The sequence below is a fragment of the Populus trichocarpa genome, chromosome 19 (assembly GCF_000002775.5).
Source record: "Populus trichocarpa isolate Nisqually-1 chromosome 19, P.trichocarpa_v4.1, whole genome shotgun sequence".
Classification (NCBI taxonomy): Eukaryota; Viridiplantae; Streptophyta; class Magnoliopsida; order Malpighiales; family Salicaceae; genus Populus; species Populus trichocarpa.
The window spans coordinates 6,099,251-6,171,339 of record NC_037303.2 but is presented as its reverse complement, the minus strand read 5'-3'; the positions used below and the strand labels follow the sequence as shown (position 1 = coordinate 6,171,339).

At 31.4% G+C, this 72,089-nt stretch overlaps 4 protein-coding genes across 4 annotated transcripts; 3 read left to right on the top strand and 1 right to left on the bottom strand.

Annotated features, from left to right (window-relative positions):
- Window positions 1-26,156: 26,156 nt before the first annotated feature.
- Window positions 26,157-32,218, bottom strand: LOC7491092 (RNA polymerase sigma factor sigB). The gene is made up of 7 exons (XM_002325419.4): window positions 31,825-32,218; window positions 29,370-29,551; window positions 28,396-29,001; window positions 27,559-27,789; window positions 27,116-27,256; window positions 26,730-26,930; window positions 26,157-26,606 (listed from the first exon to the last, which is right to left on the bottom strand). Exons 1-7 carry the CDS (start codon window positions 31,919-31,921, stop codon window positions 26,325-26,327), a joined length of 1,740 nt encoding a protein of 579 aa, XP_002325455.4. The 5' UTR covers window positions 31,922-32,218; the 3' UTR covers window positions 26,157-26,324.
- Window positions 32,219-38,436: 6,218 nt separating this feature from the next.
- LOC7491091 (AUGMIN subunit 7) lies at window positions 38,437-43,986 on the top strand. The gene is made up of 9 exons (XM_002325854.4): window positions 38,437-38,655; window positions 39,027-39,112; window positions 40,233-40,294; window positions 40,717-40,808; window positions 40,939-41,064; window positions 41,448-41,538; window positions 41,994-42,101; window positions 42,566-42,664; window positions 43,681-43,986. The coding sequence occupies exons 1-9, from the start codon at window positions 38,522-38,524 to the stop codon at window positions 43,867-43,869; spliced, it is 987 nt and encodes a 328-aa protein (XP_002325890.3). The 5' UTR covers window positions 38,437-38,521; the 3' UTR covers window positions 43,870-43,986.
- A 9,620-nt stretch (window positions 43,987-53,606) lies between these two features.
- Window positions 53,607-55,124, top strand: LOC7491090 (F-box/kelch-repeat protein SKIP25). Its single transcript, XM_002325853.4, has one exon. It carries the CDS (start codon window positions 53,710-53,712, stop codon window positions 54,847-54,849), a length of 1,140 nt encoding a protein of 379 aa, XP_002325889.2. The 5' UTR covers window positions 53,607-53,709; the 3' UTR covers window positions 54,850-55,124.
- Window positions 55,125-69,569: 14,445 nt separating this feature from the next.
- Window positions 69,570-70,776, top strand: LOC7491089 (RING-H2 finger protein ATL52). Its single transcript, XM_024590831.2, is given in 2 exon segments — window positions 69,570-70,429; window positions 70,432-70,776. Coding segments are annotated over 2 exon segments (984 nt in total). The 5' UTR covers window positions 69,570-69,709; the 3' UTR covers window positions 70,696-70,776.
- The last annotated feature ends 1,313 nt before the right edge of the window (window positions 70,777-72,089 follow it).

The following is a 72,089-nucleotide window of genomic DNA, read 5'->3' as shown; positions in this document are numbered from 1 at the left end:
CTACCCTGGTTAATTTACAAAACCTATGACCCAAGTCATGAGACTAAGATAACCACATAGAAAGTAAATCAAAACAAATTAGAAAACCTAATTCCCAATCAACCAAATATTGAAGGATGAAATTAAAAAAATATTAATTAAAAAAACTTGAGTTAACTGGGTTAACTTGTCAAACCCGCGACATGGATAATGAGACTAGAATAATCACATGAAAAGCAAACCACAATAAATCATAAAACCCAATCTTCATTAAACAAAATGTAAATGGTGAAATTAGAGGAAAAACATAGATGTAAAAAAAAACTATTATAATGAATACAAGTAACACCTCTTTTAGTTTTTGTTGATAATTAATAATTAATTATTTTCTCTAATAAAAATATGATTCTTAATTAAAAACTGAAATATTTCATGGAAACAAATAAAAAAACTATTTTTATAAACTTTATTATATCTATACGAAGAAATACCTAGAAAAAACCTTCTTATACATTAATCTTGGCTGACCAGCCAAGAAAAAAAAATTGATGGTGCCTCTTTGAATTATTATTATTAATTAACATATACCACCTTGACATTTCAAAGTAACTGTTAAAAGTGAAATGCATTTTTCAATTTGATCTTTAATTTTTTTAATATTCTCAAAAAATTTTAATATATATTTTTTTATTTTATCATTTAACATTGAGTTTATTAGATATTATATTTTATAATTTGTTTAAATTATTTTTTTTAAAGTTATCCTAGTCTCATGACCTAGGTCGCCAATTTTGTGAGTTAGATGTGTTGACTCGGGTTATTTTCTTGTTATTTTTCTTAATTATATTTTTTTTACTTCATTCTTCAATATTGGATTGATTGAGAATTGAACTTCATAATTATTTATTTGATTTGCTTTCTATAAGGTTATCACAGTCTAATGACCCGGGTCGCGAGTTTTGCATGTTAGCCAGATTGACTTGTTTTTTTTTCTCAACTGATTTTTTTTTTAATTTTATTCTTCAACATTAGATTGATTGAGAATTAAAATTTATAATTTTTTTATTTGCTTTCTATCTATCTTGGTTTCCTAACTCAGGTTTTAAAGGTTAACCTGAGTTGATTCGAGTTAGTTTTTTGGTTTTTTTTATTTGATTTTTTTAATTTAATCATTTAACATTAGATTGATTGAGAATCGAGTTTCATGATTTTCTTTTAATTGTCTTTTTTATAGGGATATCACTATCTTATGACCCAAGTTGCGGGTTAGGTTGGTTGAATAAGGATTTATATCCTTTTTTAGTTGAATTTTGTTTTCAATTTTATCCTTCAATATTGGATTGATTGATAATTGAATTTATTTATTTTTTATTTGCTTTCTATAGGGATGTTATGATCTCATGATCTGGACAGTAGATTTGACAAGTTAACCTTGGTTTATCTAAGTTGATCTAATTTATTAGTGTTTCAATATATTTTTTAAAATATTATCTTCATTTTTTTAGTCAAATTATACTTTTATTGGTCATCCGAGTTGTCTTTAAATTTTTCAAGCTGACTAGGTCACATCTGATTAATCATCTTATAGTTTTTCTTCTTGTTAAACAACACATTAAACAAAATCATTCAACACAACGAAGTCAAAAGCCTGTATTGTTATGTAAAATATCTTGATCTTTATATGCCTATTAATTTTTTTTTTATTTTCATCTTCATTTATTGTTAATGATCTTTTTTTTTCATTTTTTAACACACACATTTCCGGATTTACTTGATTATATTTATGCATAAAGTTTTTGATTTGCGCTTATAAATTTTTTTATAAACAAATATGTGTTGAAAAAACATGCACATACAATTTTCTTTATTGGAAAAAAATAGCTAATTCATGGTGTAGCGTGAGTCAAATAGCTAGTAGAAAAATCTAAATCGTGTAAGTAATTCATTGTGCAAAATGTATTGTGAATCCCCTCATAAAACACCATTGACTCACTATTCACAATGTTTTTTTTTCGTCCATTTTCATTTGATTTAAGACCAAATTGTACGTCAATTTAGGCTAATTTGCTAGGAGAGGGTGAGATTGAAAGATTGAAGATTAAAGTAAAAAACACTGAGGAAATTAATGGTTTTTTTTAACTTTGGGCAAAATGTACGTTGCAGCCCTCATACTTTTCAAATAATAGATATTGTATCCCTCCAAATTTTAGAATGCAAAAAAAATAAAATCAATTTTAGTCCAAAACATTATTTTTTTTATTTTTAAGTTCCTGGTTTTAGAGAGGAGAGAGAGTTGCTAGATTCCAATGATAGAGAGAGAAAATCAGTGTTGACACCGATTCTGACTATTAAAATGATCGATTTTGGTGTCAATAGATTTCATTTCATGATAGAAGTTCCTTTTAGGTGTTTTTACACATTCAAGCTACCTAAAAAACCAAATCTAAGTTCGGGAAGAGTTTTGGTTTTGAGTTGGTTTTAGTTTTTAATACGGGTTTTTAGGTTTTTTTAAGGTCATTCATGGGTTTATTAAGGTGTCTAGAGTGTATTTTTAGGTGTTTTGAGTAAAAAATAATGGATTGAAAATTGGGTTTCAAGACAAAATAAGCCAACCCTATTTTTTCCGCTACAATGGTGGCCAAATATGGAAAAAATAGATAATGCATTGTCTACTCAACTACCGAAGTGTCATATGAGTTTATTTTTTTTAAAACAAATTGGGACAAATGACATGTCATCTACACTATCAATATTTTTTTAAATATAAGGTCCCATGCATGGGGGGCCATATATGGGCCTAACATGCTAACATAACTTGCAAACTTAGCAACACCTGATCTCTTTATTTTTTTTAAAAAACAAATTGATACTTTTTTTAACATGATTTTTTTAATTTATATTCAAATTAATAGCCCTTTCTTCTGATTTTTTTATTTTTTTATTTATCCATTTTAAAATAGTGGTTATTTTTAATTATTTTGCATATATTTAATTTTTAAAGAGATTGTTGTAATTTATCTATAATTTTTTATGTTTGAAATTTATTTTTAAAAATAAAAAATATTTATTTTTGGTTAATATTTATAATATGTGCAACCTTGCATGATATTTGTTTCTTTTTGATTTTATTCAATCAATTTCATGTACGTGTTTATTAATATAATTATTTGATTAAACAAAAGAAAATTAATTTTAATAAACAAAGTCATTGAATATAATCGGGTAAATGACCCTGTGTTGTGAGATCAAATATCTTGATCTATATTTATCTGTTAATATTTTTGATTTTATCTATAGTTATTATTAATGATTTATTTATTTATTGACATAGATCATTCTTAATTTATTTAGTTAAATGCATGTATACAAACCTTTTTGATTTACACTTATGATTTTTATACAAGAAGTAGGCTGGAGAAGCTTATATATTTAATTTTTTTATTAAAAAAAATTATAATTCATGATGAAGCACAAGTCAAATAACTAATAATAAAAAAGCCATGTTTCCTTTACTTCTATTCCTTTTCTTCCGAGAAAATTTCCTTTATTTATAACAATCAAAGTAATCTACGACTTTTTTATTTTTTTCCTTGCCGATCATCTTTATTTCCTAATAATTTGATTTCTTGAAATTTGATTAACCTAATAATTTGTATTCATGTCAGCCTATGAAGGACGTTCAATTTTCGATTTGCCTTCTATTTTTAGTTACTATTTGATTTCGAGTTCTTTAAAAAGAAAAAAAAAAAAAAAACTATTCCAAAGCTTTAATGATTTGATTGTTAATGGGTTTTGCTTCATGGGATCTCTGGTCTTTTGTTCAAGCGTGCTTTGCTTCATATTTCTCCCATTCTCAAGGAAGTAGCTAGCTAGTGCCTTTATTTATGCGAGTTCTATTGGAATTCTTTTTTATTATTTTAGAGAAAATACGTGAAGCAAACTGTTTTTTAAATGGAAAGAAAAAAAAGGTTTTATGTCATTTCTAGATAAAAAGCTTATTTATGTTTGAAAGAAGAACAACATCATCTTTATTATTTCTTTCAAATTAAAGGTTATCTTTGCTTTTTATCTTCTTGTACGTTTTCTTTTAATTGTCAATAAATGTTTATTTACAATTGATATTTTAATTCAATACCAGTCTTGAAAAATGAGAGATTTATTGATTTATATTTAAAGATCAAGTACAATGTCTAACAACCTGTCATATTCTCTCATGTATTAAAAAAGTCATAAGTAGTTTGACTTGAACTTTCAGTGTTCAATTTCTTAGTATAATTATTATCCCTTCATCAATAATATTCTGATTTAAATGTTATAATATGAAATGTGTCTACTATGTCAAATCATGTTTGTTCTCAACACCATAGTCAATAATTCTTTGAATAAGATTTGATTTGTTTTTTCAAATCTCATTCCACCTTACGCAAGATTTACAATCACTATTATTTGAGAACATATATAATATTTTTTTCTAATTCATTTAGGGAGATGAATCCTCTATTGATCACTCAAATACCTTCATACAATTTTTGTTATACTTAATATTTGTTCATTTATTACCCTTGATTAGGACAACATGTGGCAAGATCAAAACATAACACTCCCTATATAAGATAATTTAGTGATTTCAAGTCTAAATATTACTTACACAACAGTCATGTAAGTCTTTCCATATACACAAATAATGAAATTCTCATGCAGGTCAATTCAATGTACATGCCATCAGACAAACACCTACACATTAGTTATAAGTATCCCTCATACCTCAGCTTATAAGAACAACCGTTTCCTTTCATAAAAGGAAAAAAAGAACATGATATGTATCAGTCTCAACAGCTCTAAATAATATTCAGTCTTAATAGAGTCAATATGAGGAAAATTTTAAGAACAATGGTTTGATGTAATATAAATCTTGTAATTATAACAACTTTATAATTTTCTTTGCAAGACATTTTTATCTCAAAAATTTTATCTTTACTTTAGATTCATTAATCAAATATTAGATGAATATTAAAGATAAATAAGCTTTTATTAATAAATTAAATATATTTACTTGAACAAAGTTAATGCCACGTATAACCAATCGATTAGATACATAGTGTGTGTATATATATATACTAACACCTCCTCCCTTGGGCTGATTTTCTATTTTTTTTTATATATATAGGGAGTAGGGGATTGGAAATTAGGGATTTGAATGGCCAGAAACCGGGGGTTTTGCAATGATATGGGTACTAATCGGAGAATAAAGAATGAGGCTCCCAATCAAACATATATGTTTTTGTTTTGCAAGTGGCTCAATCATTGGTGGAAATAAATTTTGATTTGGGGAAGACGATGAACCAAGGTTGTCAATTCCGTTCCGTTTCGTCCGGAATGGCCGAAACGTTCCATACCAATTCAAAAAACGGAACAAAACGGAACAAATTTCATCTCATTTTAAATCTCGGTCCGTTCCGGATTTTTCGGCTAAATTCCACCCGGAACGTTCCTGTTTCATTTCACATGTTCCGTTCCGCTCTTGAAAAGTCATTGAATCAAATTGAACCTTGTTCAATTTAATTAATTAAACCACCCAATTATAAAAAGTTTTTTTTCATTACAATTTTCAATAACAATGATATTAATAATAATATTGAAAATTATTATTACTATTTTCATTAACAATTATATTAATTTTTTAAAATTAGATTTATCACTAATATATATGGTTTATATTCATGTTGTTTTTTTCATGTTTATACTTTGTAGGAATTTGAGCAAAACAAATGATGCTTTAGATTCCATTAGCCTTGATTACATTAACCTAACTTTATATTTAAAATATTTGTGTTAAAACATTTTACTTTCATAATATTTTGATATTTTGTTTAAGTTGAATTACTTTAAGTTAAAGATCTATTTAATCTTGACTATTTAGAAATATTTTAAATTTTAAAATTATATTTGTTTGACATTGTGTTTGTATTGCATAATTTATAATTAATTTATCTTGAATTTGAATTATGTTTGTTGAATATATATATATATATATATATATATATATATATATGAACAGTACAACCCCGAAACGGCATGCCAAAACACTCCGAAACTGAAACATTCTATTCCAATTGAAAAAACGAAACACCTACCGAAACGGAATTGACAACCTTGCGATGAACAATGTCATTTGGAACGACGCATTATTTTATTCATTTTCGATGTCGTTCGAGTAAGACTTTGAATGATATGTCATTTCACATATTTTGAGTTTACGACGTTGTTTAGCTGGAGTCGGTTTTTTTTTTTATTTGAGTCAAAACAACGTCGTTTGGAATGGTAAAAAATAAACTCAGCCTCCGCATTTTCATTGTAGTCACTGTCCATTTGATTCTCAATTTGTATCTTCAATTAGACTTTAATCCTTGTATTTCTTTCGATTTCATATCTGCTGCAACATGATTTAGAACCTGTTTATTTTTGTGTTTTAAAAATATTTAATTTTTTTTTATTTTTTTCTTTACTTCAAATTAATATATTTTTAATATTTTTAAATCATTTTGATGCATTAATATCAAAAATGATTTTTAAAAAAATAAAAAAATATTATTTTGATACATTTCTAAGTGAAAAACATTTTGAAAAGCAACTACAACCACACTTCGAAACAACCTTTTAACCCTAAAATGTTATCATATTACTCTTCTCGATCCTTGATTTCCAACATTGCACATATTTTTTTATTTATTAATTTCAACCTAAATCTTATTTTTCTTCTACAACTGAGCTCCTGATCAAGCTAATTGGACCCTTATACTTGGCTGCGGTTTAATCCTTGATTATCCAATTTATACATTTTTAGTCAAATTGACCTTTAATTTTATTTTTTTTTATTCAATTGAACCCATGATTGAATTAAGTGGACCTTTTAATCTTTGTCATTTTTTTTTGTCTTTGGTCCTTTAATACTTTCAATTAAATTCAAATTCAAAATTTTTCTTTATTTTTCTCATCAATTAAACCCCCTAATTAAATTCATTGAACCCTTTAATTTGTTATTCTTCTCTAGTTTAGCCTGTGGTCCTTCAACTCTTTTAATTAAAGCCAAGTTAAAACCTTTTCCTTGATTACTTTTCAATTGAGACCCCAATTTGCAATCCAAATCATTCATGGATATTTTTAAACTTCTCCAACTCAATCATTAACTTGTTAAACGCAATTATTTGTCTAATTTTATTTCCTTCCTCTCTCTCTTTTTAGTATTTTGTTATTTATATATTTTTTATTTAAATATTTTTTTATTTTTTATTTTTCTGATTATTTCTTGTTTAACTTGACACATAAAAATAAAAAAAAATGATGAAAAATAATGAAATAATTAAAATTGATTAGATTTACTGAAAAAACACATTTGTTTTTTGAGATTCTTCTATTTTCTAATATATATATATATATATATATATATATATATAGAGAGAGAGAGAGAGAGAGAGAGAGAGAGAGAGAGAGTTAAAATTGGGTTATAACACTTGAGCTAAATTCAAATTTAAGAATGAACAAATCAAGACTCATTTACTTTATAAGAAATTATTTTTTTAATGAAAATAGGAGAACTTGAGATTAGTGAGATGTTTGAGAGTGTGGTAGTGATTAATTGTTTTTCAAAGTGTTTTTCGCTCGAAAATGCATCAAAATAATTTTTTTAAATTTTTAAAAAATTATTTTTGACATCAGCACATCAAAATAATTTGAAAACATAAAAAAATATTAATTTAAAGTAAAAAAAATAAAAAAATTAATTATTTTAAAAACATTTTTAAAATACAAAAAACAAATACACCCTTAAACTCATTATAACAGATTTCACACTTCTGAAGTTCGATGGCAGCATGTTCAAGATCATAGGTTGACATCTAATATGACACCATTGTGAATAGGTGAAACAGAGGCTGGTAAGAAATTATAGTCAATTTTAGCGCGCGCGCGCACACAACTTGATAGTGTTATAATTGTGAATCATCGCTAGATAAGTAATAGAAACTAAAGGTATGATGGAGCCAATATTTCATGACGGAAAAAAAAGTTGTGTTGGTGATAAAAAACTTAGAGACTGAACAAAATGATTTGTAGCAATCCATAGTGTATTGTGAGGAAAGATATAGTGCTTTTACCATATGATTTAACTTTTCTGTTAATAAAAAGCAAAAACAATTACAAAGCTAAATTCTCTACCAACTTAATATTAAAAAAAATCGATAAAGATAATTTTAAAAGGAAAAAAACCCATGAGAAAAAATATTGTAGCAATTGACAATTTTTTGTGAGAAAAACTACAGTGTTTTCCTCAATACAATCGACAAAGATAATTTTAGAAAGAATCATAAAAAAAACCATTTAGAGAAATACTATAGCAATCTACAATGTTTTGTGAGGAAAACAACAACGCTTTCCCCATATGATTTAGTATTATTGTAATTATAATTTTTAATCAACTCAATATTAAAAAAAAATCGACAAAGATAATTTTGGAAAAAATCATAAACAAATCGTGGGAAAATAACAATGTTTTTCCCATATGATTTAGTTTTATTGTAATTATAATTTTTAACCAACTCAATATTAAAAAAAAAATCGACAAAGATAATTTTGGAAAAAATCATAAAAAAAATCATGTCGGAAAACACTACAACAATTCACAGTGTTTTAAAGAAACAAAATTACAAAACTAAATTCTCAATCAGCTCAATATTAAAAAAATAAAATTAACAGAGATAATTTTTGAAAAAATATAATAAAAAAAACAAAAAAAAAACAGGGACAAAAAAACCATTATGGAAACATTGTAGCAATTCACAATGTTTTGTGATGAAAGCTACAATGCTGCCCCACATGATTTACCCTTATTTTTAATGGTTTATAATTGTAATTCTCAACCAGCTCAATATTAAAAAAATAAAATTAACAAAGAAAATTTTGAAAAAATCATAAGAAAAAAAAGCTATGTAGAGAGACATTGTAGCAATCCACAGTGTTTTGTGAGGAAAGCTACAGTGCTTTCCCCACATGATTAAGTATTATTACAAAGTTAAATTATAACCAGCTCAATATTAAAAAAATAACATTGACAAAGATAATTTTAAGAAACAATATTACAAAAAAAGAAAACACAAAAGAAACTGGAAAAAAACCATATGAGGAAAATCTGTATCAATCCATAGTATTTTGCGAGGAAAGTTACAATGTTTTCCCCACATGATTTAGCATTACTTGTATTTACTTGTAATTGTAATTCTTAACCAGCTTAATATTAAAAAAATAAATTGACAAAGATAATTTTAGAAAAAAACATAAAAAAACTATGTGGGAAAAAACACTAGCAATCCATGGTAATTTGCGAGGAAAGCTACAGTGCTTCCCTCACATATTGTAACTGTAATTTTTAACTATCTCAATATTAAAAAATAAAATAAAAAAAGATAATTTTGGAGAAAATCATAAAAAACAAAAACAAAAAAAAAACCATGTTGAGAAATACTGTAGCAATCAACAATGTTTTAAAGAAAAAAATTAAAAAACTAAATTCTCAATCAACTCAATATTAAAAAAATAAAATAAAAAATATAATTTTGGAAAATAAAATAGAAAAATCATATGGGAAAATACCTTAGCAATCCACAGTATTTTAAAGGAAAAAAAAATTACAAAGGAAATTTTTTAACCAGCTCAATATTAAAAAAGTAAAATTGACAAAAATAATTTTGAAAAAAAAAACGAGCAAAAAAACAAAAAAGTGCAAAAAAAACAAAAAAGTGACAAAAAAAAGAAAAAAGAGGAAAAAAAAAGAAAAAGTACAAAAAAAAGGGAATGCACTGTGGATTACTATTGTAATCCACAGTGCATTGGGTGTGGGTGAACAATGAATTCCCCACACCCTTTAGCTTATACGAGATGCATGTCTGCGCGCTGCCGCGGGCTTATAAAATAAATATATTTGATAGTGTTATAATTGTGAACCAACGCTAGATAAGTAATAGAAACTAAATGTATGATGGAGCCAATATTTCATGACGGAAAAAAAAGTTGTGTTAGTGATAAAAAAACTTAGAGACTGAACAAAATGATTTTTTGGAATTCATAGTGTTTTGGGAGGAAAGATACAGTGCTTTTACCACATGATTTAGCTTTTCTGTTAATAAAAAGCAAAAAAAATTACAAAACTAAATTCTCTACCAACTTAATATTAAAAAAAAACCAACAAAGATAATTTTGGAAGGAAAAAAACCTATGAGGAAAAACATTGTAGCAATTGACAATGTTTTGTGAGAAAAACTACAACACTTTCCCCGTATGATTTAGCTTTATTGTAATTATAATTCTTAACAAACTCAATATTAAAAAAAAATTGACAAAGATAATTTTGGAAAAAATCATATGGGAAAACACTGCAACAATTCACAGTGTTTTAAAGAAAATAAAATTACAAAACTAAATTCTTAATCAGCTCAATATTAAAAAAATCAAATCGACAGAGACAATTTAAAAAAAAACACCAAAAAAAGGGAAAAGAAATCATGTTGGAAACACTGTAGCAATTCACAGTGTTTTGTGATAAAAGCTACAGTGCTTTCCCCACATGATTAAGCTTTATTACAAAGTTAAATTCTCACCAACTCAATATTAAAAAAAATAAAATCGACGAAGATAATTATAGAAAAAATATTACAAAAAAAGAAAACACAAAAGAAACTAGAAAAAAAAACCTTGTGAGGAAAAATTGTATCAATCCATAGTGTTTTGTGAGGAAAAACTTGTATTTACTTGTAATTGCAATTCTTAACCAGCTTAATATTTAAAAAATAAAATTAACAAAGACAATTTTACGGAAAAACATAACAAAACAGAAAAAAACCGTGTGGGAAAAAACATTGTAGCAATACATAGTAATTTGCAAGGAAAGTTACTGTGCTTTTCTCACATATTGTAACTGTAATTTTTAACCAGTTCAATATTAAAAAATAAAATAAAAAAAGATAATTTCAAAGAAAATTATAAAAAAACAAAAACAAAAAAAACCATGCCGAGAAACATTGTAGCAATCAATAATGTTTTGAAGAAAAAAAATTACAAAACTAAATCTCAATCAGCTCAATATAAAAAAAATAAAATCGACAAATATAATTTTGAAAAATAAAAAATTAAAATAGAAAAACTATGGGGGAAAACACCGTAGCAATCCACAATATTTTAAAGGAAAACATTACAAAGCAAAATTTTTAACCAGCTCAATATTTAAAAAGTAAAATCAACAAAGATAATTTTGAAAAAACAAATAAATGAAAAAAAAAAGGAAAGAGAGGAAAGTTGAAAAAAAAGGAAAGTAATTTTGGAAAAAAAAACAAAAAAAAAAGGGAAAATTGGAAAGAAAAATGAAAAAGTGAAAAAAAAAGTGAAAAAAAAAGAATGCACTGTAGATTACTATTGTAATCCACTTTGCATTGGGTGTGGGAGAACAGTGATTTCCCCACACCCTTTAGTTTTTAAAAAATAAAATCAACAAATATAATTTTGAAAAATAAAAAAATAAAATAGAAAAACTATGTAGGAAAACACCGTAGCAATCCACAGTATTTTAAATGAAAAAAATTACAAAGTGAAATTTTTAACCAGCTCAATATTTAAAAAGTAAAATCAACAAAGATAATTTAGGGAAAAAAAAGAAAAAAAATGAAAAAAAAGGGAAGTTGGAAAAAAAATAAACAAAAAAAACGAAAAAAAGGGAAAGGGAAAGTTTGAAAAAAAAAAAAGAGGAATGCACAGTGGATTACTGTTGTAATCCACAGTGTATTTGGGTGTGGGGAAACAGTGATTTCCCCACACCATTTAGTAAAAAAAAAAAGAAAAAAGAAATGAAAAAAAGAAAGAAAAAAGAGAAAGTTGGAAAAAAAAATGAAAAATAAAAAAAAAACATGAAAAAAAAGAGGTATGCACTGTGGATTACTGTTATAATCCACAGTGTATTTAGGGGTGGAAAACAATAATTTCCCCGTAGTTTTTTGCCACGTTGCTGAGTCGTAAGCAGGGTTTCTTCCCAGATTCAAATAAGCTGACAACTGTATTGATCATCATAATTTATATTTGTAGATGAAGCTCTGCCAACACAAACATCTCAAGAAAAGGTGTGTATAGAATAAATTAATGGAATCAGGAAAAAAAGCAGAGACTCGACAGATATGCAATGTGTCAATAAAAAGCTAACATAGTATGATGATAGAGAGTGAGGGAAAAGAGTGACTACTTTTTTTTTTGTTGTTTCTTTTTGCACCAACTAATTACATGGCTGGGCATGGTAAGATGTGGAAGCGAAAAGATTGATCACCGGCAAAGCTGGTGAGTTGGATTCCGTTAACTGATCGAAGGTTTGTTTTAGGTTGTTTTCTAGTTATGTAAACACTTCAAAAGCAATCAAATCAATAGCTTAGTTAATTTTGTGCAAGCCAAGATTGTCATCATGATTGAACTAACATGAATTTATACATATCTGTTAGTATTTGTACCAATAGCTTAGCATGTTTCAAGTCACTTCGGCTGGAATGATTGTCAGACCTAAGATGTTTGTGTTTGGTATAACTATCAAATAAAAAATACTTAGATCTAGACCCAAGCATTTGGGTCTTGTAACCATGTCAGACTCATGCACCTGGGCTTGCCAGACTTACACACCTTGGTCTGCCTGACTCGCGCCTGGATCTGACAACCATGCCAGACCCAGGTGCTAGGGTAAAAAAATTTAAAATTTTTCAAAAGCACGATTGAACTGTAAGAACAAGCATTGCCTCATTCAAGCTACATTTTTCATTCATATGCAAAAGAACTTAACTGCAAACTCCTTTTTGTTTGTATAACTTATTTTATAAATTTGTTATATTCGAAGAGGAAAAAATGTAAAAAAATATTGAGTTCTAAATGATTTATTTCAAGTCTTCAAAAATAAACTTTCTTTTTTTTGTATGTATTGTGGATGAAAATATTAATTTTATGTTTTCATCCAAGTGTTGGACAATTTTTAAAGGGTTCATGTTTTTTTAAATTTAAGATGTTGCATAATCTAATTGTCAAAGTTTGTTACAAAGAGAGTTTATTCTACATTATAACTATTAGTATATACAAAAATTTGAAATATATGATCATAAGAGAAAACTTTTGAACTTTTGAATTGATACATTATGTTGAAGGAAAAGAAAATATTGTATATGTAAAAGACTTGTTGTCCTTTTGACTATCTTAATTTGTACAATTTTGTAGATGATTTCTTTACTAAAATTCGAGATTAATTAAAAACAATTGAGTGAATTTTAGGGATATGTGTGGTTAATGCCCCAAAATAGAAGAAAGAAATATAAAAAAGACTATCATACCCCCGCTCAAAAGTGCGATTTGGGTCTGACAACCATGCTAGATTCAAGATCCTTAGGTTTGACAAATATGCCAGCCTCACAATACTTGGATCTGGCATCCATGGCACATCCAATTTACTTGGGTTTGGCACCCAAGTAATTTGGGCCTGGCATGGTTGACAGACCCAAATAAAAGTGAAAAGACTACCATACCCCCGCTCAAACGTTTAATGACCAATGAACCTATGAAAAATACTGAAATACCCTCAGAACCAGGGCTTCAATTTTTTCAACCAAAGGGCAAAATGATAATTTAACTTTCTATGAAAAGAGAACATTAGCCTTATCCCAAGCCGTCAGAGCTTGGAAAATTCATTGTGTAAGTCTATAGTGAATTTTGTCTTGGTCCACAGTACTCTTGCATAGGATTGCCAAACCCAAGTAACTTGGGTCTGACGCCTAGGATTTGTATAATTTTTGTGAGCTAGGTAAATGTAATGTTTTTGTTGAGGACCTTAATACTAGTTGATGTAACCATATTATTCGATAGTTTTACCCACATCTACCTAATGTTTTGTCCATGTTATATATATAAAATGTCTTGATATTCTTTGTTTTATGTTTTGAAGGCACTTTTGGATGAAAGATGTAAAAAGGAGTAAATTGGAGGTAATTGGCAGATTTGACGTTCAGTCGATGTTTTGTGCAGAGCGTGAGTTCTAGAGATCAAAATGAAGTGATTCCAGTGGAACTAAAAAGCTAACATCCATACCTTTCTGCAAATGTAATGCAAGAAAAATAAAAAGAGAAAGATCATGGAAATCACATCCTGCAAAGTCAAATCTCGCATTCTGCCAGTGTTGACCTTTGGCCATTCAAAATTTAATATCTGGAGCTACAGAAGTCCAATTGATGTAAACTCAATTTTCGTGGATTCCTAACTCAATGACCTATCAACGCTCCAACTTTCAGCCAAAAAATATGTCATATGAGGGAGATATTATTTTTCAAAGAGGACAACTAAATTCTGCCAGCAAACAGGTTTCGTGAAGAAACGAGTCCAAATTACATTCCGAAGCATCTAAACCAACATCCAAGTTTTTATATCAGCAATTTAGCTCCTCTAAGTCAGAGCTTGAAGATTTCATGCAAGGCTATTTCTCCTTTTTAGGGAAAATAGTTATTGAAGTACTTAAATGTAAACTGCCAACTTAAGGAAGGACTATTTTGTAAAATAGAGACTAGGGTTTCTTAGCATATAAAAAGAAAGAGAGAAGGGGCTAGCAGCTAGCAGAAAAGAGGGAGAGCAGAAGGAGGCAGCAGCCAGCAGAGAATAAACACAAATTCTCTCTTCTACAAACCCAAAAAATCATGCTCTCTTCAATCTTTAGAAGTAGTTGTTCAATAGTTATGCAAGGTTAAGCTCTTTTCTTGGTTGCAATGACGCAAAAACCTTCGGATTTCAAGAACCATGAGATTTATTCTTCCTTTTATTTTCAGTTTATGTTATGAATGAGTATGATTGTTTTCTTATGCATATTTCCTATGATTGTTGTTGATAATTGCTAGAGTGGACTCTAAGTTATTGTTGTGAACAATCTATTGCTAAGTTTAATATCAAAACCGGAGTTGTGATATATGAACTTGTGAAGCAACTAAGCTTAATAATTATGGCGGAACTACGTTATTGAACTTAGGGAGAACATTTGAACAAAGTGACACAAGCTGCGGACAACTTGTATGTTAATCTTGATGAAATTATCTAGTTCTGAAAGCTACCATTAAATTGATTCATTAGTGCGGACACTTTGATTGTTTGTTGGTTAGGACTAGTTATACGGCGGATCTGTTAATTAATCAACGTTAAGAAAAGATAAAATTTCAGAACATAAACTGTAATTTTCGTTTCAAGGATCGATTCTAATTTCCGTAAGTGGATGTGTGCTTGCGACCAAGATTTGTTTTCTTGATAAGTTTTGGTTTTAATTGATTTTGTTTGCTAGTTTAATTGCTGCTATAGTTTAGATAATCACAAACCAAATCCCCCCAATTACATAACGTACAACATAAAAATCTAACTTGAAACTTCCTTGTGGGATCGACCCCTTGCTTGCTCTATACTATCTTGTGTGTTTTAAGCTAGAGTAATTAATTTGTGCGATCGCGACATCGCAACACTAGTGTAAATGTGTTGAATTGTCTCAGGACATCTAACTAATAATTCCTTGTGAACTTCTGTTGTATTCTTAAAAAAAAAACAATAAAAACCTTGCCAGACCTAGGTGTTTGGGTCTGGCAATCATGTCAGCCCCGTGCTTGGGCCTGGCTTGACCCAAGGGCCTCGACTTGGAAACCATGACAGGCCCATGCGTCTTTTTTGAAAATATAAGAATTTACTTATAACTGTTCTAAAAACCTATTTAGTTTGTATTTTCATCTTTGTCTTTTTAACCAAGTATATTTTTATCCTTTCTATATTTCTTTCTTCTATTTTGGAACATTAACCACAACATCCCTAAAATTCACTCATTTTTTTTTTATTAATTTCTAATTTTAGTGAAGAAATCATCTACAAAATTGCAAAAATTAAGATAGTCAAATGGACAATAAGTCTTTTACATATACAATATTTTATTTTCCTACAAGATAATCTATCAGTTCAAAAGTTCAAAAATTTTCTCTTGTGATCCTGTATTTCAAATTTTTGTAAATGCTAATAGTTATAAAGTAGAATAAACTCTCCTTGTAACAAACTTTGACAATTAGATAATGCAACAACATATCAATTTTTTAAAAAAACATGAACCCTTTAAAAACTGTCGAACACTTGGATGGAAACATAGAATTAATATTTTCATCCGCAATGCATACAAAAAAGAAAAGTTTATTTTTGAAGACTTAAAATAAATCACTTAGAACTCAACATTTTTTTCCATTCTTTCCTCTTCCAATATAACAAATTTATAAAATAAGTTGCACAAGCAAAAAAGAGTTTGCAGTTAAGTTCTACTGCATATGAATGAAAAATCTTGCTTGAATGAGATAGTGTTTGTTTTTGCAATCCAATCATGCTTTTGAAAAGTTTTAAATTTTTGACCCACACCCTGGGTTTGGCATGGTTGCTAGACCCAGGTGCGGATCTGGTAGACCCAGGCGTGCAGATTTGACAAGCCTAGGCACGTGGATCTGGCATGGTTACCAGGCTTAGGCACTTAGGTCTAGACTCACACGCCTTGGTTTTGGTAGTCATACCATCCAAGCGACTTGGGTCTAACAGTCTTGCCAAACTCAACATTCTTAGGTCTGGCAAACATGTCAGCCTCAGGTACTTGGGTCTGTCACCCAAGTAATTTGGGCCTGACATGATTGCCAAATCCAAGTAAAAGTGAAAAGACTACCATATGCCTGCTCAAATGTTTAACATCCAATGAACCTATGAAAAATATTGAAATACTCTTATAACCAAGGCTTCAATTTTTTCAACCAAAGGGCAAAATGATAATTTAACTTTCTATGAAAAGACAACATTAGCCTCATCCCAAGCCTCCAGAGCTTGGAGAATCCACTATGCAAGTCTATAATGGATTATGTCTTGGTCTATAGTACACTTGCATAAGGTCGCCAAACCCAAGTAGCTTGGGTTTGGCGCCAAGGATTTGTATAATTTTCATGAGCCAAGAAAAGGCAATGGTTTTGTTGAGGACTAAAACACTCATGTAAATGTGTTGAATGGTCTAAGGACATCTAACTAGTAATTCCTTGTGGACTTCTGATGTATTGTTAAGAAAAAAACAACAAATACCATGCCAAACCTAGGTGCTTGGGTCTGGCAACCATGCCAAACCCGCGCTTGAACCTGACAACCATGCCTGATCCATGCGTATTTTTTTTTAAATATAGCAATACACTTATAATTATTCTAAAAACATATTTATTTTGTATTTTCATCTTTTTCTTTTTAACCAAATATATTTTTATCTTTTCTATATTTCTTTCTTCTATTTTGGGAAATTAACCACACGCTTACCTAAAATTCACTTAATTTTAGGCACGCAAGCCCAAACATGTAGGTTTGACATGGTTACCAGGCCCAGACGTGTAGGTCTAACATAGTTACCAGGCCAGACGCATGGATTTGACATGGTTGCCAGGCCTAGGCGCTTGAATCTGGCAGCTATGCCAAACCCAAGATATGTGGGAATGACAAACATGCCTGATTTGATAAACAACAAACAAATAGGACAATTATGCACTTTAGTTGTCAGGAGAGAGAAAACAAAAAAAAATGCAAACAATTGATCATCGGTGGCAATCCAACCATTATCTGTTTACCCGCGCCACACCATGTGAAAGAGGACATGGTTGCGCATCTAGTTAGACGATGTGTGACCAGATTTGACCATCAAAAAGCATCATACATGTGTTATTAATGGTGTGGGCGCCGCCTACTCGTTAGGGCATGAGGAACACTTGCCCACAATGTTTTGATTAAAAATAACAAATATATTATAAAAATACTAAAACGCCACTATGGTCCTTTTAGTTAAACAAAATATCCATGTAAAAATACCAAAATACCCCCAATGGTAAGGCTTTTTTTTTTGTTGTCTTTTCTAAAGTTAAAAGTGTTATTTGACTATACTTGAAAATTAGAAAAACCTGAATACCCTTGTGGATGAAAGCCAAAGAAATATTTATCCACTCGTGAAAATATGAGAAATTGAAAGTGAAACTACTATTACAATCCACAGTAATATGCCAGATCCAAGGTACATGGGTCTGGCATAGGTGCCAGACCCAAGCGCCTTGGGTGTGGCAGTTATGCCAGACCCAAGATACTTGGAAATGACAAACATGCCTGATTTGACAAACAACAAACAAATAGGACAATTGTGCACTTTAGTTGTAAGGCGAGAGAAAAAAAAGAAAAAACTACAAACAATCGATCATTAGAGGTAATCCAACCATTATCTATCTACACGTGCCACACTATATAGAAGATAGCATGACTGCACATCCAGTTAGACGACGAATGACTAGATTTGACCACTAGGAAGTGTCATATACGCCTCCTTAATGGCATTGGCGCCGCGCACTCTCTAGGGAGTGAGGAACACACGCCCACAACTTTTCAATTTAAAAATAACAAATACATTATGAAAATACTAAAATGCATCCCATGGTCCTCTTAATTACACAAAATACTAATAAGAAAAGGCTTCTTCTTTTTTTTGTCTTTTCTGAGACTTAAAGCGTTATTTGATTGTACCTTGAAATTAGAAAAACCTAAATTCCCTTGTTGAAGAAAGCCAAATAAACATTTATCCGCTCATTAAAAGATGTGAAATTGAAAGTGAAACTACTATTACAATCCATAGTAACATGCCAAACCCAAGGTGTGTGGGTCTGGCATGAGAACCAGACCCAAGTGCCTTGGGTTTGGCAACTATGCCAGACCCAAGGTACGTGGAAATGACAAATATGTTTGATTTGACAAATAACAAACAAAGAGAACAATTATGCAATTTAGTTCTCAAGAGAGAGAAAAGAAAGAAAAAACTCAAATAGTCAATCACTGGCGACAATCCGACCATTATTTGTCTACACGCGCCACACTATATGGAAGAGGGCATGACTGCACATCAAGTTAGACGGCGAATGACCAGATTTGGCCACCAAGAAGTGTCATGAGCACCTTCTTAATGGCGCAGGCGCTGCCCACTCACTAGGGCGTGAGGAACACGCGCCCACAACTTTTTGATTTTAAAAAAACAAATACATCACGGAAATACTAAAATGCCCCCATGATCCTTTTAATTACACAAAATACCCCCAAAGACAAAGCTCTTTTTTTTGTCTTTTTTGAGACGAAAAGCGTTATTTGATTGTACTTGGAAATTGGAAAAACCTGAATACCCTTGTGGAAGAAAGCCAAAGAAATGTTTATCCACTCGCGAAAAGATGTGAAATTAAAAGTGAAACTACTATTACAATCTATAGTAACATGCCAAACCCAAGGTGTGTAAGTCTGGCATGGGTGCCAGACCCAAGCGCTCTGAGTTTGGCAGCTATGCCAGACCCAAGGTACGTGGGAATGACAAATATGTCTGATTTGACAAACAACAAAGAGGATAATTATGCACTTTAATTCTCAGGAGAGAGAAAAGAAAGAAGAAACGCAAACAATCGATCACTGACGACAATCCAACCATTATTTGTCTACACGCGCTACACCATGTGGAAGAGGGCACGACTGCACATCCAGTTAGACGGTGAATGTCCAGATTTGGCCACCAGAAAGTGTCATACGTGCCTCCTTAATGGCGCAGGCGCTGCCAACTCACTATAGCGTGAGGAACACGCACCCACAACTTTTCGATTTAAAAATAACAAATACACATGGAAATACTAAAATGTCCCCATGGTCCTCTTAATTACACAAAATACCCCCAAAGACAAAGCTTTTTTTTTCTGAGACTAAAAGCGTTATTTGATTGTACTTGAAAATTGGAAAAAACCTGAATACCCTTGTAGAAGAAAGCCAAAGAAACGTTTATCCTCTCGCAAAAATATATGAAACTGAAAGTGAAACTACTATTACAATCCACAGTAACATGCCGGACCCAAGGTGTGTGGGTCTAGCATGGGTGTCAGACCCAAGCGTCTTGGGTTTGATAGATATGCCGACCCAAGGTACGTGAGAATGACAAATATGCATGATTTGACAAATAACAACAAAGATGACAATTATGCACTTTAGTTCTCAGGAGAGAAAAAAAATGCAAACAATCAATCATTGCCGGCAATCTAACCATTATCTATCTACATGCACCACACTATGTGGAAGAGAGCACAACTGTGCATCCAATTACACGGCGAATGACCAGATTTGGCCATTAGAAAGTGTCATATACGCCTCCTTAATGGCACAGGCACCACCCACTCGCTAGGGTGTGAGAAACACACGCCTATAGGTTTTCAATTTAAAAATAGCAAATACATCATGAAAATATTAAAATGCACCCTATGGTCCTCTTAATTACATAAAATACCCCCAAAGGAAAAGTTTTTTTTTTTGTCTTTTCTGAGACTAAAAGTGTTATTTGATTGTACTTGGAAATTAAAAAAACCTGAATACCCTTGTGGAAGAAAGCCAAAAAAATGTTTATCCGCTCGTGAAAAGATATGAAATTGGAAGTGAAACTACTATTACAATCCATAGTAACATGCCAGACCCAAGCGCCTTGGATGTGGTAGATATGCCAGACCCAAGGTACATGAGAATGACAAACATGCCTGATTTGACAAACAACAAACAAAGAGGATAATTATGTACTTTAGTTCTCAAGAAAGAGAAAAGAAAGAAAAAACATAAACAATCGATCACTGGCGACAATCTAATCATTATTTGTTTACACGCGCCACACCATGTGGAAGAGGGCACGACTGCGCATCTAGTTAGACGACGGATGACCAGATTTGGCCACCTAGAAACATTATACGCCTCCTTAATGGCGCGGACGCCGCCCACGTGCTGGGGCAAGAGGAACACATGCTTACAACTTTTCGATTTAAAAATAACAAATACATCATAAAATACTAAAATACCCCCAAAGGCAAAGCTTTTTTTTTGGTCTTTTTTTAGGCTAAAAATATTATTTGATTGTACTTGAAAATTAGAAAAAACTTCAATACCCATGGAAAAAAGCCAAAGAAATGTTTATTCACTCGCAAAAAGATAAGAAATTGAAAATGAAATTACCATTACAATCCATAATAAAAGATCTCTTGATCTACATTAATTTACCCACACCATTTAGCTTTTGTTATAATGTTGTTTACTTTATCATATATTTTTGTTGGGTTTACCTTTCCTTTTCATCCTTTTAGACCTTTTTGTTTGCTATCCTCGTTCCAAGCTTCTTGATTATGCTGTCCCTCTAATTTTTTTTCTTGGCATTATTTTCCTTAACCTGTCATTATAAACCTGCTTAACCTGCCTTTGCTATTCGATTAGTTTCTTTGTTTTTTGTTTGCCACTATTTTTTTTTTCCATTTTAATGCGTGAATAACCTTTCATTTTTCATTGTTTCTTGCTACTATTGCTGAATGCCCTTGGTTTTTGTTGTTGCTGTCAATTGACTAGGTTTAAAGTTCGTATCCTTTTACTCTTTCAGTTTTTTTTTTCCCACTGTTGCTGTATATATAGGTTGATGACTACTTTGATTTGTTTCTTAGCTAAGTTGTGCCACTTTTTATGGCATTTTCCAACCTCTTTTAATTGGTTGTTGATTTCTCGCTCTCAGCCATTAGCAGAATGCTTTCAACCATGGCTCTATTTTTGGTCTCTGTGTAACAAGTTTTACGTTTGTCATGCTTGGCATGTCTTTTATTCTATTTCTTAAACTACTTCATTCTTTTTGCCTTCATTTTTCATGTGCAAGGTTATGCTTTTTCAGGTGTTGAGTTCTGCTATGTGAAGAGGGTTAGTCTAGATTTTATACAATACATAGTTTGATTAATTTTATGGGCTCTAAAGTTAACAACTATAAAAGCTTCTAGTGGCCCTGAGGTTTGTGGGACTCGAACTAGTAACTTTTAAATAACATACATAGGACCTGACTAGTTGACCTATACTTCTCAGGATTATTTTTGCTTTTTTTTTTTTTTCATGCGTAGGGTTGTGCTTTTTTAGGTGTTGAGTTCTGCTATGTGAAGAGGGTTAGTCTGGATTTTATACAAGATATGGCTTGACTAGGGCTATTTTTCTTTTAATTATTGCTTGTTATTTTCAGGAAAATTCAATTCGTTTCGAACCAGCTGGTAAATAAAGTGCATCATCTTCTGGGTTGCTTTACTATGCATTGTTCTGTCCTTCAATAATTATAGCTTATTTTCGCAGGTGTTGGCTCATTGTGCTCTCTTTTGTTGTTACTTTTTCATGCGAGACTGTTACCAGTTGCCTGTATTGCCCTCTATTGCTTATAGATTCTTCCTTACAATTGCTTTATCAATCAAGTTTCACCTTTGCCTTTCCCTCCCTTCTTTTCACTTTTAATTTTGGTTTTGGTGTCATGTTACTTATGAAAGATGCCATAACAGCTAATTCAACAGCTCTCGAATGCTTTCTCATAAATTCTTAGAAAGTTTCACGTAGTCTCTCCATTTTAGGTCATTTCCTGCTTTTTTCTAAACGCAACTGATGGGTTTGTTCTGCATATATTTTCCATTACTAATTTTTTTGGACCTAGGTGAGCTATGGAGCCTATTATAGTGTTCTGCTACCTTCATGCAAGCTCTATAGTCAAGCCTCCTTCACTGCCATATAGATCCATCAAGCTTCTCAACGTCCTTTCGGAGCTACTATTGCAACTTTGATAGGATGTCCTATCCAAATTTGCTTATCTTTTTCCAGTTTCTAATAGGCCTTCAAGCTTTATCTTTAATGTTGAGGGGTATAGCTCAACTAATTAGATTTTAGGTTTGTTTTCTAGAGATTATCGGTTCGAGTCTCACATACCTCAAGGCCACTGGAAACTTATATAATTATTAACTTCAGGACCCGTGGAATTAATCGAGTTGTATATAAGATGACTTAGACATCCACATTAAAAAAAAAAAAAAAAGTATTGATGAAGTTTATTTATTGCTGCTACTCAATAAACTCTACAGGGAAATATTAGCAATAGATAAGATGTTATGGATCAACTGTAAAAAGCCAAGCATACAATAAAGCAATTTGGTGCTCACTTTGTCTTTTTTCATGCTTTAGATATTTTGTTTTGAAACTATGCATATTTGAACGTGGAACTTAACAAGTTACATACCTAACTAGGTTGGTGCCGGCACTGTGGTTGTGTTGTGGTTCTATATTATGTTTTTAGTAAAATATTTAAATATCATAGAAATTTTTATTTTTATTTTTATTTTTAAATATAATAACTCGGGTTAAAGTCCTGAACAACTAAATAAGTTGGATTTATATGAATCACATGGGAAAAAAAATAGCAAATGAAAAAACATATATATAAAAAAACCTGATAAATGAGGATCAAAATTGAAAACAAAAAAACAATGTTCTATCAATTTGGATTAGAGTGTAAAATTAAAAATAATAAAATTTTTATAAAAAAGTTAAGGAATAGAAAGAAACCATGAAAATAAAAGATCAAATTGAAAACCTCAACACATGATGAAAAAAACTTGAATATGTAGAATTTTTCACATTTTTTTAGATAAAAAAATCAAAAATTAAATTGAAAATCTTATGCATGCATTCAATTAAATAAATCATAAACTATTGTGTAAATAAATGAAAAAAAAGTAATTAACAAAAGAAAATAACTAGAAAAATTAAGATACCAATGTAAATCAAGACATTCAATATCTCAACACGGATCATTTATTGGGTTGTGTTTAATGAATTTGTTTATGAAAATCAATTTGTAATAAAGATTGACACACATAAAATTTATTGAATAAAATAAAAGAAAATAAATATTATAAAAAAATATTTAATCTATATAAGATATATAAAAAAAATTAAAGATGAATCATACTAACTCCAGAAAAAATTAAACACATAAAATATAATTTAAAAATAATCACTATTCAACGAAGGATAAAAACCCCAAAAAATCATAGAGAAAGGGTATTAATTAAAATATAAATTTAAAAATTATTTAAAAACACACACACACAGCCATTAATAAAAAAAACAAATTAAAAAAAATAAAGAAATAAGGTCAGGTGCTATTGGACCTGGTAAGCTAGGCCTAACACCTGGCCTAATAAAGAGAAGGTTCGCACGCATGATCTTTTAAAAAAAAGTTTAATGGGGTTGGACGACATGCTGATTGTAGCAAAAAAACAGACGACATATCGTCTATTAATCCCAGAATCCAACAACTGGTTTGATCAGAAAACAAGGTTCTTGTTTTTTACCAAAAAAACTCATTTGAATCCATTTTTCACCCAAAACACCATAGAAACCTTGTTAAATCAATGCATGACCTCTAAGAATACAAAAAATCAATCCAAAACCCAAAATCAACCCGAAACCATAAATCTTTCTGAGCTCATATCTATTTTTTTTAGGTGTTTTGAAGGTGAAAAAACATCTAATAGAAATTTCTTTTATCATATGAAACTATTTGACACTAAAATCAATTGTTTTGGTGGTCTAAATTTTTCCCAACGACAACCTTCTCTCTCTATGCCATAATTCAGCAATCCCCTCTCTCTACTCCACCCAAAAAAGACTAAACATTGAGGAAAATAAAGTTTTGTATCAAAATGTTGCTTTTAAAAATTATAAGGACCGATTTTTAAAAGACAATAGATGAAAATGAACTTTCCAAGAAAATTCTAAAAAACCATCAATGTTACACGCGTGTTTGACTTCAATTCTTTATCTTTTAATTAAACTCTTAATGCACATACAATTAGGCTTCAATCTGATTCAAAGAGTTTAATTGTACAAAATATATACAGAGTAACATTAATTGGAAGTGCTAAATACACTGAATGTGATATCATTTTGCAAAATAACTACTCTCAACAATAAGATAAATGCTAAATACATTGAAGAAGTCAAGATTACCATATATACAGAGTAGCATTTATTGAAAATAAATCAATTTATGGGTAAAATAAATTCAGGGTCCACAAGTTCCTTTTTTTTATATAATACGGGATGTCCGGACCAGTTTACACGCACTACGACTAATCCCCGGACCCACTAAACACTCTGCAAGCCCAGTGAGCAGGTAAGGTACTGCGGGGTGACAAGCATGCACAGAAAAAATCAAACCCAAATACAGAGAAAAGAAACAAGTTTCTGCCTCCGCTAAGCCACGACCTCAAGTGCCAGGGTCCACAAGTTCTTAAAATTGATTCTGTTAGCCTCTTTGCTTCAATTTTGGTCACTCAAGACCTCGTTTTGTCATTGCATCTAAATCTACCACTAACGGTGAAAGATGCCTATTAGAGACATTCACTTCAAGAATCAAAGATTCTGGAATGTGCCATATATAGACAAATAAGATTAATCCAAATAAAAAAATTAAAAAAAAAGAAACTGATGAAAAATAAAAATATCAAGTATGACAAAATTTCCTTAGGACATTTTAACACTGTTAAACCTAGAAAAAAAAAACCAACTAAAAGCTTCATCTCTTTTATTACTTTATCTAGGTTCAGACATGCTCAACCTTATTTTCACAATATTAAAATTATAGTCGGTTTGAAAGTGTACTTATGATTGCTTTTTAAAATATTTTTTATTTAAAAATATATTAAAATAATATATTTTTTATTTTTAAAAAATTATTTTTGATATCAACGCATCAAAATAATTTAAAAATACTAAAAAAAAATTAATTTAAAGCAAATAAAAAAATAAAATAAATTTAAATTTTTCAAAAATATTTTTTAAATGCAAAAACAAACATTTCTTGATCTAATAAAAGAAAGGAAAGGGAGCTTGGATTCAAGCCCTGTTCTGAGGAATTGTAAACTCTTTCTCCCTCCATGTCATTGCCATTTCTTCAAATATTCGAAAGCCAAAAATGGAAACAATCACAAACATGGACCGAAACACACATTCAATTGGAATTTCTCAATGGTGCGTGCATGAATAAGAGGGTTAAAAGAAGAAGTTTAAATTTCCTGGTGGGCGTGGCTACAGAGATGCTAATAGGAGAAAGCTGGCCGATATTTAATAAAAGGAAAATGGGAAAAACACACTTCTGAAAAACATTTTCAAGTAGCTTGCCTTTTGTGCACTGTAAAAAAAAAAACTCAAGAAAATGATTTGCTTCTATGCACAACAACTTTCTAAGATCCTGAAACATAAAATTTCAATTGCTGAAGAAAAATTAAGAAATAAATATACATGAAAGACAGGCCCTTTGGATCCCTAGGCAGGTTACGAGGTTCTTCGGCAAACCAATTCATGAATGATGTGATTTATGAAACCAAATACTGCCTCAACTGTTTGGTTCTATTCTTGTTCTTTAGCTTTCGAAATGCGCTCAGCTCAATTTGCCGGATTCTTTCTCTGCTGACACCCATCAACTCCCCAATCTCCTGCAATGTTTTCATCCTTCCGTCCTCCATACCAAATCTCCATCTGATGACCTGATTCTCCCTTGGACTGAGACTTTCCAGAACCCTCTCCAGGTCCTTTTTCATAAATTCCTTCATTAGCAGATCTTCTGCTGTTTCTGCTTCGGGATCCGCAGTTACTTCCTGGGGAATATGATGCACAAAATTTTCAGCAAACCAAGCAAGCTGAAAGATGCAACGATGACTGCAAAAGTTTAAGCAAAAACTGCAACGCCAAGAGTACATTAGAGAAAGAATATTACGGACCGAAAGTTTAAGATCCATGTTAAACCCCATCTTCTGGTCAAGAGATCTTGGGGCTTTTGGAGTTAGTAGTACAGCACTGAGCCTCTTCATCGAGAGCCCAGTTGCCTCTGCAACTTCTTTATCATCAGGATGTCTTCCATTTTCACTATAAAATTGTTTTCTAGCCTCCTTCACTCTATAAGTTGCGTCCACCATGTGAAACTGTAAACACAAAATATTGAAAAAAATGTTAGAACAAATGATATGTATTGAGTACAGACATAAGCAAATGAGTTGGTCACAGCAAGCATACAGCTACTACCTCATGTTTAGATCACATTTTCTAAAGGCAAATTGTTTAAACTTGGTCAGACAAAAGGAAAACTGAGAGTTGGAGTAGAACTTACAGGTAAGCGAATTGTCCTAGATTGATCAGAGAGAGACCTGCGTACTGCCTGTCTAATCCACCAGTGAGCATATGTTGAGAATTTGAAACCTTTTGATGCATCAAACTTCTCTACACCACGTACTAGGCCTCGACATCCTTCCTATAAGTAAAAGAACAAGTTTTAGGAATTACACGCATGATGCCAAGGATTATTACAAGTTTCAGTTCCCTTGTTTCTTCTTTATTAATTAATTCTATTTATTTGGAACCTTATGGTGTAGTTGGAGTATTACAGGAGGAACTATAACGAATCCAAGTATTTGGAATCATAAAAGTGTGGCTGGGGTGCATATTGTGTTTTCTTGCTTGCGCTTATTGGCAGTTATCTGGTATTGGGATCTAGAAATATTTTGTGATGAACATACAGGAAAACCCTCTGACCCCATTTGGTGTTTTACACACCTGAACAAGATCTTGGAGATTCATCCCAGCTCCCTGATAATTTTTGGCAATTGAAATAACAAGCCGAATGTTGGATTTTATCATTTTGTCTTTGCAAAGGATAGCATAGTTTAAGCGCTTCCTCAAAGTTATCTGATCAACTCTAGCTGCAGCAGCCCATTGTGCAAAGGTGGGCTTGCCTCCAAATCGCTCCTTAAGCTCCTCCTCGATCCTTTCAAGTTTTAGTAGGTCCTGAAGAACATTAACAAAATATGAGACATCACAAATCTGATTGACATGCAATATATAAGTGCAGCAATAACCTTACTTATCTCTGATTATACAAAATACAAATTTCAACACTTAAATCTCCACTTCCTTGCAAATGGTCACATAATAGTAATCTTATTTTGTTATGAATGAAGTAACAGTTTTTCCAGTTACCCATAGCATAAAAACTCGAGGAAGACATGTTGGAAGCTTCCTATTCTAGAAACCTAATGCGCTGGAAGACATTGTCAGGTACACAAAATAGCAAGGGAAAATTTTTCTTTTTCAATTTCAAACAACCAACTAACAAAATTAGCTCCCATTTATAGTGCATCTAGGATAATTTACCTCCCTTCTACCAGGTCCTTTAAAGCTTTAGCAGATATTAGTTTACACTGCACTCTTGGGTGAAAAAGCTCAAAACATGGGAGAACAAATTGCTGAATTACCAGGAATATTCATTCCTGTAAAAATGTATTTCAGTGGTTGACATCTGGAATTTATCAAAGAAGCATTCTTAAACCAAACCCCCATAAAAAAAGAAGTGTTCTTTAAATAACATTAAAATTGGTTATTCATAAATCAGACCTGTATTCCTTCTGACAACTCCACTTCTTCGGTAGCACTGAGAAGCCTGGAAGAGGTGCTAGCTCCTCTAAAAAAACGCAACGGATCAGACTGGTCTACCTCTTGCACGGGCACACGCTTTTTCTTGCAAGCAGAACCGGACTTCATGAACACAAAATTTGCAGCAGCCTTTTCGGCTGCTCTTGCACGTTTAGCTTTTCTCTGTGTTTGGCGCTTTGATCGCACAACTATACTCTCAGAAAGCTGTTTCTCCAAAAGTGCAAGTTCTTCATGTGTTGGTCCGAAACAATCAGATTCTTCGGTAGGGTATTGAGTCGAACATTCTTCTCTTAGTCCAGTTTCAGCTGAGAAGGAAACTCCAATTATATCAGCTCGTTCTTTTCCAGTAAGCAGAGACCACATTGAAGAAAAGGAATCTGCTGTGGATGCAATTGGAATTTTAGTTTCTGTATTCACAGAACAGTAATTTTTGGCCATTTCAGCTGCATCTTTCGCAACCTTGACAGCAGCTCTTGCAAGAGCAACTGCTTCAGCAGCAGCTGCAGCAATTACAGCCTCATCATTTATAATAAGTGTTTCAGTGGCTAAACTAGTTCCAAAGAGTGGCTGCACAAATATCAAAGTAGAAAATAGATTACATCACCATTTATACAGATCATTAACAGATTATATCAGAAACAAACAGACTGCAGAAACTACATATATACAAAAAGATTGTTCAATAATTAGGCCAAACAATTTTGTAACTTAGATAGCAGGGGATCAACAAAAAAAATAAAAAGAAGAAGAAGATCATGAATAGCTTGAAAAAGAAATGAAACTAATAGAAACTAAAAATCGAGGCCCTGGATGAATGGTAGAAATTTTTTTGACTGTGGTTTGATTGGCAATATGACAAACAAAGCATCTAGAGAGCTTGCTACTAACTTAGTGGACCGTAGTTGCAGTGATATCCCAAATAATGCAAGTCTCACCTCTTTGGGTGGACCAATCCCCCCTATATATGTCCACGGCCTGTTTGCAGCAATTGAATCAGAATGAGATTCTAAAGAAGGCAATCTCAACTTCTCCAGATTGAGCACAGCAGTTGATGTTGATGGTGATGCAGAAGACAAAGCGCATTGTGCTCGGAAACAAAATGGCTCCCCATTCTTTGCTGCCAATTTCCACAAAGCAATCATGACCAAAAATAATGATAATAAGTTCTATGACTTCAAATCATAAATAAACATAAAACCAATATAATCTTAAAAGTTTAGCAACTTAATAACAACCCTAGAATCAATATTCTACATGGAGCAACAACATCAAACTAAAACCAGGAACATCTATGCAAACAAGTGGTAATAGCACCCTTATACAAACTACAATTGCAACAAGTTAAATAATAAAATAACCAGTAGATGCTAGATAAACTTGCATAACAGTCAGCAAGGAAATTAAACAGCAAGCACGCTAAGTTTTCTCAAAGCATAAACTTATATTACAAATATTCGGTGATTCCATGTGGCCATAGGAATACAATTAGAATTTGTTTCAATTTCACCATTCATAGGATTTTCTAATCTGGATTTTTAGTGAATAAAATCCATATCACCATTCCTTAATTGCAAAAACTATGTTACTCTGGAAAAGAGGTATGTTGAGGTAATATTATGGTTCTGGATGAGAGATATTCCTCCACCATAGAAAAGAAAGACTGTTATTGTGGAAAGCAGATACAAGAAAGGGGAAATAAGAATGGCTGGTCCCTGTGAAAAATGAGACTCGGAAATTGTGCCGCTGAATAAAGCAACAGGTTTCTGCAGGCATGGTTCAACTTAAAATGTTTATAGAGACTGTCTGTTTGCTAGTAATTGTTTCCTCATGTTAAAGTGAAACATCTGTATGATTTCTGAAGGAGAAGTAAAATTAGCTCCTGGAGTTGTAAGAATAGACACTTTGAATGAGGGTAACACATGGGAGTAACCTAATCCTAGGAGCAACAGCAAATGCAAGCTTCTAGATGGGAAAGCTCTGGAGGAAGTGGCAGACAACATGATACTTGGATAATGCAAATGCTTTTTGTTTCAGGTGGAAGGTAATAATAAAATAACACAAATCTGTAATGAAGTCATCAAACCTTGTCAAGGGTAATTAAAGAGTGTTATGATGATTCTAAAATCAGAATAGAGGAGATTAAAGAAGATAATTCAACAGTAGAAAAAAATTTAACATGAAAATGTTTATCAAAACTTGCCTCCAGTTCCCATCTAGCATTTGATTTTTTTTTAATCTCTGAGCCTTCCTTTTGAAAAAACATTGTTTGCCTAGCTATTTCTTGTGCAAAAAACAAATTAGACTTTCCCAAGTAAAAGAGGTCAGTTGCATGGATTTGTTGGCCTTTCCAATCAAGGTTCTGCTATTAGAGAAGGGGGATCCTGAAATGGTAATGGCCCATATTGACAAGAGAGAGGAATCTGTTCCAATGAAGAACAATAGCTCTTGAATATAGTGCTGACACAGCAGGAACACTGGATACCCCACAAAACAAAATCCATTGTCCTAAGGTCCAAGATATGTCTTGCAGTTATCAATATTGGAGATAAGAAGAAAGTTCACATTGAAGAATCCCCATATCTTGAAATCCTTGGGAGCTCAACAACTAAATTACACCAACAAACATCACTCGATCAACTACTAAATTATTTGGGAAACAATTTGTTTTGGAAAAACATCACAAATTGAAAAGAATGATGATTGGAAAACAAATCCTGATTAGACCTAGAGATATCACACTTTCTTTGGGTAGATATTTTAAATTTTGCTGCAGATCTACCATAGAAAGTAAGTTTAGTTAAAACACTATTTCCAAATTCTAGAAACAGGGAATAATGTGAAAACACAAGATCAGGAATGGAGAAGCAGAACACACCCATCTCAATTCTATTTGAAACAAAGACATGTATTGAGGATGCCTATCATGCAACTTAACACCAAAACAAACCCACCTCAATTCTTACGGAAACAAAAATGTATACGATTGCTGGCATCAAATACACATTGAACCAAAACCCACCCATTTCAGTTCTGGTATCAATTAAAGCATTTGTCATTAGATATCAACCATAAGAACACAAAAACATAATCTTCCAAAAATTATTATCGAAGCCAAGACTTCCATTACTCAACGGCATTCAAAACACACAAAACCAAAACAAGACATCCATTTCAATTCTGATAGAAACGAAAGCACTCAAAATTGCTTTATGGTCAAAACAAAGAGATACCCAGTTCAACTATTGTCAAAACAAAGGCATTTGTGATAAAATATCAAGAAAAGGCAACACCAAAACAAACGCACAAAACCCATTTGAATTCTAACTGAAACAAAGGCATTGGTGAGTAAACAATAAAGAAAAAAGAAAAGAATGCAAGAGAGCAACTCACAGAGCTGGATATGGTTGGTGCTGTGATGTTGGAGATTTCTAAACTGAATAGAGAAAGAGTCTGGTTGGCACTTGAACTGTGGCAGTAAACAAGACATCCTCCACTTAGCTACTAGTCTACCGCTAGCTACTATAATTATTATCACTGTATGATTCTTTTATCATTCAATTCAATTCAGTGTTTTTTCTATAAAGAAATCCTTGAAAGAAGAGCCTTCTTATCTGTTTTGTGACAAAGATTTGGAATTTAAACAGAGAGAATGAGAGGAAGATACGGAGAGAGATAGGTGGGATGTTATTTGTTGGTATTGAGGTGAAAACATGACAGGATAAGGGGAGAGAGGCTTCCTGTCTCTGCCTGCGGACGAGAGAGGGACAATCAGTCCTAAGGAAAGCAAATCTACAGTATTTTCCTCTTTTTTAAATAAAAAATCCATATTTAAGAATTAAATATTTTCCATTACACTTTTCTAGAATTCACTTTCAAAAAAAACAAATTTCCAATAAATAAACAAACCCTAATAACATATTATTTAGCCTTACCTAATAAATTTATAACAATATTATAAATTAGGAGATAAATTCTTAAATAGTTGCAATGTGTCAAGTAAAAGTTAGGAAAACAAAACATATTCAAATTATATTAGCAAGGGTTCTATGTTATCAATAATTTATTTTATTCAAAGATAATTTTATATTTATATTTTCATAAATTTAATGAATATTATATGTGACATGATAACACTCTTGACCTAATTTTAATGGCTTAAAGTTATTAATTGATTGAACTTTTAAAATTGAAAAGTTAGGATTCTTAAACAAATTTGAAGAAAATAAAAGTCATTGTAATTTATTACGAGGAATAATGAAAACTAGAGTAAAGTAATTAAATTATTGTAATTAAAGTAAAATTTTTTATAATTAAATAGAGTTAGTGGCCGTTTAAGGGATTTAATTGTGAATAAATGTTGTTAAGAGATAAATCCGTATATGAGGTTGCATTCCAATTGATTTATTAAAGAAATGATTAATTAGAGAATGGAAAAAAAAAAACTTCTTCCCTCCATCTATTAAACAATTTCGATCAAGGAAAAAAAACTAGGAAATTAGAAATTTTGATATAGTGGAAGGAAATTGATGGTAAAGTAATGAAATAATGTTAAATGGATGGTTGGAATAAGAAATTTCTATGTTATCTATTTAGTTTTTATTTTTGGTCAAATGAAAGGGAAATAAGAAAATAGAAAATTTAATGTAAATAAATACACTCGTGGAGAATTGTAATTGAAAATAATGATAATAGAAGTTGAGCTTGAATTAAAAAAATAAAAAAAAGAAGAATATTCTTGTCAATGCAGGAGAGGCTGCTAGACCATTACCGTAGCAAAGGATTTCAACACGAGCTCAGTTATCAGATATATACATGGAGCCTTGAATTTATTAATGATTAGATTGTATTTTTAGTTTAATTCTAATGAGTTGTTAATTAATTAACAATTAGTTATATTGTTTCTTAAGGAAAACAAATATGTGATGCGATGAACTAATTCCTGAGTTAATGGAATTAGCGTCTTGGTGAATGGGCAAGTTAATGGACTAATTTTTGGGTTAATGGAATTAGTGGCCTATTGAAGGGCGAGTGTGAAAATAATTTCTTATGAATGAAATTAGTGCTCTGGTTAACCAGCATTGAAAGGAATTATATTTCTGATTAAGGTGCAACGTTAAGAATTAATGTTTTTGCTTGAAAATTGATATCTTGATATTTTTTATATTGAGTATTATATCGGAGGTTTAATTAAGATATAATTGGTCTCAGAGTCCGGATAAGGGAACTGATTATATATAGGAAGGACTTATCATTCAGTTTACCTTACGTAGTGTAAGCTATATTCTTTATTTATCTGATATAAACTATGATATTATTGTGTTTTCTAATTATTGATTTGTCTAAAGTTTAAAAAAAATCTTGCTCAGTAAGAAAATCATTATCTTATCATGTTAAAACCTAACTATTCTAATTATTTTTCTTGAATTTTTGTATTTCAAGATGTTAAATCATGTCTTGTATTTTTTTTTATTTATACAAATATGATTTTTTTTAGAGACTTGACCATATGCATATAAATAAAACATTTGTTTTGTATTTTTTCAAAATAGGGATTTTTGATTTTTTGTCTTTTTTTTGGCGATTTTGAAGAAAAGCAAGTGTACTTAATATCGGGTCAGTATCTTACAGTATAAGTCTATAACCTCAATATTAAGTGAAATGGTTGGAAAATATACGATGGACCCACAAATAATTTTAAAATGGTCTTTGATTATTTTTTTTAGAATTTTTTGTAATTATTTTAGGTCTGTTTGACAAAAACACAAAAAATAAGAAAATTAATACAATTGGAAAGTGAGTAAGGCATGTTTTCCAAACACACTATTAACTAAGAATCAAAAGTTTAAAAAATGTCTTAAGGTCGTGTTTTTCAAACACGCCTTAAGAACATGAAAAACATTATTTTTCTTGCACAAAAAATGATCTTGCCAAACACAGTCTTATGGAGAATAAACTTAGCCTAGCCTAAAAAAGCCTAGAAACAACAATGAAATTTAAAGATCAAACAAAAATTTTTGGCTTGAATTTGACGAAGAACATAAAAAACACGATGATAAAACCCAGAAACATGATTTAATAGATTATATTATATCTAATAAAAGGAATAAACATGTGTGAAATCAACATTCAAGTAAGATTTTGGGGCTATATCATTACAATAATCAAACAAAAATCATGATTATTTGATTTTTATACAAAAAAGAAATGACAGAAATGAAAATCAAAAGCCATTAAATCAATACTTTTAAGCCGTAAAAGCCTTAGATTAAAGATTAACGAGTATGCATGCACATATAATAACTATCAATCAACCAAAATGATACCGAAATCAACGACCTAAGGCAAAGTTCATCCGAGGAACACCAACTCAAAATGCCCAACAAAGCTAAAACCTGAAAAAAAAAAAAACAAAAAAAAGAGCATCCAAACCCAAAATAAAGGATTAAACCCTATTCATGCAAGTCATATACATATATATATCTACATACTTAAGCCTTTAGATGTAACAAAAAACATGCAAGACATAGAAATCAAAGTCTATAACCTACTATTAATATTCAAACATGTTCTAAATGACCTATAAAATGAACAAAAAACACTAGAATGGCCAAGCATTGCTATATGTACCATTTTTACATATAACCATCAAACTATAAAATATACTTTCTATGCATTAAAAACAAGTATTCAATTATCAAAAGCATGTCGTTAATCAACCATTAAACATTTGATTAACAACAAAACAACTAATTATGTAACAAACTTGTATTAATTTTTTTTTGAAAATACATGCTAAAAACAAACCAAAATATAGTCAAATTATTTCATAAACATTATGAACAACACTTGAATTAAAGAATCAAAACATGAAATATAGAGGGGAGGGGTATTCTTAGTGAGTTATACCCTTCCATCACATTGAATAACTTACTCTCAAAAGATGATTGTGACAGGTTTTTGTCCTATTCTAATAGCTTTTTCCAAAAGTTTCTAACCTCTTTCTACACAATATCTTATTTTTTCTTTCTTTTTCTCTTTTCTTATTTTTTTTACTGTTGGATTGGTTTTTTTTCTTAAGGTTTCTACACAAGATCTATTCTTCTGTTTTCCTACTTCTTTTACAACTTCAAAAGGCAAGTGGTTGTAAAACCACTTGTGGGTTGAATGTGATTTTTTAAAACTAGATCATATGGGATTCTTTTCTATTTTTTGAATCTGATATGTTAGGAGACAATTATTCTACCTTTTTTTTCTATTTTCCTGCTCCTTAAATATTTAACAAACTCTTAGAGCTTCTAGAAAAAGTTAGTAGTTTCATAATTGAAACTTTGGTCGAAAAATGGCTGATTGATGGTGCACTTTCCATGAATTAATCATGGCCAACAAGAGGTTAAGGAAGCCAAACAAACCATAGATCCTGTAGAGGGGGCATTATTCTTCAACTAGAATCAAACCATGATTGATGTGGTGGTCTGTAGCTTTCTCACCATCGATCCAAAAATTGGGTGTAATACTATCAAGTTTTGTTGAATTAGACAAGTTGCCTTAGGACAAGAAGTTAAGAACTTTCATGCGACAAGTGGGGCACAAACATCAAACAAGGGTGGCACAAACTTGAAGGGGAAAACTTTCTATGTTGAATGGTGGTGGTTAGAGCTCCCAAGATGATCAGAGATGTCATGTTCATTCGCATAAAAATGGCAACTCGATTAGCCTTCTCAGCTGAGAAAGACAAATAAACAGGGGTAGACAACATGTCACTCAAACTATTAATTAAGAATGAACGACATTTCGTCTATTAAACCCTAAATCTTTGATTGGGATTTTGATACATTTTAATTTGGTCCTTGTTGTTTCAATTTAAGCTCAAATGCCCATAATTAAGACAAAACTGACTAATTTTATGCAGTTAGGTCCCTATCAAAAATCAAATGAGATCCCTCAAGTCTGGAGCTTTTTACAAAGTGGCTCTTGATTTTTTTTTTGTTCAAATTAGTCCCAATTAAGCCTTAAACTTTGATTTTCTTCAAATTAATCCCTGGAAAAAGTTCGATGCAACCTCTAATGTTGCACGCCTTTTGTAGAAAGGTTATTGGTTTTTGAATTTTTTTGAATTTGACCCTTAATTAGCCTTCAAATTTCTTGCAATTGAACCATTGATTGCACTAATTTGGCATTTCTAAAGTTTCAACTGTGTCCCTAATCTTTGCAAATTGATTCGAATTAGGTCTTCACACTTGATTTGTTTTCAATTGAGTCGTTGGTTGAATCCACAAAACTTTTTAAAATTATAATTAAGTCTTTAAACTTAATTAATTCATCTAATTTTTATCCAAATGACTTTCAAACATAATATTTTCTTTAATTAAGTCCTTAAATAAGTTAGTAAACTTTTAATTAAGTCTTTAAACTTAATTAACTCTTCTGATTTTGATCAAGTTTGGATTTCAAACTCGAATTTTTTCTTTCTTCATTTTATTTTGTTGAATTCTCCTAATCTGTTCTTCTAGTATTTGATTTTTTCAGCTTGAATTTTTTCTCTTCATGTCCTGAAAATATATGTTTTTTTACAATTTTTTTTTAGATTTTTGAGTATATATACACACATATAAAAAAATAATTTCGGGATACAAAATTGAGTTATAACTCTAAAATGCATTATTTAGTATTTTATAGCACTTTTTTTCCCATGTATTATGAGATAAAAGAAAAGCAGAAGTTAACAGAATAAATTAACAATATGTAGTAAAATAAAAAAAAAGTTAATAACTCAAATAGATAATAAAATTAGAAGACACTTAAACAGAAAAATTATCAAAAATTAGGCATTAAATACACAATTTTCTCATTTAAAATTTTAAGCAAGGACAAGTGGGCTTCTGTCTTGTAAAAGACAATCCAACAACCACCGAGGGATATTCAATCATAAGGACAACTGCATATTCCTTGTAAACCTATCTTTTAGTGTCCCTTTCATTCGATGCCAATTTGAGGAATGAATATGAAAAAAAATAAGGGCTTAAGAACAATTTCCAGGTGAATTGCAATAAAATATTATTTTTTTAAGTATTTTCAATGATTTTAATGTGTAAATATTAAAAATTTAAAAAATATAAAAAATTATCATTATGATGCATTTTCGATAAAAAAACATTTTTAAAAACACACCATGCACAACAATACCAAACACACACCAACAAGTATTTGTTTTTATGTTACAACCTGTTTTTTAATGTGTTTGTTTTTTAATGTATTTTTTAAATTGATTTTTGTTTGAAAAACATCAAAATAATCTTTTTAGAAGGTTTTTGGATGATTGTGATGTGTAGATATAAAAATAAATTAAAAAAATTATTTTAATATATTTTCAATTGAAAAATATTTTTAAACCAAGAAATAATAGGATAATAAAGATTGCAACTTAGTCTTGTGTTAGTTTTTTCATGATAGTAATTCTTTTTTCTCTTAAAATATATTTCATTGTAATCAAAATTGTTAACCTCTCCTATTAAAAAAAAAATAAAACATAAAAGCAACTCCAAAATCCAAATAGAAGAGGTCTCTCCTTTGAAAATTCATCAAGAAAGAAAGGAGGAGGTTATAATTCATTCAAAGCGATGTGAAGCAAACATAGAAATAGTAAAGTCAAACAACAACTTGAGTTAGGGTAATTATTAAAAAAATAATAATTAAACCAAATTTTTTTTAAAAAAAACCTAAACCGAACTAAAACCGGTTCAAACCAACCGGTTGTGGTTCGGTTTTTAGGAAAAAAACCGATTCAAACCGGGTTAGCTCGGTTTTTTCCGGTTTGGCTCGGTTTTTTTCCGATTTTTTTTCAATTTGGGTTCGGTTCGATTCGGTTTTAGGCTTATAAAACTAAAACTGAACCAAACCGGTTGGTTTTTTTAAAATTTTAATTAATTTAATCAATTTTTTTTATGATTTAATTTTTTTATTTTTTTTTTCAAGTTTTCTTGGTTTTCTCAATTTATTAAGCAGAGTTTTACTTTGTCTCTCCATTCCATTGAAATAAAGAAGCAAAAGATCAACTACTGAATCAAAATCAAGAAATAGAAGAAAAGAAATGGCAGCGAAGCAAATGGAAGAGATACAGAGAAAACTGGGGATGTTGAATTATCCAAGAGCCAATGCTCCCGCTCAGTTTCTTCTTTTCGCTGGCATGGAACGTTATGCTCTTCTCGAATGGCTCTTCTTCAAGTACCCCATTTCCCCTTATTATCATCATCATGTTCTTTGTCATTTTTTTTCTTTTTCTGGGAAAATTGAACCAAATGTATTGTGATTTCCTTTCCTTTCCTTTTCTTTTTTTTCCAACTTCTCTTTGTTGCCGGCTTGTTTGGTTACTGGGAAAATGCGGGTCAAGGAGAAAATTAATTTGGGAGATTTGCCTTGTTACTTCTTTGATGATGTATGTCTACTTTACTTGGTGATTCTTGATTGTTTGGTTGCTGAGAACTGTCTAATTTGGATATATATATATAGTGCTAGACATGTTAGTTTCTCTGTAAGGAAATAATGAATTTGCTGTCTGAAGGGCATTTAAAAATCTTTGGTACTCTGAATTGCAGGTTATTGGGTGATAAATCGCCATTCTCGCAGCTAAATCTACAACGGGATACTATGGATCGTGGCGAAGAGACTGCTCGTATCCAATGTAAGCCTTTTCTTTCCTTTACTTTTTATATATTTAACCTTCAGAAAGTCAACCTTTCGTTTTTTATTGTACATCTAACAATTGCATAGTTGGAGTAAAAAACAATCGGATCATAGAATATGATGGACTTGATAAAGATTCTAGTGTCTTTTCTCATTGTTACTCGAGTCTTTTTTATGTAGGGTTGTTGTGAGGGTCATGTTTAGAATTCTCTTGCCATTGTAATGAGAATCATGGTTCATTAGTGGGGATTTCATATATATGCATAGATTTCCAGTAATGTTATTCCTTAAACCCATGGAGACTTGGAATCTTGGACTTTCAATGAACTAAATATTTCCTTGCAGGGCAAATGGATTTCGTGCTTTCTTTTAGAAACTGATTCTCCTTGGTAAAAAGGTTATCAATAGCAGTTTGAGCTTCAATCTAATGGTTGGAAATTTGGAATTCTTAAGTTAATCACGTGTATGAAGTTGGTATTGGTTATTTCATACTCCTCTGGGAGTGTGTTGAGAAACATCCATTGTCTATAGTCTTCCAAAATCTTTATCGGTCATCACAAACCCATTTGTGGTTTCTTTATCAGGTAATATTAATTCTTTGACGTTTCATTTCTTCAGTAATCTGATTTATAGAGGAACTTCCAACTCTTCTTGTTTCAACATGATACCTGATTGTAGAGTGTGGATTTAGACAGATATTGTACAACTTATTTTCTTCTAGAAGATCTCAGTCAGAATCCAAACCCATTCCAATTTATCCTTAACTAGCTTATTTAGAAAGTGAATTGTATTGCTTTTTTTTTTTTTTGTCTACAATGAGTATTTTACAAAATTTCATTTCCTCTTCTTCATAAAATGGATTCGGGGAAAAGCTTGGTGTGAGAATTTTCTATCATTACCAGTCTAAATTTTTGGACTTTGGCCTTTTGATATACCTATAGGTTTTCTTTGTTGTATTTTTATAACTATTCTTTTATCCGGGTATTGCGACATCTCTGTTTTTGTCATTCTTTTCTCCAAGATCTTTGTAATAATATGAAAAAGGCTCATTAACATTTGTGATTATATTACTGCTGCTGCAACTTGCAATTCAAAACTAACTGAGCATTTTTTTGCAGATCTGGCAGAGATTGCAAAGTTTCTGGGCATCACTTCAACTTTAGACACAGAAGTCATCCAAGTAGGTTGCTTAATTTTGTGTATGAAAAGGCTATCTTTTGATCAATAATTGTACCTTTTTATCAAGTAAGTTTTCATACATTTCACTTAGTTTGCTTCAATGACATTAAGTGCAGTTGAAAACCCTTCTTAACTATAACACGACCTTCCAGTAGGAACCCTGGTAACTTATGAATTTAATATCCTTTCACGCTTTACAACTGATGCACATGCTTATGTCTAGTTTGTATAAACTACAATTTTAAGATGGACCAATAGATGAATGGCAGGTGAGGTAAAAGATTTTGCATTTTTCAAACGAATTGAAATGTCTAAATTTCAAAAAGTGAAGATTAAAAAGTTATTATGATCAAGTCAACTTGGAATCATATGTTAGATGTTCTATTCTCAAGTGAGTGCAATGTTAATGCCTCTGTGTTTCAGGGGCAAGGAAGCTATGAAGACAGAACTGAAATGCTTCGCCTAATAGTAGATCTCGTGGAGGCTAGCAGATATGCTGATAATCTAGAATGGAGGTTGACTTTGCTTAAAGTTTACTGTTTGAATTAGTTTCATCAGCTCTTTGATCTTAAATGTTGCAACCTTTATTGCTTGCATTTCCTTGCGTCCTTTGTTCTTATGAAATTTATTTGTATTATTTTGCAGTGTAGATGAACAGGTGGCAAAAGACATACAACTCGTAGATTCTATTGCAGAGAAACAAGCTCTAATTTTCTCAGAGGAGTGCAAGCTGTTCCCTGCTGATGTGCAGATTCAATCCATATATCCATTGTAAGATTATGTCATTCTCCTCTCTCGTTTTGCCTGTTCACCCTTCTTGTTTAAGTATATTAAACCATGCCTGTCAATTGCTATCAAAGACAAACCCCTTTGGTGATTTTCAAGTCTGACCCTACGTAGATTACATAGAAAAGTGTTATAATCTTTTCTCTAGACAACCAAGTTTATTGATAAGTTGTTTTATATGGAATGAATTCCATTGTAAGTCCTGAAGAAGACATATAAAAGCAATTTATAGAACACAACTATCAAAGCTGATGCCAAACATATGACATGATCATCCCTTTTCATTTATACTCATAAATGATGATTTTTCTTTTTCATGTCACAAGATATAGTAACATTACCTTCCTTTTATCGAAGTACATTTGCAGACCAGATGTATCTGAGTTGGAGACAAAGCTTGCAGAACAGTCAAAAATACTTCTGAATCTTCAGCAGAAAGTTGATGATTTGGCATCTAAGGTTTATCCAAATCTCGATTCTTTTTATTTATTTATTTATTTTTCTTTTCTGTTCAAAAGGGCCCTTTGTGTTTCTCTTGTTCGATCAATTTACATTATCATGTCTACAATTCACACTGTGTGCACATTTGGGAAGAGAGTTTCTGCAAAGTGTTCATTAGATTTGTAGCTCTAGACATGATGTTGCCATTTTTGGAGAAACTATTGTTATGATCTTTTAAAACAACTGATTGTTTTTACATTTCCCTGCCTTGAAAATATAATATTAATTCTTAAATTCCCACCTTTTAACAAATTGTTCTTTTTCTGAATACCTATTTTCCTCTATTGGTGAGTCATTCCCAATTTCTTGTGTTGTGAATAAGTATTAATGCAACTCTTTTATTTTTTCCATCTCATTCATATCTGATTTCACCCCGTGTTTAACTCTGTGCAATGCATATATGTTTTATTTAGCATGCATACAATCCAGACGAGGAGTATGCTGAGGTGGAATCCCAACTCCAGGCACATTTGGAATCTTTTCTGGAAATTGCAAGGTCATTCAATGTCATATACACTAAGGTCTGAATTTTCTCTGCTAGATCACAATATATAATTTTAATCATCCTGTCTGCTTGAATGTAAATGAAGAAGTTTCTAGGAATCTCTTTAGGAATTTCAAGATCATTCAATATATTTTATGTGTTTTCTCTGCTCCATCCTAACATATCTGAACAAAAAAACTTTCTACATTACGCTGGATCTCTTTTATGCATTAGGTATTATGAGTTGCTATGCCCATTTGTTGAGTTTCTCTGTCTGGTTGATTATGACTCTTCATAGAGATGTTTTAAGAAAATCTCAATAGAAATTCTCTCAGATCTTTAGCACGTTGTACTTTTTTAACTGTTCTCAGCATAAAACATTATTCTTGGAAGCTTATGCAGCTATGCTCGAGCATCTTTGTCTTGAAGTTTATGATAATGAGTGCAAGCATTCTCTTGCTACATTTTAACTGTAATCTGATTTTTCGTTTACCTTTTCAGGAAATACGCCCTTGGACACACATGATGGAAGTGCCACAACTTCATGGGTTTGGACCCGCTGCCAACCGGTTGTTGGAGGCATACAAGATGCTTTGGAAGGTATCTCAGCATCATTTCTTGTTTTTCATGTTCATCTTCTTGAAAGGTTACATGGCATAAAATTAATATTTCTTGAATCCTATCAACACTTTATCAGTCAAGTCACTACACAATGATACATCATCGCATAGAGTTATGACTGATAATATTTCATCTCCGGAGTTTATATATGACTAAGTAGTTGAGGGCAGATAAAGGCCCTCAATTTCCGTTTTAAATTTCTGAAGAGGTTGAAATGCCAAGTAAGATTCTCTCAATATTAGATTAGGAACATGAAGCATTAGAAAAAGATTGATTATCATACTGTAAATCTTTGTATAGCAAATATGAGAATTATCACTAACATTATATGGTACTGAAAAGTAAGAGAAAATGTAAGAGATGAACTTCCAAGGGCTCGCATAGGCAACATTGACCAAGCCTTGGCAAAGCAATGTTGCCTTGGAAACTTGCGTTCTTTTCATCAATTTATGCTAAAGAAAATGTGGTTTTAGACCAAGGGAGAACGTGATTTGTTTTCCACCAAGGCAGTTTTCTTGGACACTAAATTATGGAGACCTAACATGCCCTTTCTATAGGCCTAAACTAGAACTAGAAGTTTTGTTTTTCTATTGTTCTTAAAAAAAAAAATGAATTTATATGGTTTAATATGAAGATTTGATTCGGTTTCTGCTATAGATTTGAATTATATTGCTAGCTTAGATGTTTTTGAACAATTTGAGTTTATTTTTGCTCCTTCTTTTTTGTTTTTAATATTGTGCTCAAATGTATCAGACTTGTTTTCCTGCTAGAAAATCATCTAGCACCCTAGAGGTGGAGTTATTATATTCTTGATAATTATGCTCGCCTGCATTGTTATACTATAATCTGATTGGTGATAATGATTTTTGGAGATGTTGCATTTGATCTCAAAGCCATTTACAGTTAATTACTCATCATCTTGAATTTATATCAGGAAAACAAGCAAAGTTACCATTTTTTCTTTCTGAATTAACATTTTTCTACTTTTGTGGCAGTTCCTAGGGAATTTAAGAAATCTTAGAGACTCACATTCAGCTCTTGCTGTTGGGTCATCTGAAACAAAAGCTGCTCCTGTTCCAAGAATAATTTCAGAGTGTGAGTCTGCTTTGACATTCTTAAATCGTGATCTTGGCATTCTCTCAGCTTCTATTGTACGTGAGCAAGGTGACAATGTCAGTTTATGATGAATCCATGATTAGATTGCTAACAATTTCTGACATGACCTCTCGCAACTCTTTAAGCATATTCGTATTATGCTTAAAGGCATCTAAATTGAAGGTCATAGTACCACTGTTATTTTATTGCGTGTGCTGTGTTCTCTACGAGGTCACAACCAGAAATGTGGAACTACATTTCTTCAACTACCTTCATGGAACTCCCCTTGTTGAATGAAACAAGTTGCCATCAAGATTGACAATTTATTGTCGAAACGCGGCTAATCGATAGTTTTCTCCCCTTTTTTAGCAAGTATCTCTCTCCTCGCAAACTAAAATGAATAAAATGGTTTTTTGAACCAAAATCAGAATTTTATATATATATATATATATATATATATATATATATATATAAAATTAAAATTGTGGTTTTCTCTCTTTTATTTTTTTTTCTTTCTACTACAATTTAAAACCTTATCTCATTAATTACATCATAAAACCTTCTCTCTCTCTCTCTATCTCACATATGCGCGCGCCTGTGTATATATATATATATATATATATATATATATATATATATATATAAAAGTTTATGTTTTATATTTCATATTTATAATTAGTTTGCATGCTTGACGTGGGAGGATCTAAATTTTTTTAAATATAAAAAGAAACTTCTAAGTCTCTAAATTTTTTTTAGCATTGTCATTAAAACTGAAAACACAATCATTTTGTTTTTTTATTTGTCATAAAGATAATTTTTTGTTTATTAATGTATCTTTTATTTATTTTATGCATAGCAATGTTTTTAACTAGAAGCATTGTTTTTATTTAAAAAAAATTTCATGATAATTGAAGTAAGTTTAAAAAAGAAAACAAAATAGTATGTTTATATTTTGTGATTTTTGCTTCAAATCTCTTTAAACATTCAATTTTAGGCTAAATTTCAAAAATAATTTATTTTTTGTGTTATTATTTTCACATAATAATTGAAAATAATTATTCAAATTTAAATAAAAAAATTATAATAATATTTAAGAACTATATTCAAATATCAAAACTGAAAAGAAATTGAATCTAATAATTTTTTTATAGTGCTAAAAAAAAAAGAAAAAAAGAAGAAGAGAAAAAGCCATCAGAACACCTTGCCCATGTATGCGAAGGAGGCTAAAGGTTTTTTTATTTTTTTTAATTAAGAGATGGATAATATATCACTTAATAAGGGTCCACAAAAGAGAACGATATTAAATGAGGCTTAAGGTTGTTGTTTAAAGAGAACGATATTAAAAAGAAGAAGAGTAAAAGCTGTTGTTTAAGTAGTCTTATCACTTAATAAGGGTCCCCAAAAAGAGAAGGATATTATATTTAGAAAAAGTTAAGTTTCAAAGAAGCGATAGGTAATTATGTAGAAATAATGTAAGAAAAAAGAGTTGATAAGAATTGACATATCTTTCTAATATTCAAAATATCAAGAAGATATGGTTCTATGTTTTCGTAAAATACCCTTGCCTTCTAGTTGGATCAACTTTGACTTATATTTCTAGTATAATTTAAGAGTTTGGTAGCCAAGTAAAGAGAGAAAGGTGTTGCGCGTAGATGCAAAAATTAATTACAATGATGGTGGTCGACACATATCATTGTTTTATTAAGCATATATATATATATATATATATATAACCAGAAAGGTGTTGCGCGTAGAACCAGTTTACTGTTTCGTGATGACTGAAATGCAAGCATATATATATATATATATATATATATATATATATATATATTAAGCTCAAAATGAAGCAAAATTTGTGCATCTTCTTACTAAAGCAATTGATTTTCATGAATCATCAGCTACAGGCCAAAATCTGAATAGGTTTATAAGGATTTTTTTTTTCTTTGAACTACCTGATATTTTACCCATTATGTGTGACATTCAATGTGCTATAGATTTTGTCCCTAGTACCACATTCCCAAACTTGCCTCACTTGAGGATGAACCCTAATGAACATGCCGAATTGTAAAGACAAGTATGTGAACCATTACAAAAAGGAATTTATACAAGAGAGTTTGAGCTCATGTACAATACCTGCTTTGTTAACACCTAAGAGAGATGGATTATGGATAATGTGTGTAGATAACCGAGCCATCAATATGATTATAATCAAGTATCATTTTATCATTCCTTGAATGGATGACATGCTAGATATAATGGTAGGAGCCTAAATTTCCTCTAAGATTAACCGAGCCTAAAAGTTAGTGGTTGAATGCACAGTTCTATTATAAGCAAACTTAACAAAAAGCAAACATTCTTCCCAACTTTTCAGATTCTTTTGAATAACAACATGAAAAAATTATGATAAAGTTATAGTTAATATCTTAGTTTGTCTATTTATTTGAGGATGGCAAGTTGTCAAAAATAAGAGTTCAGTACCGAACTTTCCCCACAAAGCCTTCCAAAAGTAGCCATGGAACCAAACATTATGATTTGAAAACTATACTGCTAGAAATTCCATGTAAACATACAATCTCTCTAAAAAACAAGTTTGTGATATGAGATGCATCATCAGTTTTGTTGTTACCTGTTTTTGACTAAAAAAATCAAGAAAAGAAAAAAATAATAGAAAAAGAAAATCCAAAAATACAAGAGAATAAACATAAAGAAAGCTAGAAGATAGTCAAAATTGGTGGTGGACTAAAATGACAAGTGGAAAAGTTACAGGACCAAAATGTACAAGATTGATAAATTAGCAACTCAATACTAATTGACAAAAAGCCTCATTGTTGAGAATATTTTATTTGGGATAAAGAAATACAAATTTAGATGAGTACGAACTCAATGAGGATTTTGGAAGGCTAAATTAATTTTATCAAGGACTTAACTACAAGGAAAATCAGAAAGTAAAATTAAAATTATTTTTGAGATTTTATTTAATTTTAATTTTTTTAAAATTAATATGATTCTAAAAATAATCTCCAATATATGATTCCCTAACTATTTACATGAATAAAACATATATATTCCAATTGTTTTCTACAAGGATTACTTTGGCACCTAATTCACCGCTTGCAATGCACTTCTTTAGCTATGACATTGTCCTTACTTTTTAACACAAGATGTACAAGAAGCTCAAATTAGATTGAAATAAAGTTTTCTTTTTTTAGTCTTTTCTAATTGCACTATTAGAAATTGTCTAATTAAATATCAATAGAAGTTACTGATCATAGGTAAAAAGAAGAATTGTAGTTAAAATTTGCTGACAAAGTCAATTTCATCAGCAAATAATAATTATACCAAAAGGATGGATATTTATTTAATTTTTTTATATATTTCATTGGTATAATTTATAATACCGATGAAATATTAATACGCCAGTAAAAGGAAAATATAAAAATTCAATTTCATTCTCAAATCAGCCAAACCCATTCTCTGTCTTTCTTTGTGATCTCCCCCAAGCAGACGATAACCCCTCTCTACACAACTTCCATCTAGTGACAGAATATTGATTAGTTGATTATTGAATTTTCTAGTGCCATTAAATCACACAATAGATATTTATATGGTGAACCTCAATATATAAAGATGGATATTTTTAAATTTAAAGTAACCCAATGAATTAAATTTCACATGTAGCTGTCGTTTTCATTTGTTTGTTATGCATGTTGTCACAAGGTCAAATTTTCATCAAAATCTGAATCCCTATGCGGCAGTCTAGTTTTCCTTTAGATTTAGCCTATCTCACAATTCAACTTGTGTTTGGTATATAAACTAAGGTGTTTTACACGTTTAAGAGGCTTTCCCTAAAGTCTTACAAGTTATAGACAAACCACAACAACACAAGTATAAGAATCATAATCATAAGCATAATTACAATTACAAGAAATACTCTCAACCTATATTAATACCAGTAACAAAGAATCCAGTAACAAAGAATCCATAAAATTCTTTATGTGTGCAATGCACAATATCTTGCACGCAACACAACTCTGACCTCTATTTATATTACAAATAATACATAAGTTACATAGAAACTGATCTAATACAAATCTAAACAAATCTGAGTAGTTTTGTCAAAAAACTATAATTATAAAAAATTATCGCCAATTGCCCACTATTGTAACTTCTCTTGGTTTGTCACCCAATAAACCATCAAACCAATCATCTGAACCCTTTCTGCCATCATAGTTGTGTTTCTGCATATCTTGGACAACCCACCACCCAAGTCCGAAGTCATGTTAAACATGAACTCGTTGCTCGCACGCACCTGTTATGCACTTTTGTCAAATCTGTCATTACCCAAGCATGTTGCCACTTTCCATGCATGCTATCAAAATCCCAACAGTGTTTTCACTGGCATGTCTTTGCTCCTAAACCTGTGACAAACCACCCCCATTTGAAGAGTCTGACACTCTCGTCGAAATAAAAGTGAGTTATTCTTGTACCTTGTCTTTAAATTGCCATAAATTTGTGTTTTTCTCCCATAAAACCTCTAAGTTTTTCTCCTATTTCACTAAAAACTCAATTCATTAAGTCTTCCTATGATGACCAAATTGAGGATGATCTTGACAATGCCATTGTCAAATTGTTTCTGAATCGTTGGGGGGGATATTGTGACTTGTTTCTATCTAGGTCCTTTTTGTCTTTGTAGTAGGGTTTTTAAGTAACTCACATGAAACGTGGGGTGAAGTTTCAAGTATTTTGGTAAGATCAGACTGTATGCAATAACTCCCACTTTCTTCTTAACTTTAAAAAGCCCATCATATTTTGATATCAACCCTTATTGAATCAATCTGCTAGTGATTTTCTTACATATTTGGTGAATCTATCCCTAACCACCATGGCGCTACATTCATGTCATCTACTTTCAGAAAGCCCATAATAAAATCCATAGAAACTAACACCCAAGGCTTGTTTGGTATTGATAATGGCTGAATCAAACATATCTCACACTGCTATAAGGTTTTGTCTTCCTATTATACTAGACAAGTTTTGACATATAACTCTACGTCTTCATTAATCATCGGCCAATAATATGTTTAAGAAAACAAATCTAGCATCCCTTCCCTCCTTAGATGTCCAACCCACTACGAATCATGTGTCTCTAACATCAAGAATTTTCATAACTTCCCTTTTAGCATGTAGATTAGACCCTTTTTGGCATTGAAGAGATTGTTTTCCAGCTAATATCTTTGTATTATCCCTTCTTGTACAAGATCATTCAACTTTTTATAAGCTATATCTTTTTCAGCAGCTTGATGAAGTCGTTCCATCATGTCCAACTTCATTTGCACAAAGGAAAAAAAGTAGCAAGAACTTCGTGCCTGCTAAGTGCATCCATAACTTGATTGTGTCGCTCCAGTTTGTGTTACAAAATCATACTCGGCCAAGAACTTTTGCCACCGATATTGCTGCAGCGACAACTTTTTTTGTGTTATAAAGAAAATGCCGTCCACATTATTTGTTTTCACAGTAAACTTCAGCCCCAACAAATACATCCACCACACACCAAGAAATTGAACCACCACAGTCATTTCTTTCTCGTGTGTCGAATACCTCTGTTTTGCCTCATTTAGTTTCTGACTTTCAAATGCAACTGAATGTCCCTCTTATACTAGTACATCCTCAATAGCCCTATCCAAAGCATTTATATGCACTTTAAATGGCCTCTCAAAATCAGATAGTTTCAACACTGGCATTGACGTAACATTCATTTTCAGCTTGTTGAATGCTCGTTAAAATTTATTATACCACTTTTGCCTCTAATTTTTCTTCAACAAATTGAACAGAGGGGTGACCACTTTGCTATAACCCTTAATAAATAGATAATAATAGTTTTCCAAACCTAAAAAGGATTGTAAATCAAACACCTTCATAGGGGCTGCCTATTCCAGTATAGCTTATACTTTCTTCAGATCCATCCTCACTTGGCCCATACTTACCAAGTGCCCTAGGAATATAATTTCAGAACATGCAAAATCACATTTATCCTTTTTGATGAACAACTTATATTTCCTCAGCCTACTCAAAACCCTAGACAAATGCACCACATGATCCTCCATACTTGTACTAAAAACCACAATGTCATCTAAATACATGACCATAAAGTCATCTAAAAACTCATATAACATATTGTTCATCAAGTTACAGAACATAGAGCATTGGTTAAGCCGCATAGCATAACTAAAGACACATTTGAATCGTACCTCATCATAAAAGTCATTTTTGCTTGTGCCCTTTAGCAATTCTAACCTGCCAATAACCAGACCTAAAATCTAGTTTCATGAAGATAGAAGCCCCCATTTAACCTATCCATCAAGTTCTGCACCAGCAGCACCAAATACTTATTCTTTATCGTCACCTTGTTTAGTGCATAATAATCCACACATATTCGAAGATTATCATCTACCTTTTTTTGAAACAGAATAGGAGCAACATAGTTTTGGAGACATATGATATAAGGGCTGCAATGGTGGTGTCGTACTGGGCACTAGTTCAATTATGTGATCAACAGCTCTTCTCGGTGGAAGCTTTTCAGCAACTCAAGAGGCATGACATCTTTGTACTCTTCTAACAATTTAGAAAAGACATTCAACACTTGCTTAATATATCCAAAACCCTTACCCATTGCTACTACCAAAAACATTTTGCTGTCCTTTTTAAGGCTTTGTCGATCACGATAGATGAAATCATGCTATTGCTACCCTTGCTACTTCCGACCACCAAAGTCTTATAGCAAGACGTAAAATCAAGGCATGTTTTATTGGTAATCAAAATTACACCGAAGCACAACATCAACACAATCTTAGCCTTTTTCAATAAGTCTAAGCTAAAAATGATGTTAAAATCATCAACTGTCATAAACCAATAAATCATACTTCCCTTACCACTTTTTCAGCACTATAAGTAGTTCCCATTATCCTTTGTGCCTTTGCATTCAGTGCCTTCATTGCCGTATAATTGTTACTCAATTGCAGTTCCAGTTGCGTCACCAACCTGTCAACAACAAGTATGTTTGTAGCACCAAAATCTAACATGGAAGTAATTTCCTTGTCATTCACTCTAATTTTGACATACATTAGAGTGTACAAAGCACTTAATTTTCCTTGCCGCAAAGCATTTAGACGCACCAAATCAATGTTAACAATGCTGAATTTGTTTATTGAATCCTCTAATTCCATAACCAAATAGTTCAACGCATGCATTGGGTTCATATGCATGATTGTTTCCTCATGTTCACTATCATTGACCAAAATAGCTTTCATATATTTTCTAGTACAGTGTGGTCCCCCAAATATAATATTAGCCAACATTTAGCTTGGGTTCTTTTGTCATTACCCTTGTCATTAGCAGACTTGAATCCACGCCTACCAATTTCTTATTCTTCTTTTCTTCCCTCTTATCTTTTATCTTTGATTTTGAGGGGGCTACAACAGACCCAGACCCATTCTTTATCACTGTTTTAAAATTATAAACCATTTGCGACATCAATTGCAAAAGACAAATCGATCACTTTTTGTCGACTCAATTTTGCTTGTGCCTAAGGTTGCAAACCAGATATAAAGTTGAATAATTTCAACCATTTCAAATCTTTCCTTACAATTTGGGACGTATTATTCGATAGAAACTATTCCTTTAATCCTTGCTTCAAACGCACCCAAGTATCAATCTTTGATCATCCGGTATTCAAATCCTCTCTAATTTTGGTCCTCCACCACAGTTTTGCTCACCCGACAAGTACATCACGTTGATGGTCACTTGTTCACCTACATCAATCTTAGTTACATTAAAGTATTATTCCATATCCCACATATAATTTTCTAACTCTTTGGAACTTCTCCCACCACCGAATGGATTTGACTCTAACAGTTTTGGTTTGGACATGCCACCACCCCTAGAGATGTTTGTTACTGCTCTCTTCAAAACATAAATTTCATCTTCAACAACCTGCAACTTTTAGCTTGTTTCTGCCGTGAGTTTCACATATTCTTAGTAGCCTTTTCTACAATATCCATATCCAATTCTAGTCTCTTATTAATGGAGCAATCTACGTGTTCTGGGATTGGCCCAATCAAGCCTTCTAGACGTGTCAATGTTTCACGAATTGATTCCATACCTGATAGCATATGAAGTCAACCACAAGTTTCAGAAACTTACCAGCAATAGCTTTCACAGAACAACCAAATATCCTTTCTAGCATGTAATCATGCTCTGATACCACTTGCCACAACGTTAAATTTCCATCAAAATCTGGATCCCTATACGGTAGTCGAATCCCCTTCTAGACTCAACCTATCTCACAATTCAACTCATGTTTGGCCTATAAACTAAGGTGTTTCACATACCCAAAAGGCTTTCCCTAAACTCTTACAAGTTATAGACAAACCACTACAATGCAAGTATATGAATCATACACACCTGTTATGCACTACTATCTAATTTACCTCTGCCCACGGGTATTGTTACTGTCCATACATGCTGTCAAGATCCCAACAGTGTTTTACCAGCATGCCCTCACACCTAGACTTGTGACACATGTATTGATTATTAAATGAACAAACACTGTATGGAGCTACAACCGTGCCAAATTAACTTTACATTTTCTTCTTTACTTTTTGTTACCTAGTGCCAGTAGTGGAGTGGTTCCTGGAGAAGAAGATGACAATGAGAATATGGTCAAGCATTAGGTTGCAATTTGCAACTCCTACTCCTACTTAATCTGCACCCATCAGCTGTTTTAACTTGCTGCCGTATCACAAGGTGAAGCAGTCAAAATCTTTCGTGTGATTCCATGTCCAAAGGCGTACTTTTTCTTTCATAATTATAAATTTTGGCTTTGGAGTTCGCCACCACATTATCACTACTTATGTTATTCAGCCTCGGGCAAGAGGATGCTCGGACTAGACTCAAGAAAAGGACATATATATAAGAATATGGAAGGGCCATATTATAACGAGGAAGAGAGAAACCAAGAAGTGAATATAAGAGGAAGAGAGAAACCAAGAAGTGAATGCTTGTTACTCCAACCGGCTCTAGTAAAGGCTATGGATCATATATAGAACCCATGCATGCATTTATCTCTAGAAAGTTAGCCAAAATAAATAAATTTCATATTGTATGGTTTTTCCTTTGAGAGAAAATTTCTCAATCACGAAAAATATCCAAAATTAAAGAACTTGTTTATTTTTGAAAATAAAAATAATAAATACATCAATATTATAACTATTTTTCATAAAAAAATTAACAAAATCATAATTTATAACAATCATCTTAATATTTTATATTTGTGTTGTAGAGTATTAATTTTATTTCATCAAGATTAAAAAGATTTAATTAAAAAAATATATTTTTAACTCAAATTAAACATCTTCATATTAGATTTATCAAAAATTAAATTTATGACACTAATTAAATATAAAAAATTAATTTTAATCTTTTGAATTGCTAGAAGTACTTTTATTTAAAAGAAAAAAAATGTTTCGTTCTTGTTTTTTCATTTGAAAAAATAATTATGAAACATTTGTATTGAAAAACTATGAATAACCTTTTAAAAAATATTTTTTAAACTTAGTATAAAGTTTGAAAACTAAAAAAAAACTAATTTTTTTAGTTTTTTAAATAAAAAAATATTGTATTTGACGGAGAAGTTTCATTTTTTTTACTCAAGTTTTTTAAACAAAATAAAATATTATTTATCTATGACTAACCTAATCTCGCTTTTGCGCCATAAGAAAGCCAAACAATAAATGTTCATATAAATGGTTCAGCTAGAGAAATTCTTAGTGAAAAAGAAAGTACATCAACTCCTCTGTTACAAGATATATTTATATAAAATCCCCCGCTTCCCCCTCTTTTTCGTTTCTTAACTTTAAAACAATTTTTCTTCCATGAAATCCTTCCCGAATAATAAGAAAACCAGGAAGAATGAGCTCCCTGATACTCTCAATGAAACGTTGTTGCCAGGCCTACCCGACCACCTTTCTCAAAACTGTCTCACTTCTCTCCCACCTTCCATTCTTTTCTCTGTATCACATGCATGGCGGCGACTTCTCTATTCTTCATTATTCGCCCCATTCTTCTCCCTTTACGCCCTTCTCTCTGCATCATCATCGTATCCTACCACAAAAGACAATCAAGTGGATATAATCAGGTCAATTGAGCTCATGTCATTTGACCCTATATCATCATTATGGCGATCAGTCCCTAGTATTCCAAAAGATCCCCCACTCCACCTCCTCCACCGCCACCCATCTTTTTTATCAAGAAAGCTCTCAGTACAATCCCTAACAGTCTCTAACCATCTTGTTCTTATATCTGGCACCACTCACCAGTTTGTCCCAGCACTGTCTAGGCCATTAGTCTTCCATCCAGAGTCTAAGAAGTGGTTCTTTGGTCCTCCGTTCACTAGCCCTCGGCGTTGGTGTGCCACTGGTTCTGTGCATGGAAGGGTTTATGTGGCGAGTGGGGTTGGTCCACGGTACAGTGGAGAAGTAGCTAGATCAATGGAACAATGGGACTTCAGGCAACAAGGTAACCATTGGAGATGGGAAAACATGGCACCGCTGAAAGATGGTAGGTTTAGCAGGGAACCTATTGGGGCAATAGGATACAAAGGCAAGCTTTACATGGTCAACGTTAAAGGCAATGCACCGAAAGAAGGTTTGGTTTATGATGTAGAAGAAAACCAATGGAATGATATGCCTAGAGGGATGCTAGCTGGATGGAATGGACCAGCAGCTACAATGAATGAAGATGCTATCTATGTGGTGAATGAAGTAACAGGAGCTTTGAGTGAGTATGATTGTAAAAATGATTGTTGGAAGAAGGTCATTGAATTGCCAGAGCTTAAACTCGCTGAGCAGATCGCCGCAGGAAGAGGGAGAGTTTGTGTGGTTTGCGCGAATGGGGAGACGATTGTTGTGGTGGATGTGATGGCGAGGCCTGCACGGTTTTGGGTGGTGGAGCCACCGCAGGGACAGCAAGTAGCTGGACTGCATATATTGCCCAGGATGAGTGGCAGCTACTAGCGTGTTTATAAGCATTAATGACATGCTTTGTAAGGTTGTCCAATTAGATGTTTGGTTGATTTTAAAGCATAGTTTCCCTGCAGGATGAAAACTCCATTTTAAATTTGCAACTTCATAAGGAATTGTGATCAGCTGAATGCTTCAAGGAATCAAAGAATGTTTGTCTTGCTAGGGAATGGCAGAAGAGCAGGAATGTTTTGTCTTGCCTGTGTATTTACTTCCTGTACAGTTCTTTCCTTCTATGTGTAATCAACAGGGTAAGAGTTATATTCTCATACTAGCCTATGCTCTTAATAAATATATAAAAAGGTATCAAAGAAAAATACAAACCCTATAATCGAAATACCAAGGGTGTGTGTTTATTAACAGATCGAAAATTATTTTCCTTTTCTATTTTAATTTTTTTTCCTTTCCTAATTTTCTTTTTCAATTGAAAACGGGGTTCAGTTGTTCAAAATAAAAATGATTTTTCTAATGAAAAAAAATAAGAAAATACATTAAAATTATAACTATTTTCATATAAAAATTAAAACTATAATTTATAATATTCATATTAATATTTTTTATTTCTAATAATCCAATTCTAGAATATTTATTTTATTTTATTTTATTCAAATTAAATATTATCATGAATAAAATTTATTGCCAATTCAAAAAAAATCTTTATATTAGATTTAAAATTAAAATTAAATTTATAACACTAACTAAATATGAAAAAATATATAAAAGAAATCATAAAATGAATGACTCCCTTGAATTGAAATCACGAAATCACGGTTAACTACCAAATTTAATAGTTTTTGGTTTGTCAGTAAGTTCGTCTTTAATAAAAACAATTACTAATAACTTTACAAACGGACAATGCACGTCAAAAAACAATTATATGCTTCTCTCTGTCGGTCATTTTGTCGCTGAGTTGCAGTGACATTTGCAGTAATTCTTGTCCAACTCTCTAGAATAATCCAACGGGCGTATTCCAATATCAATGATTTAACAGTTATAGTGACATTTGTAGTAATGTTTTTCAACTCTCTGAAATATACCGACGAAATTATTTCGTCGGTAATTTAACAGTTGTAGTGGTATTTGCAGTAATTCTTTTTCAACTCTCTAGAATATACCGACGGAATAAGTTCTTTGGTAACCATGTCAGTAATAATTTAAATATATATTTTTAAAAAAATGTATTGAACAAAAATAGAAAATAATTAAAAAAATAAATTGTAGAAAATTTAAGTATTTAAAAATCAATTATCTTAATATAAAAACCAAATATTTATTTCAAACTTATACATTAAAACACAATGAAATTAGAACAAAGGCGACGTTGGAGAAGGAGGTTGGTCATCCCCTAGACCGTGGGGCCAATAAGATGGTGCATATTTACCACCCATCTGTGATTTAATATCTATGACCATTCAGCGGAGTTCTTCATAATCCACAAAGAGTCATTCATATTTTTTTTATTGACATGGGTCATTTGTTCTTGCACTCCTTAATCCAACAAGACCGTGAATTTCGGAGACTCAGTGCTCGGGACTAATTGTGAGCACTTAACGATTGAAACACTATGGGTCGTCCACAAGTTCTCGGCCATAGTATTAGAGAGTCCGTACACCCAATTTCTATCGGGTCCGCCAGATGATCCTGCCTCCAACCACAAATCCGGATTGAAATCTGGGTGGGTTGAAGGATCCTCCCTATATCTCTCCTTCAAGCAGTTGTTATATGTCTCCTGGAAATAAAAAATGAAATCATAAAATTCAAGAAAATAATAACTTAATAAAAAAATGGTTGAAAACAAACGTACCATAAAGTGTTGAGTTCGGTTGTCGATAAATTGTCGCATCTTTTTTAGCGGTCATCACTTCGCACATGCGTTTTCATAAAAAAGCTCTATTAGACTTGGTTCACGTCCAAGAGTTGTAGCTTGTAAGATAAAAATATTGTCAATTAAATATATTTATAAATAACAACAAATTAAAAAAATATAAATAAAATAAATCTTACCATCCGGTTCGCATGCAAAACGAATGGAATGGAGTCGTTGGTAGGCGTGGTAACCAAACCATGAATTTGTCGGCTTTGGTTCCCCGCACCAGACTTTGACCGTCCTATGAAACACTCAGACATTACGTGCTGAATGTATTCCACCCAAATAGTCTCCGGGATGTATGGCGACCTGAAATCCTTCTAAACTGCCACATCATTCCAGCATGGTAGAGTGCTTTCTTTGGCATATGTTTTAGATTTCTTTTGCGCCTTATACCAAAAATCATGCAACCTATATGATACAAACATATTATCTATGAGTAAATGACAAATGAAATTTTAATATTTGAAAAAAAAATATCCTGATTTCGATGTTACCTAGTTGCAGCGTGATTCTTCCAAATCCTGATCGCAACATTATCATTTGCTCTATCCCACTCAGATTTAGCATTGTAGTAAAAATTTATAAAAATAAAATTTTCAATAATTTCTATAAAGTAAACAAATTAACATAATAAATAGTAAAAATTTTAAGTTAATACTAATATTAAATCTTGAAAACCATGCATCAATATGCGGTTTCCTTTCAGGATATTTGGAAACATGACTTCATTGAAATAAAGGAATTTCCATCGATGATTTAAATGTCAATGTTATTATTCGGGCAACCTCAATGTTTATGAACTTGAAAATTAATAAATTTAATGAAATATTATTTGTTCATAAATTGTTAAACATAAAACAACTCAAAGCACACCAAACTTACATTGAAAGGTTGTCCTTCTACTGTATCTTGTATTTACGGGTGAATGGATCCCATTGTGAAGGGACCTCCTCTGTACATTGCAGCATTGACACAAGAGAGGTCCATTCCGATTTCAATTAAGACCAAGGGAGGGCTAAAAATTAATATCACATTAAATTCTTTGTTAACATTAACCAATGAAGGTCCATTCTTGTGTCAATGTGTAACGGTGTAACTTTAATGACAAGAAGACTTAAGTTTATACTAACCTTCTCATTTTCATCATTCCACATTGACATAAGAGACTTAAGTCTCCCTATCACATTTAATTCAATCCCATCATTTTCTTTACCAATGATAAAATGAGAAAGTCCATTTCGATTTCAATTGTTTGCCCTCCCGTGGTCTTTTACTAGATAATTGTTTGTGATTTGCTGTGAGTCATATAAAAAAAAATATGAAAAAAATATATAAGTGTTGTTAATGCGTTTTCTAGCAGCAAGAATAATTTTAATCGTGGATTCATAATTTGATGCATACATTTAATAAAATAAATTGAGAATTATATAAATCAAAGGATTGATTGATGAGTTTAACAACTGAAATTGAGAAAACAAAGAGAAGGCTAAGCTTAGAAAAGAGATGCTGGTTGAATTCAAATTGGAACACCATTCAGTTATTAGATCATACTTGGAGCTGCAGAACTTGGATTTAGGTCTGGTTTATATGGATAGAAAGTTAAGACATAGGCCTAAAACTTTAATGAAGAGTCCAAGATTCAAAAGGACCATTTTCAAGTTCAAATTGTAGCAACAATAGAGAAGTCAGAATCTATTCTGCAGCTCAGACACTGTTCAGTGTTCAGCCCATATCTCGAGTTCTAGAAGTCCAAATAACCTCATTCTTGTTTTTTTGGAAAGTTGAGACAATTCCCTAAAACTTTCATGAAGACTATCTATTCAAATTCTGATGTTAGCAATGATGTTTTCTGCAGACAAGAAGATAAGGATGGTTACCAAGTCAAGAGGTGGCCACCCACTCAACAATTAGTCATCAAATCAATAGTTTCAAATTTTAGCCTATAAAAGGAGGCATTTGCCATGCATTTAGGCATCTTGATTTTCAAATCAAGATCATTTCCTTGCTTTCTTTCTTTGTGGTTTTAATGTTCTAGTTTTATTTCATGTTATAATTTCATTAATATCTTGTTTATGCCTTTCATTTCCTTTAATATACTTATATAATTATGTTCTCATCTTATTTATTTATGTTTCTCTTCTTTATAATGTTTAGCTAAGTTTAATATGTCAATGTGAAAAGGTTTCACTAATGGTGTTAAGATATGTATAATATAAACTCAATATGGACTTCAACTTACATCCAAGAAAGTTTGCTATTAACATGTCTTATTATTTTTATCTTATTAATTCTTAATACCTTACTTGTTAAATGGTTAATCTAGATTTGTGTTGTATAACACATGGTACAATAAATGCTTGATCCTTCATAGCCAACTGTGTGCTATAACTGACACCTGTGCTATGAAAGGACCTTGATTTGTTGTTAACATAAGTTAGCATCATGAATTCCTGACAATATTTAAAAGTATGGTGTTACTAAAATAAGATAACTAATATGATCATGTTAATAATTTATAATGAGCTATTAATGACAAATCATCCAATTGAAACCTCTTTTGTGTGTGGTTTCCAGTTGAGTAATAAAAAGAGTTTATATTATACTTATTTGAAATATCATTAGTGGATCCTCTAACCTTGACATTTGTTTTTATCATTGTTTAATCCTCACATTAATCTCACTTCTCAAAATTCTCTTTAGCTTATTATTATTCTTATTATTATTATAGTTAACGTCCCTGGGGTTCGACCCCGGTCTTGCCGGGTTATTTATTACTTCGACACTCTTGCACTTGAGAGAAGACATCAATCTTTTGGTCATGAGTTTTTAGCACTAAAGGGTAGTAGTTGACATAAAAAAAACAAAAACAAAATATTGATGATAATAAAAATGTAGATAAGTTTTGTTTCGTAGTCTCCCTAACCTAAGCAATTAAGCTCGAAGGGGTGTTTTAACACCTAATACCCTAAAGTCAACTGACATGGGAGCTATTGGCACAATGCTTGTTACATGAGTTAAGAAAAAAAGCTTAAGGGAATCAAACATTGAACTATCTACGTATCAGTATCTGCAACCCGAGTTACTAAGCTCGTAGGGGTGTCTCAACACCTAATGCTTTAAGACCAACTGGTCTGGGAGTCATTAGCCGAGAGCTCATTACATGGGTTAAAGATGTATTGTGTTTTAAGTTATATGTATATATATTTAAAAAAAAAAGAAAAAAAAGATAATAATCTCAACCCAATGAAGTTAACCTTAGAAAAATATTAGAACATAATATTGTTTTCTTCCAATAAAAGCCCCATCATCCATGTTTTCATACATTGAGCATATAAAAAGAAGGTTTATTAATACCTTGTTTCAACAGTATGAAGCAAATATATAAATTTAATGAGAGTTTGTTTATTTGGATAGATTAATGGAAGTTGAATGATGAATGTCTTGCTTTGTGGAACTTGCAAATTGTTTTTCTATTTTAACGCTTTGATTACTAGAGACTAGTAATAAGCTGGTTGGAGGTGTGATTAGTATTTAAAAGTGCATTTTTATCAAGGATTTATATCATCATTTTGCACTTGAAGTATCAATATCTCTTTAACTAGAGCATGTTTTATAATAACAAGTCTGATAATATAAGATACCTTTAATTTATGGTAAATGTTCATTTTAAATCCAGGCCTATCACATAAATCAAAGGATTGATTGATGAGTTTAACTACTGAAATTGAGAAGATCAAGAGAGGGCTAAGCTTAGAAAAGAGATGTTGATTGAATTCAAATTGGAACACCATTCAGTTATTGGATCATAACTGGAGCTGTAGAACTTGGATTTAGGTCTGGTTTATATGGATAGAAAGTTAAGACATATGCCTAAAATGTTAATGATGAGTCCAGGATTCAAAAGGACCGTTTTCAAGTTTCAATTATAGCAACAATAGAGAAGTCGGAATTTGTCTTGCGGCCCAGACACTGTTCAGTGTTTAGCCCATATATCGAGTTCTAGAAGTCCAAATGACCTTATTCTTGTTTTGTTGGAAAGCTAAGACAATTCCCAAGAGCTTTCATGATGACTATCTATTCAAATTATGATGTTAGCAATGCGTTTTCTGCAGACAAGAAGATAAGGATAGTTACCAAGTCAAGAGGTGGTCACCCACTCAACAATTAGTCATCAAATCAATAGTTTCGAATTTTGGCCTATAAAAGGAGGCATTTGCCATACATTTAGGCATCTTAGTTTTCAGATCAAGATCATGCTCTTTATTTATTTCTTTATATTTTTGTAATGTTTAAATCTTGTTTCATGTTATATTTTCCTTAATCTCTTGTTTATGCTTTTCATTTCCTTTACTATACTTATGTTGTTTATTTATGTTTCTCTTCTTTATTATGTTTAGCTAAGTTTATTATGTCAATGTGAAAAGGTTACACTAATGGTGTAAGAATAAGTATAGTGTAAACTCAATATGGACTTTAATGTTTGATACTAACATGTTTTGTATTTGTTATCTTATTCATTCTTAATACTTTACTTGTTAAATGGTTAATCTAGATTTATGTTGTATAACCCTTTGTACAACAAATACTTGATCATTTCATAACCAACTGTATGGTATAACCGACACCTGTGTTATGAAAGGAAATTGATTTATTGTTAACATAAATTAACATCATGAATACCTGACAACATTTACAAGTATTAGCATTATTCAAATAAGATAACTAATGTAATCATGTTAACAATTTATAATCTGATTGGAACCTTCTTTGTGTGTGGTTTCCAGTTAAGTAATAAAAAAGAGTTTATACTATACTTATTTGAAATACTATTAGTGGATCCTCTAACCTTGACAATTGTTTTATCTTTGTTTAAATCCTTACATCATTATCACATCTCAAAGCTCTCTTCAAATCTTTTTTTTTATTTATAATTCTATATAGTTCACCTCCCTGTGGTTCGACCCTGGTCTTGCCGGGTTATTTATTACTTCGACACTCCTGCACTTAGGATAAGACATCAACTCTTTGATCGTGTCAATTACCTACATAAAAAGAAAAAGATTTAAAAAAAAACATTGAATATAGCATTAACATTATACTCACCTAAAAGATCTAACTTATATGCATCATTTTTAACCCATTCAAGAATTTTAAATGGATTGTTCCCTCTAAACTGCAACTTAGATCGCATATGGGGTGGAAATATTTTCTTTCTTATATGCACGTAAACCCAATCACTAGGTTCAAATATAACATTACACCCTTTGTTAGCTTTAGATGCATATTGTTCATTTTTTATTTTTATTTTATATCAAACACTTTTATGGAGTTGCTTCACCATTTCTATATCTTTTTTCTCTAACGTAGCCAAGAAAAACAACTTTATCCATGCAAAATGTATGCTTCTTTAAGTTGACATATAATTTTTCATTTCTCAAAACATCAAGCACACAACGCAAATGATTAATACGCTCATCTAAGCTTTCATTGTATACCAAGGTATCATTAAAATAAAATACAATAAATATGTCTATAAATACATGCAATACATAATTTATCAATCTAATAAATATGCTTGGTGTATTAATACAACACAACAACATAACTAACCAATAATACAAATTATACTTAGTTTTAAAAGCAGTTTTCTATTCATCACCTTTTTTTCATTCTAATATGATAATGTTCACTTTTTAAATCAATCTTCGTAAAAACACAAGAACCATGTAATTCATCTAATATGTCATCTAGCCTAGAAATTGGAAGTCTATACTTTACCATCAACTCCTTAACTTGCCCTTGAAGCTCTTTTGTCTCTTTAGGATTACTTGTATAAGCTAGATGGTTAGGAATCACAATTCTAGATATGAGATCAATTATGTGTTATTCTTCTTATTGGTAACAAACCACTAGAAAAATCTTCACGAAACACATCCATAAATTCCTACAATAAATAAATGACAATACTAAGAATATAATAATCAATATTATTAGTATTAAAACATGCCTTTTTATACAAAAGTATAAACATAATCTAGTTAGTATAAAAAAACACTTTTGACCTCACTTTCTTTTGTATAAAAACTCATTTGCCACTTTATTGTTTCCTCTAAACTCTCTTTTCATTTCTTCTCATATAGCCCCTCTCTTTTTTTCCTCTCCCCTTAGCCTCCTCTTTTTTTTCCACTCCTCTAAGCCACTTTTTCCTTTTCTCTCCTCTCAAATTTACTCTCTTTTTAATTTGTATTGTTCTTCATACACATGTTTTGGGGTTAACAGTACAAGGGTGATGAAATTTCTACTTTTATAAATGAATACCTATTCTAGAACCCATCAAGGATAAACTTCCTATCACCTATCAAACTCCCACAACCTACCCAATAGTATGTGACACGCATCCATATGAACAACATCACAAAACACCTTATCATTATATCTCTTAATTGAAAAAATAAACTAAAACATGTTTATTCACCTTCCTTTCCCCCATATTTATTCAACCACTAAAGCTTACAAGAACTATGATATGTTGTAATCTTGAAATTCAACTTCTCAATAAGTGTAAATACTAACTACAATAGCACAACTTTCACCATTTATAATTATACTACATACTTTATTAGTGATGTGACATTTCATATGGAAAATATTCCTTTTTTGTTGCTCTAAATCATCCTATTTGACTTAAACATTTAATACACTTTTAACAATGAGTGACTCACCCTCAATCGAATACTTTACCTCGTAATCACAAGCATTCTCAAGTGATAACATCTTCTAATCATCATTGTCACTTTTGGTTTCCACATCCCTATAGTTACACAATATCATAACTATTTTATTTAGATATTGAGAAGTTATGTGACTTATTCCTAAACAACTGAAATATTTGATATCATGATTACGAGGTGATTGAGAATCAGATTTACCTAGAATATCAATGGAGACTTCTTTTTTTACATTAGTTATCGTAGTTTTACTACTTATATTTGGCTTAGTTTGGGCATCCCCATCATTCTTCTAATTCAGCCTTTATGATTAAAAAAAACTGAGATTTTAAACTTACCATGAATAATCCTTTCTCTTAAGTTGTTGTTTCATATTTGTAGCCATATACACAATGTCTTTTAACTCTGCATAATGTTGTAACTTTATAACATTTGTTATCTCATAGTTCAAACCATTCAATAATCTAGTCATGGTAGCTTATTTTTCCTCCTTTATATTCACCCAATCATAATCACCTTCATCTTTTTATGGTAGTCCTTGAATAGTACTTAAAAGTGCATTTTTATCAAGGTTTTATATCATCATTTTGCACTTGAAGTATCAATATCTCCTTAACTAGAGCATGTTTTATAATAACATGTCTAATAATATAAGATATCTTTAATTTATAGTAAATGTTCATCTTAAATGCAGGCCTGTCATATAAATCAAAGAATTGATTGATGAGTTTAACTACTGAAATTGAGAAGACAAAGAGAGGGCTAAGCTTAGAAAAGAAATGCTGGTTCAGTCCAAACTGGAACACCATTCGGTTATTAGATCATAACTAGAGCTGTAGAACTTAGATTTAGGTCTGGTTTATATGTATGGAAAGCTAAGACATAGGCCTAAAACTTTCATGAAGAATCCAAGATTCAAAATGACCGTTTTCAAGTTCAACTTTTAGGAACAACAGAGAAGTCGGAATCTATCCTGCAGCCCAGATACTATTTAGTGTTCAGCTCATATCTCGAGTTCTAGAAGTCCAAATGCACCGATTTATGTTTTGTTGGAAAGCTGAGACAATTTCCCAGAACTTTCATGAAGACTATCTGCTCAAATTCGGATGTTAGCAATGTGTTTTCTGCAGACAAGAAGATAAGGATTGTTACCATGTCAAAAGGTGGCCACCCACTCAACAATTAGTAATCAAATCAATAGCTCCGAATTTTAGCCTATAAAAGGAGGCATTTGCCATGCATTTAGACATCTTGGTTTTCAGATCAAGATCATTTCCTTACTTGCTTTCTTTCTTTGTAGTTTTAATGTTCTAGTTTTATTTCATGTTATAGTTTCATTAATATTTTGTTTATGTCTTTCATTTCCTTTACTATACTTATATAATTATGCTCTCATCTTGTTTATTTATGTTTCTCTTCTTCATAATGTTTAGCTAAGTTTAATATGTCAAGGTGAAAAGGTTTCATTAATGGTGTTAGGATATGTATAATATAAACTCAATATGGACTTCAATGCTTACATCCAAGAAAGTTTGCTATTAACATGTCTTATCATTTTTATCTTATTAATTCTTAATACCTTACTTGTTAAATGGTTAATCTAGATTTGTGTTGTATAACACTTGGTACAATAAATGTTTGATCTTTCATAGCCAACTGTATGGTATAACCGACACCTGTGCTATGAAAGGAACTTAATTTGTTGTTAAAATAAGTTAGCATCATGAATTCCTGATAATATTTAAAAGTATTGGTGGTTACTTAAATAAGATAACTAATATGATCATGTTAATAATTTATAATGAGCTATTAATAACAAATCATCCGATTGGAACCTCCTTTGTGTGTGGTTTCTAGTTGAGTAATAAAAAGAGTTTATATTATACTTATTTGAAATACCATTAGTGGATCCTCTAACCTTGACATTTGTTTTTATCATTGTTTAATCCTCATATTAATCTCACATCTCAAAATTCTCTTTAACTCATTATTATTATTATTATTATTATTATTATTATTATTATTATTATAGTTAACCTCCTTGTGGTTCGATCCCGGTCTTGCTGGGTTATTTATTACTTCGACACTCCTGCACTTGGGAGAAGACATCAAACTCTTTGATCGTGTCAGTCCTTTATATTTTTAGAACATTAAGTTAAGCTTTACAATTTTTGATACAAATCCTAATAGTGACTATAAACAAATCTCCTCCTCATGATTGCCTTTATCTCATCTCAATTATTAAAATGCCCCTCATGATTCCTTCTCTTACTTAAAACAAGTTGATCCCACTAAATAATAACATAATCAGTAAATTCAATCACAACTGATTTTACCTTTTTCTTATACGAATAGTTATGACAATAAAAAATCAACTTCAATTTTTTTTTCTCACTACAAGTAAGTTTCTGGATCATTCCATTATTCCTCCATTGGAAACCAAGAATCTTAATTTTAATACTTTTAAATTTCTATCCAAACCATCATGAAACCCAATATCTCTCCTAAATACTCTATGGCCGAAATCCCCATGATGCCAAAATCTATTATCACTAAATGTACCATGTTACTGAATTCTACCTCATTGGCCGAATAAAGCTTGAGCAAGTTCATTCAAATAATTATCCCCATTCTTATCAGTATGATAACACATCTTTCCATTCTTTTGGCATTAGGAACTCTTTGGGATGGCTCCTTATGCAAACTAACAATCATGACATCATGTTTATCCATTTAATTATTTACCTTGCCAAACAATGCATTTATCCTTTCAAATTATTGTTGGATTGCCTATGAAATAAAGAAATTTTTCTTCCTCTTCCTTTTTAGGTGATGATTTGCCTTTAAAACACAAATATTTTAAAGAAAATGTGAAACAAAAAAAAAAATGTTTCACTTGTAATTTGGCTTTTCACAATAATATTCTCATATTTTTTTACTTTTTACCATTATTAGCTCAACTCTTCAGTTGTTTAATGAGCTAAACAAAATCAGTAAGAAAATTTAGATTATAGCATTCAACCAATGGATTCAAAAAGACATAATGATAATAATTAAAAAAATGATAAGAAACTATAAAAAATGATAACTCAATAAACAAACTCAAATTAATACCAAAACCTGAATTCAACAACAACCCAAATTCAATTTAGAATCAAAGCAAACAAACCAATTTCCAATTGAAAATAACTTAAAAACTAAAAATCAATATAGATTCAATTAAACTAAAATCAATTTGGCTATTTCAATTCAAACCAATCTCAATTCAATAATCCCAACAACAAATCGATTTCAATCAACTATGATTTGTGATTTCTTTCTTTTTCTTTTTTTAATAATTTCAATAAAAACCAAATAACATATATATATTTATTGGTAGAATACTAGTTTGATAAATAACTTCTTTTTTTTTAATCAATGAAACCCAAAACTAGAAAATCAGGATAAAAACTAAATTTAAAAACACTAGAAATTAGGGTAAAGCTGAATCAAGAACACAAAGAAAACTAGGAGATAGAATAAAGCCGAAATCAAGAAAACTAGGATTTGATAATTTTGAGAGAAATTAAACCTAACAATGAAAAACAAGACTCAGAACACGAAAAGAACTAAATTTAAAGATGGATAGATAGATAAAACATGATTTTAGTGCCAAGCTGATACCAAATGATGCAAACATGGAAGATAAAAACCTTAGAACCCATAATCAAGAATTGAACACAACATATGAAAGCTAAAATCAAGTTGAAAAAAACTGGACCCAGTGATTATTTGAACCAAAAAAAATGTAGTTCTTGGATGAATATCCCGATCGATTGATTATAACAAACCAAGAATTGAAGTTATAAAGATTATGACACCATAAAGAAGGAATCTTTGATAATTTTGAATAATTCAATAAAGAACCAAGAGCAAGAAAAATAATCTCCAATATTATTTCCAAAAATCAATAAATTGCCCAAACTTACAAACCAAAGAAAATATTTATAGTTCAACAAAATAAACTCTACTAGAATATTGAGTTGAAATTAAAAGTCAAATATAAACTAGTTTAAGAGTACTTTTAAAATAAAATAAAAATGCCAAATTATTACTAAATAAAGCTCAATTCATATGGTAACTTTTAGGCCTTATCGGAAGACCTTTCTAATTTCTGATCATTATGCCATTTTAACCCTATACAAAACAGGGCCTTTAAAATCTTTTAGAAAAATTTCAGTCCGACCCAACAGTCGGATTGAAAGTTATGACCATTAACATAAAATTATATAGTCAAGCTCTAATACATGTTCATCAACCTCATCTCTTGCTTGGATCATATTGATTAAGGCTTGATCCTCTTCTGAACTCAACTTCATGTTTGACGCCACCTTAAAAGGGATTCTCGAATCCTATTCCGCCTAAATGTCTTGAATTATTCCATTGAATGTCTTTTTTATCCTTTTGAATGTTGCCCTTGTAATTAGCCTAATCAAAACATACAATTGGTCTCGTGATGTTGCTTGTTGATTCTCATAAGACATGATCAATTTTGATTGGCTTTTATAGCCTAGAATGTAAGTGTATGTTGTCAAACCTAGTTTTCAATGGCTAAGTAGAGCTCTGGCTAAGGAAGTGATCCTCATTTCCCCCCTTAACTAGGTATATTTATACACCGAGGTCTTGAAATTTCTTTATAGAGAAAAAGAATGTATTATTGGTGGAGAAATTGATGTGTTGCCATTAGCTAGCCATGATGGTTATTGGTTATTATATCAAGTCATGGTTGTTGTGTCGTGCGTGTTATTGGTTGATGGAAATGTTGGTGATGAATAATGTCATTGATGCAGAAAATGATGCATATTCTACATAGAAAAACTTGTGTATGCATGGAAAAAATTATATGCATGAAAAGTTTGTGTATCATTAGAAATCTAAAAAAATACATAGAATGATGTGTCAGGATAGGATTGGATAGATCGGATCATTATTGGATGACAGCCTAAAAATTCTAACCCCCAAACAACTAAAATATTATTATTATTATTAGAAAAAACTCAGTATTATCACTTGCTGGGAAATTATTTTAATTCAATTGCAAGTTTAAATACTTGACTTTGATTCATAAACTTGGATGTAATTTAATTTAGCTATCATACTTTATATATTTAATTCAACAAATTAAATCTAAACTATACAATTACAACCTATAAAATCTCCAGCATTTAGTATCAGGAATGCGACCAAAGATATTTTAAAAAGGGAATTTCAAGGGCTGCCTATGTTGATGGTCAAATCCATCTCGTTAACACATTGAACGAAGCTTTAACTTGTCTGATACACACAAAAGCTTATATGTTATGCTTTCATAGCATATTTACATCTCCGAGGCAAAGACTTCCAAATTCATATAAAGTCCACAGAATAATCATTGGCCACTATTCACACATTCCCTTGCATCTCTTTCCCAAAAGGTCCTATTTATACCCCTAGTCCTCCGAGTTTCAATATTTGCTATAACCACCTTCTAAAATCTTGACTTGCAATTTTGGTCCCTATAGTCTTCCAATTTAGGGCCGCACATGCTTCTTCTCGTCCAATTTACGCGTCAACATTAACGAATACACTCTGTATTTATGAGGGCACCAAATGTGACACCGAACTGGAAAAAGAGTGAGGGTCTCCATGCCCAAAATTAAGTGCAGATGACCAAATAATGTGATTAATCTCCTTGCCATACGTGGCATGATACTAGCGGTCCATTTGCATATGTGGAAATGCAGATTAGAGTCCCACTTCACCTATGCTTTACCAACCAATTAAGCTTGCCCATGTGTCTTTGTTTTTCTCTTTTCTAAAACTGCCATTAAAAAAATATTAAATTGTTTTTTTTTATGGTTTTAACATATTAATATAAAAAAATAAAAACTATTTTAATTAAAATACACTCTTAAAAAAACAACATTACTAAAAGCAAGCCAAAAAAAACAAAAAACAAAATTAAAGGAAGAGAGAATAAACTCATAAAGTACAATGAGAGAGAGATGAGGACTCGGGGGAGAGAGAGACATCAACTTCCCATCTCCTGTTACTTTGCTTACCATCCCTTCTTAACCCTCCATTTGCTGCTCGCTTTTTCTAACACCACTTGCTTTCTCCTTCCTCCCCCTCGTTTCTTTCTCTTTTTTAAGTGATATAGCAGAAACATTCTGATGAAAGCATAGCATCCAAACACTGTTGCAGATTTAGAGGTGTATCAAGATTAAAGAAAATAAAAATGGGTTCTACTGCTGACAACCAAAATCCTTGGTCACCATATAGCACCTATAAAGATTGTTCACAAGGAATTTGTAGCGTCTATTGTCCACAATGGTGTTACATCATTTTCCCTCCTCCGCCTCCTTTGTCACTCGGTGATGATGCTTCTAATACTGATTTATCCCCTCTTACTATAGCATTTATCGGCATCCTGGCAAGTGCTTTCATCTTGGTAACTTACCACACTCTCGTTTCCAAGTACTGTAGTCGGCGAGGTCATGGCAATGATACCACTGAATTGAATGACAATCAAGATCAGATGGGAAATGAAGCATCGCAAGGTATCCCAGGTGGACTAGATGAGGCAGTTTTAAAGTCTATCACAATTTGCAAGTACAAGAAAGGTGATGGTTTCGTTGAAGGCACAGATTGCTCAGTCTGTCTTGGTGAATTTCAAGAAAACGAGAGCTTAAGGCGTTTGCCAAAGTGCAGCCATGCATTTCATCTCCTTTGCATTGATACATGGCTCAAATCTCATGCAAGTTGTCCTCTATGCCGTGCCAATATTGCTGATCCCGCTAATGTTTTGCCTAGTGCTCAAGCACCACCAGCTGTGCCGGTCCAAGAAAATCTGCCAAGCTCTAATGCTTCAACACTTCAATACCAACAAAGGACCAGTGATGCTGTTTTAGTGATTCAAGATTTAGAAGGGAGTGTTGGGCAAGAGGGTAGTGATGATCTACACCCAGGACTCCAGTTAATCAAGATCTTGAAAGTATTATGGAAGCAAATGATCCGATCCAACCAATTAGAAGGTCAGTTTCACTGAGTTTTTCTCTCTGTCAAAACCAGATTTCCATTGCTGATATATTACGGATCAGTGAAGAAGATGAGGATGGTGATGGAGTTGGCATCTTGAATTTAGTTACCAGTCCATTTCTACAGGAAGATTTATGTTCACAAGGAAGATTTACGTTCTATGATTTCAAATTGATGAGCATATAGCTTTTTCCTCGCGTTCAATTTCATCTCTTTTTTGTAACTAATATATTAAAGCTCCCAAATATAGAGATCTGGCATTCAAAACTCGACACTACTTTTATAGTTGAATTTGCGCTTCGATCATTTATTTATTTATTTATTATTATTATTATTATTTTATCAATTCATGGAGTATGTGTTGCTATTGAAATGGATAACTGTTTGTGTATGTTAGCCACACCCTAATCACTCCATACTTTAGTTTCCCACGACAGATGGCAGCCCTATGCTGCGAGGCAGGCTAATCTTTATTTTTCATTTTTAGTTTTATGTTGCAAATATTTTTCTTACAATGTAATAAAGATATTCATGCAATATAAAGCAAGAAACATCTATAATTCAGATAATTGAAAAACTTACTAGAATGATGACCCAAAAAATGAACAAAATACCATAAAACAAGTATTTGATATTTATATTCAATTAATTGATTTAATCTAATTCATAAGCAAAAGTTCTTGTAAAAAAAACTAAATTTAACAAAGATCGGAAAAAAAAAGCTCCAAGTCACTGTGTTTTTTTCAAAACAAATGAAAAATCTTATAGGAAGCGCGGGGCGGGGGTGAAGAAGCAAGAAAACTTTTGAGGATGAATCTGAAGAAAATGAACTTAAAAGGAGAGGAACAAATAACCAAGCATATTCAGGTGAGCTTTCTAAACCTAAGTGAATTTCTCAAAGCCACAACTCGTTAAATTTCATATACGGGATCCGCAAATAAGCTCAATATCCAACAAATTTATGTTTAAAGATGAGATAATTTAATTTAATTTAATTTAATTAAAAAAGGTTTCCTTTTTATAAAAGCAAGATCTAACACAAACCAAAAAAACCTGTGGCGATAATAAACCAATTTAATGTTGAAAGGTGAAATAAATTAATTTCATCTAATTAAAAAAAATCCTTTTAAAAAATCTAGATCTGACAAAGAAAAAAAAAACTAAGACAAGTGTGTTACTCTCAAAACGTCTAAAAAATCCCATAGAAATAGAAAAACAAAATATTAGATGATGATACAAAAAAATGATGTTAAAAAAAGAAAAGAAAAAAACAAAGCAAACCCAGGTGAACCTTCGAATCCCGGATTAATACCTCAAACTCACAACCTATTAGCTCTAGACCTAGGTTCAATAAAAAAGCTCAACCGCTGACAAATTTAATATTGAATGATGAAATCGTAAAAAAATCAAATTAAAAAAAATTAAAGGTAAACAAATAGAAATAAAAAAATCAAGGATCAAATTTGATAGGAAGAAAACCCAAAGAGGTTGAAATTAAAAAAAAATATAAACTATTTTAAATAAAATAAGTAGCAATTAAAAGAATAGGTACTAGATTTGATAAAAACAAATCCATAAGA

Excerpts from the sequence above, each read along its gene's own strand:
- LOC7491092 (XM_002325419.4), bottom strand. The coding sequence starts at position 31,921 with ATGTCTTGTTTACTGCCACAGTTCAAGTGCCAACCAGACTCTTTCTCT. Across the intron at positions 29,552-31,824 it reads CACCAACCATATCCAGCTCT|CAAAGAATGGGGAGCCATTT; the intron begins GTGAGTTGCTCT and ends GGAAATTGGCAG. Across the intron at positions 29,002-29,369 it reads GGATTGGTCCACCCAAAGAG|CCACTCTTTGGAACTAGTTT; the intron begins GTGAGACTTGCA and ends ATATTTGTGCAG.
- LOC7491090 (XM_002325853.4), top strand. The coding sequence starts at position 53,710 with ATGAAATCCTTCCCGAATAATAAGAAAACCAGGAAGAATGAGCTCCCT.
- LOC7491091 (XM_002325854.4), top strand. The coding sequence starts at position 38,522 with ATGGCAGCGAAGCAAATGGAAGAGATACAGAGAAAACTGGGGATGTTG. Across the intron at positions 38,656-39,026 it reads CTCGAATGGCTCTTCTTCAA|GTTATTGGGTGATAAATCGC; the intron begins GTACCCCATTTC and ends TCTGAATTGCAG. Across the intron at positions 42,102-42,565 it reads TCAATGTCATATACACTAAG|GAAATACGCCCTTGGACACA; the intron begins GTCTGAATTTTC and ends TTACCTTTTCAG.